General features: G+C 35.8%; 1 protein-coding gene across 1 annotated transcript; it reads right to left on the bottom strand.

Moving 5' to 3' along the window:
- Positions 1-12,882: 12,882 nt before the first annotated feature.
- ZC3H12C (zinc finger CCCH-type containing 12C) lies at positions 12,883-71,709 on the bottom strand. The gene is made up of 6 exons (XM_027849478.1): positions 71,647-71,709; positions 35,924-36,687; positions 20,036-20,175; positions 17,895-18,129; positions 16,566-16,672; positions 12,883-15,883 (listed from the first exon to the last, which is right to left on the bottom strand). The coding sequence occupies exons 2-6, from the start codon at positions 36,613-36,615 to the stop codon at positions 14,487-14,489; spliced, it is 2,571 nt and encodes an 856-aa protein (XP_027705279.1). The 5' UTR covers positions 36,616-36,687; positions 71,647-71,709; the 3' UTR covers positions 12,883-14,486.
- Between the last annotated feature and the right edge of the window lie 380 nt (positions 71,710-72,089).

Genomic DNA, 72,089 nt, shown 5'->3' with positions numbered 1-72,089 from the left:
GGAATTTAAAGAGTGTGATAACAGTTGAACTACTAAATTTTGTTTCTTCCGATCTCTCTTGTCTTTCAGCTCAAGGCATTTTGTAGCATACTGGAGAGAATGTTGGGCTTGGAGTCAGGAAGATCTGGCATGAGACTTGTTAGATGGGTGAACCTGGGCAAGTCACTTTACTATTGTCTGCCTCAGTTTCCTCAACTGTAAAATGGGGATAATAATAGGACCTCCCTCCCAGAGTTTTTGTGAGGCTCTGATGAGATAATGGTTCTTAAAAAAAAAAAAGCACTTAACAGTGCCTGTCACATAATGGGTCCTAGGGAATAAATGTTTATTCCCTTCCCTCTTTTTTTCTCTGCCCCAAAACTTTTCAAATACATATTTGAAACTATATACAAATGAGTCAGTTACTTCATTGAAAGAGGGGAGAGTTAGGAAAGTCTCAGATTTTGAGGCCAAATGAAATCCCCATCTGCACACATTTTCTTTATCCCACAGAACTGACCCCCAAGGCAATAGCTATGGTGCTATAATGGTGGTGGGAGAAAACTGGTGACCTTGTACATATTCCACTTACTACTCAATTTAGGGAAGGCAGAGAGCTGATGAGCAATCAGTGGGTAGGAACCTTTGAATACTTCCTATTCTTTTATATTTGTGGTGACACTAGCTTATTTTCTTGAAGTTTAATTGCCCCGGGTGACTGAGCTGGGCAAATATTTGGTGATCTAATTAAACTTTTCCATTTTTAATCTCAGGTTGAATTTGTGCAAATAAGGAAGCACTGTGAATATAACTAATAGCTGATTTCAACACAGTGGGGTTGTTACACCAGGAGGGTGGTGTTAGAAGAGCTAGAAAGTTCTTCAAAATATTTAGAAAAAAAAAAAGTCCCAGAGGAAGACACTGGCAATGACTGTAGATGGCTGAAAATTGTCCTGTTGCCTTTCATTGCTCAACGCCACATAGAATGGTCCCAAAATATTTCTTTCTGGCATAGGGTTGTCCCAAGTACAATATGAACAGAGCCTGGTAGAAGTAGGCAGTACTCTGCAACATGTCCAAATCAGGACTCATTTTGTCCCCAAAATCCCCTCTCAACTTTCCTCTCCAGGGCACTCTTATCCTCCAAGTCACCCAAGCTCTTAAGCTCTCTCTCCTCTTCCACTCATTTTCACATATTCAATCTCTTGTCAAGTCTTGTTTTTCCCTTCACAAAATCTCTCATATAGATCCTCTTCTTTCCATTCGACTGTAGTGGAAGCCCTCATCACTTCATGCCTACACTATTTTAATAGCTTTCTGATTGGGATCCTTGTTTTGTCTCCCTCATTTCCAATCCATCTTCTATACAGCTGCCTAAGTGATTTTCCTAAAGTTCCCAGTATGGCCATGTCACACTCTCCTCCCCCCATACTATTGTTGTTCAGTCATGCCCAACTCTTCATGATTCTATTTGGAATTTTCTTGGAAAAGATACAGGAGTGGTTTGCCATTTCCTTTTCCAGCTGATTTACAGATGAAGAAACAGAGATAAACAAGGTTAAGTGGCTTGCCCAGGGTCACACAGCTAGTTCCTGAGGCTGGATTTGAACACAGAAAGAGAGGTCTTCCCGACTCCAGGCCCAGAAAACTAGAATGGATTGTTCTTACCCCTAGGTCCAGATATAAAATCCTCTGGTATTTAAATCTCTTCATAACTTGGGCCCTTCCTACTTTTCCAGTATTCTTGCACCTTCCTACCCCTACACACTCTTTGATCCAGCTACGTTGGCCTACATATTGAACCTCCTACCTACCATCCCATATTTTATCTCTGTACATTTTCTACTGGCTGCCCCTCAGCTCCTGGTGTCTTCCCTCTGAAGCTATCTTCTGGTTATACTGTGTTGATATTTTATAGACATAGTTGTTGGAATGTTGTTTCCCCATTAAAATGTGAACTAGCTGAGGGCAAGGACCCAGTTTTTGCCTTTATTTCTGTCCCCAACTAGTGCTTGACACTTTGCATAGTGAGTCTTAAATCTTTGTTGACTAACTTGATTGTATTACCGTGGAAGCTTAGAGACTAATCAATAACTTCACACCCTGAAGTAAGAGATAAACCACAAAGGTCAATACTTCTATTAATGCAGTAGGACCCTTAGATCTTCAGGGTTCCTTCATGTTGTTGTCTCCATCAAGCATTAAGGATTTCCCTTTCAACACCTCCCAAATTCCTTAGTAGAGGGTGTGAGGTCGATTTCCAGGGACTGAAGAATCATCACCTCCTTGACCAACCTTCTGGTTGAGTCAGCTTCTCATCTTTTATTAGTTAGTGCTGGGATAATGGATGCCACTGGATCTATACTCAAATCCTTTACAACTTGGTAAGACTTTGCTAGTGCTTGCAATCTGTTGGCATGGCCTTTTGGAAATGCATGTTATCTCCTACACATCTAAATGGATCTTTAAGAAAGAAGCTTTAACATAATTAAGAATGTGTGCTAAGTCAATGTTAGTCAATCTATCCACAAGTATATATTAAGTACCCACTAATTGCCAAGCACTGGGGATACAAGAAAAAAGTAAAAATAATCCCCTTGTGATACATTCTATCGGGTGAAACGACATGTACATACGACCCAAAGTAGATCCAAATTAATTTCCGGGGCAGGTAAAAGGGAAATTACCAAAGACCTTATATAGAAGGGCATTGTCAATTCAACATTGGAGAAAATATTTAAGAGCAAATGGATCAAGCAAGGTACTTCTGATAAAAGATCTGTGCTCATACCAGTGATACTGCTCTGCTTTCAAGTGATCAAACATTACTTGTGGAAAAGATACTGTTCACTCTAGATTATCTATTACTCTGGCCTATTTTTTCCCCTTAATTGAATTTGTCAGTTTTTGTTGATCTTAACTTTGCAATAGGTATTGAATCATAGAAATCTCAAAGCTGGAAGGAATCTTAAAGACCCTCTTAACATTCAGTACAAGATTTCACCTTTATAATTTATACATCAATGGGATCCATGAACTCCTGTATTTCTTCCATTGGTGACTTTATGCTACCCATGCCTTCTCATCTTGTGTGTCAGCAGTTTCCCAAATATTCCCCATAGAAGATCTACCCAAGGAGCTGGAAGCCCTCTTTTATGTCTTGCTAGTTTACACATAGCAGTATAGTACTAGGTCTGTCCACCTATTTCCCCTTCTTCTTAAATGATAGCACCATCTCCTCTGACCAGAATTTCCGTGTTATCTTTTAATGCCACTTCTTGCACAGTTTATTAATGAAGATTATGTATCCATCTCCTTAACGTATCATAATTCTCTCCATTGCCTTTTTGGTCATCCACAACTTCAGAGATTATGCAATGTCTCAAATTGCAAACTCATGGCATCCCACAACACTGGTACTAAAGCTAAGTTTTTGTGATGGGGAGCAGCATGGGATCTAGTAAGAACAATGCCTCATTTCCCAAATGAAATCTAATACACTCTGTTCTCCTTGTCAATTCTGGGTGCAGCTCACTGCCCACATGCAGTACTTGTTTATGCAACTAAATAGCCTGGTTTGGACAGAAAATATGTTTCATCCTATAACATCCTTATCTTGTTCCTAGGGTTCCTAGATTCTGAAGCTGGAAAGGAATTCAGATCACCTAGTCCAATGTGCACCAGACCCACCACCCCTATTTTCCCTTGAGTAATTTCAGTTAACCACTTCTTTATGAAATGGCAGTCCATTTTTACACAGAAGCCCTGCAAATCAGTACCAAGTATGCTCACTTTACAGATGAGAAAATGTAGTCCCAGAGAAATGTAAATGGATGGCCTAAACTAAAACTAGCTAAAAACAAACAAAACAAAAAACAGAAACAAAAACAACCCAACACTATGACCTAATTGGCCTGGGTCCTTCTATTCTGCTACTTATTTCCGTATTGTATAGGCTATGCTAAGTCTATTATGCCTCTCTAGGACTCATGTTTCCACATTCATCTTTTAAAAAAAGGGGGCTGAATGAGATGATTTCTATAGTCTTTTGTTTTAAATCCTAGGATCTGAAGTGGCCAAGGCAGGTCTTCTGCTTCCAAAGTTTAATGCACTTTCTATTGCTGTAATTAATATTATGTTCATTATAACAAATCCAAACCTGCTACCTGTAACTCCCCAAAATTGCACTTGGATGAGCACTCAAATGATTTAAGCTGTCTGTCCTTTTCCACATGCTTGCCCTCTATGCTATCACTTCCCTCCCCCACCTTCCCATGTCTTCTATCCAAGTTAAATATCTCACTGCCTTCAACTATTTCTCATTGACCAAGGTTTCTAGAACCCCTCCCCATCCCAATTACTCTTGTCTGGACAGCTCCAATTTGTCTGTAGTGCCTCAAAGTATAATGCCAAGAGAAGGACACAATGCTGTAGGGGTCCAACCCTTTGTGCAATGCAAAAAAGGACACTATATTTCTATGAGCTCTACTACAGATTAGAACTTCTAAAAAAAACCCTCTAAAATATTGGAAAAAGAAACATATTTCTACCAATTATTTTTAAAGGATAGGTGGGAAAATGGGCATATAAAGTGGAAAAGGAAAGAAACAAGAAGGAAAGAGGAAAAAAAAAACAGGTGATGAGAAATGATGAACACAAATCCATGGAGGTATGGGAAGGCCTAAACAAACTGACACAAAGGTAAATAAGCTGAAATAGGAAAATAATATATACAATGATTACAACAATGTAAATTGAAAAAACAACAAAACATTTGAAATGGAATGTTGTACAATTATAATGCCAAGACTTGACTCTAAAGAAAGGATATGAGAATGTAACACCTTGTTTCTTTAAAGGGCAAGAGATGGAACACTGCACGTAATGTCAGATTATTTCAATAGGTTGGTAAGTTTTGTCCAACTTTTTTTTTTCTTTTTTTCTTTTTTATTGGAGATGTTCTGGTAGGAAGAGTTAGGCTGAGATGTACAATGGGAAATTTGGTTGATATAATAACAAAAGATAACAATAATTTTTTTTTAAATTGGTACTACCTCCCAAACAAAACCCAGTGTGTAACAAACCGATAACCAAGGAAAAGGAAAAGTATATTTAAGAAGAGACCAGAGATGGTAGAGGGTTGAGTTTGCAGGTTAGGATAAGCAGCATTTCTAAAAAAAAAAAATCTTACTTTTCATCAGAGTGGAGCTACATCACCTAGTTTTTTTTTTTTAAATTTAAATAGGGTCAATATTAATTTATTGCATTCTTACTACTTCTAGGCACTGAGCCAAGCAATGAGTATACAAAGGATAAAGGGTAACATTCCCTTCTCTTAAGAACCTTACATTCTAATGGGGACCAATAGAATTGTGAGTTACACACACATATATGTAAGTCATACGAATATATGAGATACTCACAAAGTAGATAGAAGGTAATCTTAGAGAGGAATGCACTAACAACTGGAGTGGAAGTGGGGTAAGAACAGGCTAGGAAAGGCCTCATTTGAAAGGCAGAACTTTCACTGATTCTTGAAGAAAGCCAGGGATTCTAAAAAGCAGAACTGAGGAGGGAAAAACATCCCAGACAAAGACAGAAAGTCTAGAGGGATGTATTAGGGTGGGGAGGGAGGGAAGATGAGTTCCCCTTTGGACATGCTGAATTTGAAATGCCTACATTCAGTTCGCAGTCTAATTGGTACTTTGTAAAATGGGACTGCAGCTCATGAGATACACCCAGGGCTGGCGGTTGTGTGTGTGTAAGGGAGAGAACACCATAATTCAGTATCTATTATTATCACCTGTGGAGGTTCTGCCAAGGAAAACTTACCTACTGATTTTTTTCTTTAAACTTGAATCTTTAAGATCTAGTTAAATACTTAAAAATCAGTTTTCTTTTCTTTTTTTTTAAATCACCTATATGTTTAGTTAAAAGAGCAATAAAATGTCAGGACTCATGGTAACTTCTATCATATAGTCTCCTTTCAACAATTCTTACCCAATATATAAATTTATATAGTTACATAAGTCCTTCCTCAAAACAGTATTTTTAAAAAGACAAAAAAATGACAAAGAATGGTAGTTATGTTTCCACTTGGTGACTGATCACAATTTGTGTTTCCTATCTATGCTGTAAGCACATTGTAAGCGAGGGTCCATATCCAATCTACACTTTATATCATTAACAATATATAGCGTCAACAAAGTTACCCCTCAAATTGCTGAAATAATACTTAAAAGAAAACATTTAAGTAACAAACTGCCTGGATCAGAAACAGTTGAAAATATGTTAAGGTAGACCTAGAAGAATCAGTAATTTCAAAATTTCACTAAGACAACATGAAAACTTGAAAACTCCATCTAGAAATGATTGTGTATTCGTTCTAGTGACCTAAAAAAAGTGTTTTGTTCTACTGGAGATAGAAAGGGGACTTAGAGAGTAGCTTTGGGGCTACATGAAACCTGGTATCTGTACCTCCTCCAACCACTTCATGTTCTGTGCTGTGCATTTATAAGGTCACTAAGCAGGAATATAAGAAAATCCATTGCTTGAATGACACCCTTCCAAACACCCTCAAAAAATACATGGAAATGTTGCATTGCAAACTGTGACTGGAACAAGGGGAAAAAAAGTGAACTAGGGATCTGTCTTTGATTGAGTCGCCAGGAATTTAGTTAATTTGTATTATAATCATAATAATAAACTATAAATAATAAACTCTTCCTTTTTTGGAAGGAGTTTTAAGTTAAATGTATGGGAGGTAAAGTTATCATATACAATTGGAGATTTGTTTGTTAAAAATAAATTGAAAATGAATCTGTTTTCTAGGGTTGTTTTTGTTTTGTTTTTCTCCTCCTGCATCTGGGAACTGAAGTACCAGTCAGGAGACAGCTATGTAGGATACACATAATTGTTACTGCTACTAGATTATCAGTCTAAACCACAATCTGTAAATCATTTTTGTGAATGGGCTTAAGCCTAAACTACTTTTATATTTTACTGGGAGTGCAAAAGCATACTACTTCATATTTATATAGCATTTTAAGATTTATAAAAACATGGGATTAACCCTACATTCTAATCTGATGAATTAATAAGAGACAAAAGGAAGTTATATGACAGATTTTCAGTCAACTATGGTCAGGGTTTGCTAGCTGGATTTAATGCTGGAGGAACTAGAAATAATCATTTCCCTCATTTTTTCATGGATGAGGAAATTGAGTTCCAGGGGGATACAGTGATTTGCTCAGTGACATATAGTAAGCCCAGAACAAGATTCTGAACTCAGGCTATGAGGTTCCAAATCCTGTGCTGTTATTACTGTTAATATTATTATCATCTCTGTCAATCACAGACATAGAGGTCATCATATTTGCTGACAACACTTCTAAATCTAAATTGACATGGCACATCAAAATATAATTATATTAAGGACAAGTAAGCTTACAACCATATCTGGAATATGGTGAATCTCATAACACTAAAAATTTTTAATTCCCTAATCAGAAAAAGGAAATGGGAGAATGTGGTACAATGTTTGATAGCTCCAAGAAGCTTAGAAAACTTTTGTTTAAAGGATGACTCTAGGAAAACTGAACCATAGTTTTCAGGTTTCAATATAAAGCAAAGAATTAGGCCATGCAGAAGTGGTAGATAAGGAAGGACCTGATGGTATCAGTCTAAAGACAGGGTAAAGTGTTTAGGTCAAACATTAGGAAAGAATTCTTAGTGTAAATGGGTAGAAGGGAAGGGAGGTATCCCCAGGAAAAGCAGCTAGAAAGACAAGTTTCCTGCTTTACTTGAGAATGAATGGCAGCAGCTCTGGCAGCTGACATCCCATAATACCAACTTACTTATGGCTCTTCTTTTATCTACCTCACATCTACCCCCATTGCTACAACACATGGGAAAAGTGTTTCTACCTTAATAAAATCAAGTTGGTGACTTTCTCCACTACAGATATGGATAAAGGCAAACACTTAAACACAGTTATGGCCTTCTATTTCAGAATCCTACTGGAAGATATTCACAATCTAAGGACATGTCCAGGTCTCAACAGATCAAAAGGTGTTTAGTAGAGGGACATGCTAACAGGTAGGATGATGGCCCAAATGAGTAGAAGGGGGTAGAAGACATACAGAGACTAGATGACCAGCCTTGGAGTAACTGAGAGTTGCCTTCAGATTGGCTCTAGCATGATGCTTGGGCACCTTCAGAAGCTGTGAATTCTAACTTAAACCAGTCCCAAATATCAAAGGGTTAAATGTTGCTTTCTATTTCTGTTATTGAACGTCTGGTTCAGATACTCTTCAAATATCATTTATTCCATGTTTAACTTGAGCAGGGTACTTCTTTCAAATAATGACATTTACTGCTACTACAACTAGACAAATCTTAGTATGGACTATAATCTGGCTCAACATCTCTTACACGTAGATGAAAGAATAATGTCAGTGTCATCGGGCCTCAAGTCAAAGTTCATCAAATTTGATGAGACTCAAAACACATTGGACAAAACTTGCAAAAGGTTAGAAAGGAAACAATTCTGTCTTATCTTCTGACACCACTGGTTCTTCTCAGCATGTTTCACTTGCAGTAATGACCTTAAGAAACAGTCCATTAAGTGAATAGGATCCTCTAAAAATGAACTTTTTAACATCATAAATTACGCTTAGATCAGGCACACAATGCTGATTTTATAATAGCTTCGTTAAGTATTTATTATTTTTATGGACAAGGCCAACTTTTTTGAAGAAACAAAAACAAATCAACCATAGGGAAAATGTAGGTGGGTTTTTTTTTTTAATTTTTTTTTGTCAATGCCAGAATCACATACATGTTTGGTAACGAGTTTCATTAAATCTAAATACTGCTTTTTGGAGATATCCCATCACAGAACAAGTACAGAACATCTTAAATAAAACAATATAATTAATAACACCAGTTTATCAGGCAGTTCATCTCAATACTTTCAACTCACTTTTCCATTTAGAGAAAACTGAATGAGAAAAACTTAAATTCTACCTGTAAGTACACAAAGAAAGAATAAAATGAAATTAACAACCTGAAATAGGTTCCATTTTATACCTTCAGCAGGGGTTTGTTAAAGGTGCTTTGCATTTGGTGGTTGACATATATTTGCACATTTAAAAGAGTTGGGTTAAATTCAACATAGACACTGTGAAACAAACAAAAACCACTCTCTCCCAAGAGACACAACCTGCTTTGTGAATGGTGGCACAGGTTTTACTGAACAACATTTTGTTATTCATTTGAAATACCTGGACAGGGTATGGGAAAATTTGGTACATTGTCTGAAGAAGTAAAAACTTTAAAAACTATGTTTACCTAAACTAAAATATATAGATTGTTTTGATCCCAAACAATGAGGAGCTTAGGGAGAAAAAAGATTTTTTACACTTTAAACAAACAAGAACATTGGTTTTTTAACAAGTAGCAAACATTGAGGGTAACAGACAATATTAGAGGAAAAATAATTAAGTGATCATTCTACAAATAATCAATAGCACTGTTTAAAAGCTAAAGTTCTGTACCAGTACACACTTGTAACTATTAACTTAAACAGGTAGGCAATTTTAATATCTGTATGAAAATAATGTCATACAATATGGTACAATTTATAAAGCACTGTGAATGAAAACATTTTCTAATGTGTCTAGTGCCAATGCACTCAAAATTACTTATGACCATACTGGAGCACCACTCACCAAGGACCACAAGCATAGTCTATCTATATTAAAGACCTAGACAGGGATAAGTCTAGGTATACTTTGTTTTCTAGAAAAAAATACACATGTAACCAATACACTCACATTATAGCTACAGTTATACTAGTCACAGTTTTCACATCTTAACAATCTATAGTTATGTGCAATTTCAACAATGGATTTGTTTTCCTCAAAAATGATTTTTTTTTTTAAAGATCTACTGTTTATGCAAAGCACAAAACAGGACATGAGTGTGGCTTATCAACATAGTTCCTATAACAATAAAACAGACTGAATAGTTTTTTTTTTTTAAAAGCTGGATTTTGGGTCCATATGGCCTATTAAAAATTAAGGAGAAAAAAGATACTCCCACCCATCATTATTAAAGCTAGCATGGTTATCAAGATGTCTTAAAACATCCAAAATATTTTTAGTATTTTTAGGAAATCTCTATAATAGAGCACTTATAGTGGTGAAACTTCTGCTAGTTAAAAACACATACACTAAAACAAGCTTGAAATATATCTGATAATCACTCAGTATGACCAGCTGAAGAAAGGTGATTTAAACTACATTAAAACCTTCTTGTCGAAATTAAAGTCAGCAACTATAACAGGTTTGGGTACTTTTTAGTGGCAATAGAATTCTTTTTCTTATTAACAACACATCAAGAGTCCTATGCCCAATTTGCTAATATTTCTTATTCCCTATTAGAGACAGATGCCAATCTAAAAGCCTTGGTGTAGAGTTCTCTGTTTTCACCAACACCTTCCTTTTATGTATTGTTCCTTCCAATTTATTTATTGGCACTTACCTTGAAGGATTAATTAAAAATGAAATTCTGTTGGCTTTGACTGGAATATAAATACTCTATTGTGGCTCATTTCATTCAGAAATTCTCATAGAATCAGATCTCAAGGCAACAGAATGAAATGACTAGAAAAATACACATTTATTTATCTTGGACAGGGAAACTGACCAGAAGTTATGAAATTAAGATTAAGCATATAAAATGATGAAAGTCAAATGCATGTTAGAAAAAACGTCATAAAATAGCCTTGTATGTTTTCCTCCATTCAGGAAAACTATCAGAGGTCTTAAAAAAAAAAGCAATAACTATCACAAAATTCTGAGGTGTGTTTGTTAGTTTGGATATATATATATGTGTATATATATATATATATTACTGTATATGTACATATAGATACACACTCACAAGCCAAGTTAAATAATTATTTTTATAATTGATAAAATTTTAAGCATTCTTTGTTTTAAAATTACAGTTTCTGCTAAAATTATCAAAATAATTCTCTATAAATACTGGGAACAAAGTCAGAAGTGTTGTTGTCCTTTCAACTGTGGCCATAAATCTCATCATCAAGCTTGGTCACCTAAAGCCATGTAGCTCAATCAGAGCAAATTTTGGCAATCAATAGTAAATTTTCCCTCCTGTAATTTTAGAATATATATGTGTATATATATATATCTTATATATATTATCTGTACTCACACTTCTTTTAGTTATATTATAATTTTTCATTAATGAATTTACATAAAAACACACAGCTCGAGATTCTACAAGTACTGAACATTTTGTACAGGTGCGTCTCTTCTTCAAATGTTTGAGATCTACAATGAACTCCATCAGGATTCCAAGATCGTTAAAATGATACTGCACACTGCACACACTAAGAATGAGGAAATACTCGGGCCAATCAACATGGTCTGGGCACCTCCTCCACACTAAAAAAAAGACTATGAACTAGCACATCATTGCACGACACAGTCAATTCTCAATTATTCAGGGCATGACTGACCAGTGTAACTTCTCCTTTCCCCTCATGGTGAACCTTTGGGTCACTTCACTACTCATGTTAGCATCTCACTACAGGGTGTTCCAGAAATCCTAGCATGAAAGGTTATTACAGCTTGAAAACGTACAAGGACTTCTGGGATACTCCATTGAGGGTTATGACGGGGAAAGTGAGAGAATGTGAAATATCTTACTTCAGTTTGCTTCTAATTAATTAAGTCACTTGAAAATCTGGTGGGGAGAATCTTTGAGTTAGGTGCAAATCTTATTTATTCATGAACTACCTCCCCCCCCCCATTTTAGATAATTAAGAACTGACAATAACTAAATATTGCCAAATAACCCTTATTCACAATTAGTTGTTATTGAAGAATTCAGCACGGGAAGTCCAGATTTGTCCATTTCAGGACATTGTTGTAGGCTATCCTACTGTTTTCTTATAGTTTCAACCATGCGGTCAAACTAAAGTAGCCTTTAATATGCAATTTGTTAAAACATCAGAAAACCACAATGAAAATGTGATTGATATATGTCTATATATCTTTCACTTTAGACAATATTCAAAGCAATCTGGGATAGTTTGGCAGACAGACATATAAATAAAATGAAGAATGATGGAAACAGAAAATACAAATAAAATCACTGCTACACTAAGCTAGCCATACCTACACTATGGTGTAGTATTTAAAAAGTGTGGTGTCATTAAAAAAAAACCATACAACTAAGATAAAAGCCATCTACATACATAACCCTGTTATTGGCACTGAATTAGCCTCTACATTAAAACATGTTCTACAGATAGTGACTGACAAATTCAAGGATAAATATTTCCACAAGTGCAGAAGGTGTCTCTCAGACACCACTCAGGAGAGTTCATGTAGCATCACCTATGTTATTACTGAGTACAGATGAACGCAGATCCCACCCTCAAAAACAACAGTAAAAGCTGTATAGAAGAACACGTTCCTGAATTAGGTTTGCTGAACACGGTTCAGATTATTGGCTATGTCAATAAGCACAATGCCTTGGAGAAGCATTTACAGTATACCCAAATCCTACTTCATGCAACACACAGTGTCACACAAGTAGGGAAAATGTCATCCTAGTCAAAGGTGCTTGGGCGTTATTTTCAGGCAGCATTTTACCTTTATTTTTCATTACGTTCACACTAGGTAAGTTTTAGGAGAAAGAAAAATGCCAATAGAGTGATTTTAATAGATACTTATATATCATATAAAATTGAGACAGACATTTTAAATTACCTAAACAAATTGTTACTTTTATTTATCTATCCTATTCTAGATCTCAATTCTACTTTTCTTTAAAAAAAAATTAAATAAGGGATAAAATGTTGCCCAAAAGTCTAATCATAGTTACGCATTTGTGTTTTAACTACATCTACAAATAAAAATGGTTCTTATAGTTAAAAAGATACAATTTGTATCAACAGTAAAAGGTACTTTCTGGTTTTTCAGGGTTTCACTCCATACTGCAGCAAGTAGAATAATCAACAGTAAATCACAAACTATGGCACTGTCTCAAAGCCGACTGACCTGAATAATCCCATTACACTATGCAGAATTCTACAACTCTAGGCAATAGCCCAAGCTATGTCAATCAATTGTCTACTGCCAAATGCAAAATCTATTTTCTAACCCATGAAAATGGAGCTAGCAAAACCCATGACTTTGAAACCAGAAATATCCCTTACTAATACTAGAACAGACTTTAGTCTGTTTCTAAAACTACTCTATTGTGGCAAGAATCAGGCCCTAATAACATAACAGGCCAAAAAACTACCTTCAAGAAAATATACAGTATCTTACAAAAAAACTTAAGTTACCATTTACATTTCCTCCACCACCATCCCTATAGTGCAGTATCAATAAATGTTGCATATCCTCAACGCATAAAACCATCTCAGGCCAGCCTTGATAAATAGCAAGAAAACTGAACAGTATATTAAATATAAAAGTTGCATTGAGAATAACTAGATTCATTTAAAAATAGGTAAATATTGTGAAAGGGTGTTTTATCCAGTATTCCTGTGCGCCAATACAAAGAGGCAGACACACATAAAACAAGAGCTTAATGGAAATCTAGGATTTCAATTCCATTTCTATTGTTTAGAAGCACAAAAGAGCTGGATAATGACACAGATCTAAATCGAGACTTTTTTAGGCTTTTGCCTTATCCATAAGGAATGGAAACGAATTTGTTTTCCATTGATTGCATCTGCCGTCCTTTAAGTCAATCACATTAAATCAACTATTTAACTAACAGAAAACAAAATAAAAACAAAACCAAAATAATAAAAAGTGCCATATATTGTAAATCACTCTAATATACCGTTACCCATTTCAATAAAAACTGGTAACTTACATTTCGTTTAAAAAGATAAAGTCAGTGCTGTATTATATCTTTGTTTTCTATAAATAATGATTCTAGCACAAAAAAGCCCACTTCCCCCAAATAAAAATAATTTTAAAAAGCTGTAAAAGACTCAAATTAAGCTTGGCTTGACAAAAGTATGCTAATCTAGTCAAATGCGCTCACCTTTCTGAAAGTATTGTAATTTCTTGCAAATGATAGGCAAAGACCCAGTTAATAAAACACAAAACAAAGATTAAAAAGTGCTGCATATAAACCCCTGATGCACCAAAAATTATTATCAAAGATCACAGATACATCTATCAAACCAACCTGGAAAAATTTCCAGTTGTGAATATAGTTTTAAAAAAAGGAAACATTAAAAAAAAGTCAAGTTTGAAGGTAAAAGAATCCCGTGATACTTCCAATGCATGGGGCTATACATACAGATACCATGATACAGGATTTCACATAAAGGGATTACTAGAGAACCTCCTTGCTGAGAAGGAGATCACAAATGCTACTGTAGCAAACCTCCCTCAGCATCTGAGCTGAACAAACAACGACTAAACACCACGAAGATGCGTCATTGCTCAATAACCCAGCTGGGATTTCTCCACTAAAATAGCTGCAGCAAGTTGCTGAGCATCGGTCATGTGTGGGTTTCTTTTCATGACAACTCTCACAAGGTCGGATGGGAAAATGTTGCACAGGTTGATGTACACCTTTTCTCGGTTGTCCTGGTATCTGGGAGCATCTTGCGGCAGGCCACAGAAAGGTACCCGCCATGTCTGGTCCTGCTGCTCAGGTAAGCTTTGGAAAGTAAATGGCTCATAGCATGGCTGGGTGGTGTTATCAGGCAACGAGTACGTCTGACGGTAGCCATATGCATCAATGCCATAATTCTGCCTCTCCCAGGCCCCCAGCCCTTCTTGGCGGGAATAAGGCTTTCTTTGTCTAGAAGGAGAACTGTCATAGAGCCGAGAATCTGAAATGCTGTCTATCCTCGTGGACACTAAAGATCTCCCGAGGTGTAGTGTCTTAGAGTGTGCTGAATTCTGAGGAGAGGGATAATCGCCAGGGCAACTGGATCGAGCCCCCACAGCTGGATGCTGCAAATGCACAGCCATGTATGGAACTGGAGGCTTATGATGATGCTTTGGTTCTTCATGACTGTAACTTTGCACTCTAGTTAAGGGATCATGGAAACTTTGTAGAAAGGGCTGGGAATTAAGGCGGCTGTGTGGGTGCATGTGTTGACACTTTAAGCTCTCCTCCAGTTGTGGGTCAGGAGAACTAACATATGACCTGTCATTGTACCCCACATAGGAATCACTGCTCCCACAACTCATGCTCCCTTCACTACTGCAGTCAGAGGCTACAGAACTGATTCTGTAATCCGTGTCTAAGGAGAACCGCCTTTCAGGACTCCTGGGGCCAGAGACACTAAGATTTGAGTATGCATTCAACATGGAATAATATCCAATGTCAACAGGTGAATCACATTTTGGATACTGTTCATAAGGCATTGGCGTTCCATGATTTTTGGTTGCCATCATCATCGGAGGATACTGACCCTGGGGTCTTTGATCCTGAGGTGAGAAATGAACTCCAGATGGAAGGCCATTGCTTAAAGGTGTAGTACTTTGGGGTTTTGCAGCAGAGGAAGATGGTATACTAACTAAAGAAGGAACAGACCTGGTTTCCAATTTGTTTTTGGTGGGAAGCTTTTCCTCTAAGTCTTGATAGACTTGAGTTCTTATGCTTGGATCTGATTGCCTCTTTGGAGCAGCACGTTTGACATCAGAAGTGCTATCAGTTTTAGTGCTACAAGGAACACTATTGCTTTTCACTAATCCTCCTTCATTTGCAGTTTTGGCTGCTGTATTTCTAGACATGGCACGAAGTTCATCAGCTACTGATCTCTGTGGCTGACTTCCCCTCTCAGGATGGTAGTATTTGCACTTGTGTCCATAGGTACATTTCTTTCCTAGGAAAAGCAAAACAAAGTGAACTAGGAAGCATAAAATGGGCTTTAAAATCCAAATGAACATTTAATTTTAATATGAGAAAAATAAAGGAAATTTGACACATATTAGGAAGCATCCTCTTTCCTCTGGAGAGAAATCACCTTTGAATTCACACATTATTCTTGTCTGTCATGAAGCCTGCAAAGTTGAGTAGAAGATTTAAACACTTCTACAATGCTTTGGCTATGATACTACAATCCTAACTCACAACACATTGTTTCTCTTCCAGTAAAGTTTTACATCAGGCAGAAACTACCACTTTGTAATTTGATAATCATGTTTACTTGAGTTGTACTTTGGAATAAGACATAAATGCAAGTTTTTAAGAGGGGACAAAGAAAGCTACTGAGTGAAAACTAATCTCATGTGGAACACATCTTTGACTTTTGGAACCACATTTTAATTCTGGCAAATTTCTTCATAACTGACTCTAACCATGTTAATAAATAGGTAGTTGGCAAGTATAAGCCTTTTTCTTTGCCAGAGATCAACTCAATGAGAAACTGAACCAAGATACCAAAATATTTTAAAATCTCATCACAACTAAGAAGACTATGTACCATTCTAAGTTATATTTAATAAAAAAATAATGATTAACAGTTACATAGTCAACTAAATGCAAGTCAACATAATGCAAGTTACCATAGGGACATGGCTGCTTCTTATGTTCTGGAACAATAGGCTTTTTCCTTAGAAAGTTGTCCAAGCTAGGGCCATGTCGGCCAAGAGGATCATCAGGAGGCATGAACCTAAAATATATAGGATGAAGAATTTCAAATTAACAAAGAAGTGGATATACTAATTCCAATGCAGCTATTTTGTATAATGACTCAGTTATTCTATGGTATTTAATTAAAGATTTAATCTAAGGGATTTTGCTTAAAATTTTGCAAAGCAAATATTTAGCAATTGAAGCCCAGTTTTCATTTGCAAAACAAACTTAAGTCATCAAGATGTACATAAGTTTGTTTTGCTCCAAATATTATTTGAGATATAAGATCTTCCAATTACTGATTGCCTCCTTCCTCTTAGTTCTCCTGATGTTTTGTAAACACACAACTGAAGAATATCTTGGCTCAGAATAATGTGTTTTGGCACAATGCTTAATTTCATAAAAATGTTCCTATGAGTGAACTTATACTCCCATCTGGCTTCAGAAGACTATTACATGTGCATATTTTTTAAAAGATCTTTATAAACATTAACATTGCAAAATACATAACTGGCAAGTATAAACTCCCTTGTCCAGACAAAGAAACTCAATGACTTGCTGACCCCACAAGAAGACCTTAGAATTACTAGATCACAGTTAAGGTACTAGCATTAGAGAGTGGAAGGAAATTTGTCTGAGTAAATTGCTGGAAATATTGGGAGGACTGAGGATAAAATCAAAAAAGTCTGGATATACTAAAATATTTTCTCTAAATTGATCAAGAAACAGTTAAAAATTGGGCCCAAAATTAGATTGCTTCTTGTACCCCCTTCTCTTGCTCTTGTACCCCCTGCCATCCCAATTCAAGGACAAGATAAGATAGGGAAAAATGTTTTAATGTCTCCCTTGGGCAAACCCTCAAAAAAGGGGGGCAGAAAGGAAATAGTGTGAATCTTTAACCTGCATAATCGAATTAAAATTAGGACTCAGTTCTAATTCTAGCTTTGTCACTGTTTGACCTAAGAAAAAGGTAAATCATTTAACAATATCTCAATTTCTTCAACTCTAAAATGGGAAAATCTGTTAAGAACATCTCACAGGAGTGTTTATCTAATTTAATGAGTATAAAACTTAGGAAGTACAATGTTAACTGAAATGTTTCTAAGGAGGGACAAATTAGCCTCTGAACTTAACTGTGTTTTTTGTTTTCATTAGCTTAATTTTAAAACTTCAAAAACAATTCAGATCTCTAACAAGTTAGCAATGTTCCAGTGCGGCTTTTTGTTTTTGCTCATAAAGTTCAAAATCCAATTACTTACTTGTCATTAACAAAGGAATACATCAGCAATCGCTCATCTATAAACTTCTTCCATTCTGGCTTTTCATTAGCCAGATCCCTGTAGTTGTCATTGGACACAATGATACCATCAGACTCAAAAGCCAATTTTACAATGAATCTGTCATCATAACATACTACTCTTCTTCCCTGAACACGTCGGGATGGAGTAAACACCAAAATTTTCTCCTTCTCCAACTTACGCAAAATTTCTTGATCTGGAAGCAAAAGGCAAACAAAATTTCAATAACAAGGGGGGCATACACACATACACACACACACAAACACACAATATATTACATATATGTACACATATATGTATCTGTGTATAAACACACGTATATGTATGTAAATGGTATTTGCCAGCGTACACATCAGCAGTAGGATCTTTTTAAATAGTCCTTTCTGATTAACAAAGATTTATTCAAGCTTACTTTAAAAAAACATTCTTTTCTGCAGTTATATAATTTAAACTATATGTAAAATGAAATAAATAAAAACATAACTTTGCATTTTTATTACTACTTTCCTAGGAACAAATAGGTGACAATTTTTGAAAGGGTGATCTGACAAAACTATAAGATGAGAGAGAAAAACACTACCACTGTTTTGGATGTACCACTGCTGTCTTCTTCTTCTATGAGAATATGGAGGCGGGATTATTTTTCTTGCATGAATCTGCCCATTTTCAAACTAATGAGGAATCAATGAAGGAAGAGAAGTGACAGGAAAGAAACATCTCAAAAGGCAATGGAAGATGGGCTTCCTCATATCTATCTTAGCAGTGTGGTAATCAAACTCAAGGACAGAGGCAGAAGTAGAGTTGCAGGTACACATGTAGATAGGTCTGTTTATCCTTAAAGAGTGTACCTGGCAACACAATTTTACATCATAATCTTCATCCTTGTTTGTGACTGAGTGAATGTAGGACAAGAGCCAACTATAATAAGTGAAACTGAGTGGGTAGGGGAGAAAAAAGGAAAAGACCAGACCAAGAAGTGCTTATAATAATGACACTTCAGGGATTTTCTTTTTCTTCATCGTTACTTCTGTGCTACCTATAGCCAATTGTTCTGAGATTATTAAACTCTGGACTGCCCCAGATCAAATAGAAGAATCTTCTTTTTGGTATTTAAGAGCCCTTCACAAGGTGGTCCCTTCCTACCTTTGCAGTATTACATTTTATTCCCTCCACTCACTCTATGATCACACTATACTGGCTGACCCCATGCCTGGAATATTCTCTCTCTTCTTTTCTACCTCCTAGCCTCCCAGGTCAATCCCTCTTTCTGCAGAAGGCCTTTCTTGCTCTACATTGCTACTAGTGCCTTCCTTCTGAGATCACCTTCTTTTTACATGATCTAAATCTTATTATTTATATTACTGTTTCATAGTAATTTGTGTCCTGTCTCCCCCATTGGAATGTGAGCTACTTGAGGGCAGGAACTGTATTTTTCCTTTTTTTGTATCTCAGCACTTATCATAGTGCTTGATACTTAATAAATTCATTTACTGAACTGACTGTGATCCATAGTGGTGCATGGGGTGTTATCCGTGCATGTTCAGCTTATACAAGGTAAAGCCGTGGCTCTGGGATGGACCCAACAAGCCAGTCAGTCGCAAGAAAACCAGGTTTCTTAACTCTCAGGCAAGTTCTCAGGTGCTGTTACCTACCTCCCATGTGTTAAAAGTTGAAGGAGAATCTTATAGAATTAGTCAAAGGTTCTACAATGAAGTAATATTTACTTCTCTAATTAACAGAGGAAAGAGGTTGTGAATCAAGGTCTTCCTGATTCCAAGACTGATCTTTCACACATTACGCCATGTTGCCTGTAGAGCTGTTACTTTCACTTAAATTCTGGTAAGGTAGATGTACTTTTCCTTGTCATGTACTGAGTAAGTTACTGATCTGAGTGCTAAGTTTTAGTTGATGAAAAAAATCAGTCTGCACTTGGCAGGTATGTGATTGTGTTTGCCTGACCAATGGCAAGTTACCTCAGTGGCCCAAGCAATGCTAAGATGATCACAGTGAATCTGCAGCAGTGGAGGGAGTTTCCAAACCATGAGTTCACTACTCAGAAGAAATCACAGGGTCAGACCAATCCATCTTACCCCAAAGCTTACCTGTGATGAGAGCATCAGGTCTTGACTGCTCTTTTCTCCAGGCAGGAACAAACACTGTAATATCTTTGTGGCCTCTTTCCAAAAACCAATCAACAGCCAATTTTATTCCACGGCAGGAAAATACTTCTTTGTTCCCATGGCTGAAAGATATTATTTTGGAACACTTGAAACATAAAATTCAACAAAATTTAAAGTTCCTACTAAATTTAAGTCACTTTGCTAGGCTATGAACAGGCTATACAGAGATAACTAGCCTCTGCCTTCAAGGATCACACAATCTAACAGCAGAGAATAATAAATGCACAAATATGAAGTACCTTAAAGGTACAAGTAAACTACAACACGAATCCACCATAGGGATGGAATATTTCTAGATGAAAGAAACAGGAAAGTCTACTTGGAAGGGTAACGTTTGACTGGTCTTCAAGGAAGAACAAGATTTTCAGTAGAATGTCAGCTCTTCGAGGATAGGGAACTGTTTTTCTTTTTCTTTTTTCCCTTTGTAACTCTAGCACCTAACACAGTACATGGCACACAACAGTGCTTAATTAATGCTTGCTGAACTGAATTTCAGTTGGTGGCAACGGGGGTGGGAATTGGCATTAAAGTACACGAAGGAGTGTAAATGCACAGAGGGAAGAAAGTATATCAGAATGGCAAATAACCAGACTTAGCTGGAATGTAGGGCTCTGGAAGAAAAGGAACTTCTTGCCTGGCTCCACCCCGACTCTCTCTACTCTTCTGTCCAACTCCTTGTTTAACTCTGCCCCAGCAGCCTCCTCACTCTGGAGATGTCTCTGCCCCTCTGTCTCCCTCTTTAGATTGCTGAGTTTTTGCCCGAACTGTCATTTAAAGAAGTGCCTTGGCCAGTCATGTTCACTTCTCTCCCAGCTCTGCTCCAGAACCTCCAAACTCTGCCCCTGTGAGGGTATATCCCACCCCTCAACCTCCTCCACAGCCCTGCTCCCTTTTCCATATTATCCTCCTCCGTTAGAAGGTTAGCTCCTTGAGGACAGGAACTGGTTTTCTTTTAGTTTGTATTGTATTCCCAATGCTTAGCACACAGTTCTTGAAGTGCATAATAAATGCTGTGTCCAGCTAAAACAAGGCTGGAAACATAATAAACTATCTCTACCTATTGAAATCCTTTCCTTATTTGAAGGCTCTATTCTGGTGCCATATTCGCCATGTCCTCCATTCCCCACCTCCCCTCCCCTGCTAAAGCAAAATCCTTCCTTCTTCATGCTTCTTTGTTTGACACTCATATGTACTTAAAAGTTAGCAAACAGGAGAAGGTGGGAAAGGTCAAAAAAGGGGGGACTTTTTACAAGAAGGGAAAGTGATAATTTAATTATAGTTTTCAACGTCAGGAAGGGTATTCTCTAGAGAGAGAAGACAAGCTTTTCTCCATCATCATTTAAGACACAACCATAGAAAATGGGGTTAAATTACAATATAAAGAATTTAGATTTACTTTAAGTCAGATATTCCCTTTGGTAAATATGCAAAATAATGGAATGGAATACCAAGAAAAGCTGTGGAATCTTTCATTTTCAGGAATTTTCATCTTAAGGTACCCTGGAGTCATCCTATGAGTCTATGATTAATGTTAACAAGCTTGAAAATGCACCTCACAGAATCACTACAAGACAGCTTCCTTCCCTTGTGGAGTTAAATTACTTAAGAAAAACACACTTTCAGCTGTCCCTTAATGAACACACTTGGTTTCTGTTCAGTAATGTAATTTTAGATGATCACCAACAACAAAAGAATATCCTGAATTGTACTGACACTCCAGGTAGCGAAAAAGAAAATGCTTTGATCAAAGAATGATCAGCACAAATTACAATTTCAGAGCTGGAAGGGCCCTCAAAATAGTCCGACCTATACTTGAACAAGAATCCCCTCTATACCATACCCAATTAATCGTTAGTCATAGAAAACCACTGCTCAAAGCTGCCCATATTCCTTTTGGAAATAGTACTAATTACTAGGAAGTTTCTCTTTGCATCAAGTCTAAATTGCTTCTTTGCAACTTCTAATCATTGTTCTTAGTCCTTACAGTCTAGATACAACTAGCAGATGTGATATACATATTCATTAATAAGCATTTCTTTAACCCTATAAGCTATGTTCATGAATGACCACAGCCCAGAGAGTAAGGAAAACCTTTTCCTTTGATCAAAAGTTTGAAAGATAAAAGGACGTAATGCTTTTCAAATCAAAGACACTTGATTGGTGTGTAATGATTCAGTCACTATCTTAAGAGTTTAAAGTACCATTATGGAGATCTTTTCAGGAATGTTCTAACTGCAATGTACTTTACAGGGGAACACCAGAACTTTCTAGTGAAAAGCCAACTAAATCTATAAAAGGTTAGCTAACAAGCTAAACTGGGTCACTGAGTATTTAGTGACTACAGGTATAAACCCAGAGTTGAAAGGTCTCCAGAACCATTTTAAAGATCCAGGGCAAGATTAGTCGTTATTCCTAAAGTTTTACAGTCATTCTAGGATACAGGAGCATGAGCTGAGGGCAGTGAATGAACTGTTCATGGTGCCTTCCAGAAGTAGATAACAACTATCCATCCAATGTCCAAGGGTAGAAGTTAGCATTTACAGAATCCTCCGGAAAACGAAGTAGAACCAGGCTGGAAAGGCTGTAGCTGGAAAGGAGCTGGGAGATACTGACATAGAAGGGGATCTATCTAGAAGGAGGACCTGGGGCAGAATCCTGGCTTTGTCACTGACTGCTTGTGGCCTTGGATAAATTGCTTTATATTCCTGCACCTCAGTTCTTTTATAAAATGGGGAGGCATTTAGATCAAATGACTTCTAAGGTCCATTACAATTCCACAATATATGTCCATTTTACAGAGAAGAACACTAAAGAACAGAGGTGAAATAATCTGTCTGAGGTCACAAGGCCATTTAGTGGCAAAATGGAGCTTAATCAAAGGCCTATTAACTCCTTGGAGTTTAGGGCTCTTTATACTACATCTGCTAATTTGTTACTGCTCTTTTGCCAAAATGTCGAAGTAAGAATGTTCAAGCATTTAACTAGAAGAGACCACTTATGGGTGAGCCAGGTATCTTCCTACTGAACACACTGACTGACTCTCTGAATATTGTTAAGGAAGAACACCTACTGCCTAGTACCTGTACTGATACTCAGTAGCTGTGTGCCACTAAGCAGTAATACCTTCTGGGAGTCTGTTTCCTCATTTGCAAAATGGGTGCAACAAAATCTGCAGTACTCTTTCATAGGCTGTTGTAAAGAAAGCACTTTATAAACATTAAAGCCTAAACTTTTAAAGTACTATGTAAAAATAAAGCTGTACTTGGCAGAAAAGAAGCAATTCAATGCCTTTCTATCCATTCCATAAAAAGGAGGGAGTCAAGTAGACACTAACTTAATACTCATCATTTGTATTCATATACAGAAACTCCTTGAATAATAATGTAGATTTATTTACTTTAATTTCCAGAGATTTTAATAGGGTCTGATGCATATACTTGAACATGAGTATATATTTACAAGTGGAGGCACTTTTTCCTTGCCGTTAGTAGTATGCCTCTCATTCCAAGACTACTAATATATAATATGATCTTCTGGAGATAAAAATTAACTTGCTCCAAAATCCTAACATCCAGATCATGAGTACAGCATTGAGACTTAGTTTGTTGTATGGGGGTTTGGGAAGGGGATAGTTAATTATTTAAATGGAATTTTTGTTGGGGAGAGGGGAAGAAGGGAAGAGTCTGGTTATGTGGTTTCATTCCTGTGGGGAATACAGACAGGAGGCACAGTAGATAGAGCACTGGGGCCAGAGTCAAGAAGATCTGAGTTCAAATCCAGCCTCAGATGCTTAACTAACTGTGTGACCTGGGCCAGTCACTTAACCTCTGTGGCCTCAGTTTCCTCAACTGTAAAATGGTGAGTGATAAATGAGATATCTGTGAAAAAAAAAAGGGCTTAGCATAGTGCCTGGCACATAGTAGGTGCTATATAAATGCTTGTTCCCTACCCTCTACCAATCTTTAGCAATTTAGTAATGTGAATGCTGTAACTTATAGACAGAGTTGCCTGGGGCATTAGGTGACTTGCCATAGTCACAAAGCTAGAATGTCAGAGGAAGCCCTGAATGTAGGTTTTTCTGATTCATGACACAGAAGGGATCTAAAATAATTTATGTAAGCAATGACTTGTCTGGAGCCCCCACTCTCCATGTTTATTGACCAGGGAGTAAACTAATGAATGGGTTTTGTTGCTGTATACATCACCATTACCCTCTTCCTCTTTGTGGTCTTTCCTACAAATTAACTGTCACTAGTATTTTCTTCCTGCAAATATTATTAAGCAAGAAAGTTTTCATGTTTTATTACATTTAGAAAATATAAAACTGCATAGTAAGTAGCTTCCATTCAATGTTTCATCCCTTAAAGAGCCTCCAGAACGGTAAAAATTTTCAAATACTAGGAATTTGTGAACAAAAAGTAAAGTGGATCAGTTAGGTAGTGAGTGTGAGAGAAACTAATAGACACTACCTGAGTTCTCCACTGGTAATTCACACAATGTCAAGAGATCCAAAAGGTCCTCAGATCTCAAGGTAGACTAATGGGGAAAATGGACAGGAAGACATGGACAAGAATTGCACATGATGAGAAGGTAAAGACACGTTTCAAACTATACCACTGGAGTCATCAGATTGATGAAATTATACATCTATAGAAGTTCAATACAAAACAAAGTAAGAAGGAAAGTAGGAGTTTGGGAAGGAACATTGATCTCTTCACCCCTACATGAATTGGTATGTCACAAAATGTTTGTTGGATTGGAAGGTGTGGATTATATGGGTAGATAACAAGATGAACTAAAATGGGCAATTTCGGGCTGAGGAGACTAGGATGAACCCAGGATTTGCAATCCTACTAACTAATCCTGATAGTTTTAGGCATGAAGAAGCTCTGTAAAATACTACTACTACTAATAATAATGCTACTAACATATTTGTACAATGGCTTTACAATTCGCAATGCACTTTCACATACATTGTAACAAGAACATTCTGGAAGAAAACGTTTTATAATTTTCCTTTTAAAAATGAATAAATGGCTTCAGAATGGTGAAGGTCACATGGTTAGTCAGCTGCAGTCCGAACTCTCCTGATGACTGTTAGTCTACAGCACCACAAGCCTTTTTGCAAAGCAGACAAAAACTGTTTGTCATAGGTTCCCCTGTCTTCGTGAGGCACCTTTGCTGGTCTTTTAAGATACCCAGATCTTTGACGCTGCCCTCTCCCTATCAAAGTGTCCATTCCACAAAGGCTTTCAAAATACCCAGGGTTGAGCATGTTGAGGAATTAAAAATGAGGTTTTCCTGGATACTATGCCTGCTTCAAACCTTGTCTGGAACCCCCACTCTCCATGTTTGTGGTCCTGGGAGTAAACGAATGAATAAATTTTGCTGCTGTATACAAGACTATTACTCTCTCCCTCTCCTCTGCTTTGTCAACAGAGCACAGTAACAAAAGTCATGATTTGGTGAGCATGCAGTTATTTGGCATTGTAAACCGCAAATAACTGAAATGAAGTGTCAAGGTCCTCCTTTACATGGACTGAAATGGGAGGGGACAGGTGGTAGTTATTGTCAGGACTAGCTTAAGTCAGAAGGGATCTGAAATAACATATGTAAACAGTGACTAATGACCGATAGGTCTTGACCAAAATCTAGGCTAACTGGTACCACAAATGATATGTAAAGATTGAACCCTAGATCAAATTCTATTTGGAGATAGGGGAACTGTGGTTTGAATCTTAGCCCTGCTACTTACTACCTATGACCAGGGTCACTATCATACAGATGGTTAACCTATCTTTCTGGGTCACATTTTCATCATCTTTAAGATGAAGGGCTGATGATTATGAATATTATTTTTTCCTTACCTGACTCACTGGTGGGGAGGCGGGGGAAGAGAATGGGAGATAGAAGAAGAGAAAGAAAGAAGAGAGACTGACCTAGCATAAAGAAAAAGGTATTATACTTCAAGTCAGCAAACATATGAATTCAAATCCCACCTCTGATCCTCTTTAGGTATTTTATCATGAAGAAGTTACTAAATCACCCTGAGATTTGGTCTTTTCATCTGTGAAATAGGGATAATAAAACCTGTAGTATTTACCTTTAAGTATTAATGTCAAAGGAGACAATGAACTTTACAAAGCAAACACTTAAGAATAATAATAGCTTATATTCACATAGCTCTTTAAGGTTTATAATAAGTTATTATTGCTATGGACAGTTTTGATCTATGTATGATTATGAATTTGGGGATAGCTTAGCTTTGGCCTCAAAATGACAGTGTCAGGAAACGTAAACATATTCCTATCAAGCCTAGTGAATATATAGTTCTACTGTCTTTTAACAACCTCAAATCATACTAAAAATTCACTCTGACTCAAGTGAAGTAGACAAAATTATCTTAACTCAAACCACTAGAGCTGCAGTTACCATCCTATCTTATTCTGTAGTTAAAAATGTTAGATGTACATGAAATCTAGATTTCTGTTTTATTAGTAACTTCTGAGAGCCAATTTTGAAAACAGCTCTGATAATTATATGAGTAATAATGCTATATACTAAGATGCTGTCTATATGTCCTAAAATGCATCAGGACATGGAGAATAAAGGTAATTTTATAATAAAAACTGTTTAGTTTATTAATTTACTATTAGACTGAGGGTCTTATAAAGAGTACAAGATAGGACTTATATTTTGGTACCATTTTCAAAAAAGAATAATAGGACCATTTATATCTCATGGTGAAATGGCCATATTTTCATTATGACTACTTCCAAGAAAAAAACGCCATGCAATATTACAGGTGAGCCTTCCTTTCAGTTATACATTGTCATTGTCCTATAATGGGTAGTACTATTTCAAAACTATCACCTATTTGCTTCCCCGTGGCAGTTAAGGATTACTGATTGAAAAGCAATTTGAGAAACTCAGGCAAAAAATTCAATAAGGGCATACTTATTCAGACTATTACAGAAAATGAAGGAATATGTTAATGAGAATGGTATCAAGGTTTCTATTATTCCTCTCTTTGATTTTTTTTTTTTAACAATTTGATTGTGCCACAGGTACTGGAATACCTCCTACAAATTAGTATACTGCTTATGGTATTCTAAGAGAGTTCAGCTGAAATCCAACTACAAATATCATAAAGAATGATTTTCGAAACCAACACAATCCAGTAAGCATTTACTGACTGCTTACTACATGCCTAAAGGAGCTGTGCTAGGAATTTTGGAGCAAAGGAAAAATGAAAAATAAATAATTCCTGACCTCAAAGAGTTTACATTCTATTATAGGAATACAACATGTAAAGAGAGAAGTCTACACATGATAATTTGAGACAGAAAACAGCATTGAGGGATAAAGAAGAGGCTTCCACAAAAAAAGCAGAGATTAGTGAGTGCATTTCAGGCACTGCCAACAGCCTATGTAAAAAACACAGTGGTGGAGATGGAACTGTAATAAAGCCAGTTTGGCTGAAATGGAGATGATGTAAAGGGAATGGATATGAAATAAATCTGGAAATGTAAGACAAAGAGATCACTTAGGGCTTTAAATGCTAAGCTGAGGAGTTACTATTTTATCTTAGAGGGAATAGGGAATTACCGACCATTCTTGAGCAAGTAAGTATGATTCTGGGGGTTGCTGCAATTGTCCAAGGGAATGGAAATGAGCGTCTGAACTAAAGAAGTAGATACATAAGTTTAGAGAAGAGACAGACACAAGATACCTCATGCAAATACAATGGAAAAGTTTAGACAACTTGAATAGCTATGGGAGGTGATGGAGTTAGAAAGAGTCCAGAATGACTCTTTGTTTCAACATGGGTAACTAGAAGAATGGTAGTCCCCAAGAGAAAGGGGAAGTTTGGAGGAGAACTTGGCATTGAGTTTGAAGGAGGAAAGGTAATGAATTGTAGATACTTATGGAACATCTGACTGTAAATGTCCAATAATCAATAACATAGGAATAATGTTCCACAGAGATGATAATTTAACCCACAGAAGTAAATGAGCTTGACAACACTTGGTGGTCTTTTGAATTATTAAAATGAGGAATTTAAAATCGACAAAATCTCTTCAGGTCTATGTCCACATAACATTCTAAAAAGTTCAGATTTAGGAATGACAATTATTTTCTAAAAATACAAAGAAAGATAAATAAAACTTAATTTAAATCCAATACTTTACATTTCACCCTTAAAAGTGAATTTTTAAAAGAAATGTATAATAATAACTAAAAGGTCACTCACTAGCACTAATATAATTTCAGTACAAAAATGAAAGTAAGCTTAAGAAAAGTGGGAGATTCTAAATAGCGAGAAAATTATTTCTCCATAGGATCTTTTAGGACAGGAGGACCACAGTGAGAAATAAGGAAAACTTAACTGTCTAGTAAGACTTGGAAGAAAAGATTTTAAAATGGTTTTAAGCAATAAAAAAATTATAGACCATCATTAGGAACCCCTAGGAATATAGCCAACTATTCACTCTGCAACTAGGAAAACTGACTTAAAAAAAAAAAGGCAATCATTACTCTCTCAAGGCATTGTTTCAAGTCTTGTATTTTTTTCCTTAATTGTGTTATGAAGGAAAAAAAACCCAAACTCATTCTGCCATCCAGATCTAGAACTGAGAATTGTGAAAATAGGAACAACAGTAACTGCTGAATTTACTTTGTAGTGCTCCTGTGCACTTCTCCTATATTCAAGTTTTCATCAGTTCAAGGTTGATATATAAGCATTTTATTTTCCTGCCAATTGTGAAAAAATGAGATAATTGTAAAGCACCTTAAAGCACTATATAAACGTTAGCTATTATTACTATTATTATTGTCAGGTAGTTCATTTCTATTACATTCCTCTTGCTTATGAAGCTCGTGACATTTTAATTTTATTTCTTTTTTAGACTGTCATTTATATTAACAGAAGACTATAAATTTATATTGAGGGATGGTACAATGATACTTTCTGAAGGTGAAGATTGGTACTAATGCCCATACCATTAGTTATACTGATGGACAATTCTTCGAGTCAAAAAATGGGCTCTTTAATAAAGTTACTGAATAAAGGAAATTTAAGGCTTTAAAAATGTTGAAGCCTATTTTGTTGCATTTCAAAGATGCATCTACTTTATCTTTGAACTTTTAACTTACATAATCAAAGACCTGTTTAGACCAAGAAAACATCAAGCTTTTGGATATATAAGGAAACTTTTTATATACACATATATCTGCATATGTATGTACATGCATGTATATATTTATGTGTATAGATATTTATAGATTTATATATGCACATATATACACATATGTATAGGTTTATTTTAAAAAGACATAGAGACTTTTTTTCAAAATCAAAATAAGTGTTATAATTTAGCTTTATAAAGTGATTGACTTTAAAATGGGGCATGCATACAACCTTATTCACTTTTTAGTCATATTAATTTAAAACTAAGATTTTTGAACCTTCAAAAAACCGATGTGTTACAAGCATTAAAGTGAATATGCCATTTTATGCAGGTCTCATAGGTGGCAGGATGAAAATTTTTGCTATGAATCCCTAATGGTTATAGCTCTTTTTTAGGTTAGGAATATGAACCTAAATTTTTCAAATATGATTGAAGGAAATATTGATGAATAAAATGGAATAGAAAATTTCTGTCAAACTTATAATCATACTACTAGAAGAACTGCATCACATCAATACTGATATTTTTAATATATACAAAAGGTAGAAGAAAATTATAGTTACATGGAAAACAGTGCACATGTTATCCTTGGAGTAGAAAAAAAGGGGGAGTTGGAAGGTGGTTTTATCAAATATCCCAAAGTATTAGGAAACGTCATTTATGAAATATCTGACCAACTCATCTAATTGTGCACAACGTATACAAGCAAAAAGAACACTACTCAAGACAACTGCAACTAAAAGCATCAAGGTTTACTACAGAGAATGAAGAGGTAGAGGAAACTATGATATGTGATAACATCTTTCCAAATATAGTCAATGAGTACTTTGATATACTGGGATGTCACTGAGGGGACATGGGAAAGGATAACAAAAAATAAAAAATAACATATATTCCGAGGTAATTGAGAATGGAAAGACTTATAGGAATTGATACAAAATTAAGTAAGCAGAATCAGGAAAACAATACACGACAAGTCACTTAACCCCAATTGCCTAACCAAAACAAAATAAAACAAAAGCATCAATAAAACTTTTAAAAAAAAAGTATTGGCTCTCACAGGAAAATGCTATTCTTCTCTAGTTATTGAAGGTAAATGATGATCAAAAAAGAACCTAGACATCATATTTCAAGAAATTATCAAGGGAAACCGTCCTGATATCCTAGAACCAGAGGGCAAAATAGAAATCGAAAGAATCCACCAGCCTCCTCCTGAAAGATATCCCAAAACGAAAACTCCCAGGAATATTACAGCTGAATTTCAGAGCCCCTAGGTCAAGGAGAAATATTTCAAGCAGCCAGAAAGAAAAAATTCAAATATTGTGGAGCCACAGTCAAGATAACACAAGATTTAGCAGCTTCTACATTAAAAGCTTGGAGGACTTGGAATATGATATTCTAGACAGTAAAGGAGTTAGGATTACAAACAAGAATCACCTACCCAGCAAAAGTGATTCTAATCCTTCATGGAAAAAAATGGATATTTAATGAAATAGAAGACTTTTAAGAATTGCTGATGAAAAAATCAGAGATGAATAGAAAATCTGACTTTTGACAATAAGACTTAAGAGAAACATAAAAAGGTAAACATGAAAGAGATATCATAAAGGATTCAATAAGAATTCCTACATGGGAAGACAATACTTGTAACTCTGATCTTTATCATTATTAGGGGCAATTAGAAGGTATGCATAGACGGGGGTGTGGGTGTGACTAAGATGGGATGATATCCACACAAATAAAATTAAGGGATGAGAAACAGGGATGTACTGGGAGAAAGGAGAAGGGAATAGAAAGTTTGACTTTCGACTATAAGACTCAAGAGAAGCATAAAAAGGTAAACAGGAAAGAAAACCTATTTTCACATTAGTCATGTTGTAAAGAAGAATTAGAACCAGTGGGAGGAACCACAAGAAAGAAAAAAACAAAGAAAAAAAAAGAGAGCAAATAATATGCTTCAATCTGCATTCAGACTCCATAGTTCTTTTTCTGGATGTTGACACATTTTCCATCATGAGTCCTTTGAAGTTCTCTTAGATCCTACTATTGCTGAAAAGAGCTAAGTCTATCAAAGTCAGCATCAGTCCATACAAGTCTTCCCAGGTTTTTCTGAAGTCTGCTTGCTCATCATTTCTTATAGCACAATAGTATTCCATTATATCTCTGATAAAGGCCTCATTTTTCAAATATATAGAGAACTTATTCAAATGTGTAAGAATACAAGCCATTCTCCAATTGATAAATAATCAAAGGCTATAAACAGGTAGTTTTCAGATGAAGAAATCAAAGCTATCTATACTCATATGAAAAAATGCTCTAAATTACTATTAATGAGAAAAATGCAAATTAAGATAACTCAGAGTACTACCTCATACCTATCGGATTTGACCGAAAAGGAAAATGTCAAATGTTGGAGGGGATGTGAAAATTGGGACACTAATGCACTTTTGGTGGAGTTATGAACTAATCCAACCATTCTGGAGAACAATTTGGAACTATGTCCAAAGAATTATAAAATAGTGCATACCCTTTGACCCAGCAATACCACTACTAGGTCTATATCCCAAAGAGATAAAAAATAAAAAAGGAAAAGGACATATATACATATATATATACATACATACATATATTATAGCAGCTCTTTCTGTGGTGGCAAAGGATTGGAGATTGAGGGGATGCCCATCAATTGTGGAATAGCTTAACAAGTTCTGATACATGATTTTGACAGAATACTAATGTGCTATAAGAAATGACAAGCAGGATGCTTTCAGAAAAACCTGGAAAGACTTACATGAGCTGATGCAAAGTGAAGTGGGAGAACACTGTAGAGAGTAACAGCAATAGTGTACAATGATCAACTATGAATGACTTTAGCTATTCTCAGAAATGCCATGATCTAAGATACTTTCAAAGGATTTATGATGAAAAATGATATTTACCTCCATAGAAAGAACTGAATGAGTCTGAATGCAGATTGATGCCCTTTTTCCCTTATTTCTTCTTATTTGGGAAGGTTTGGAGGGGTCCGTGTTTTCTTTCACAAATGACTAATACGGAATTATGTTTTTCATGACTGCCCATATACAAACTATATTAAATTGCCTGCTTTCTCAATGAGGGGGAAAGGAAGAGAGCAAGAGAATTTGGGAATCAAAATTTTAAAAAACTGAACATAAAAAATAGCTTTTACATGTAATTGGAAAAAAACACAAAAAAAACCTCCAAGAGGTCATAAAACTTTTAGACTACTCAGATGCCATATGCCTACATACCATGAGTATTTTCTTCAAAGAAGAGAACTTGAGGGTGGTGGGCATGGCAAACACCATAAAGCATCACAAGACATAAATGGACTATCCCAAAAGAAAAGAAATGACTAATTATTGATGTGTGAGATTTACTAAAATCAGACCATCAATTAACTAAAGGCCAAAATCAACATTAAATAAAAAATTATGAGAATACTAGGCAAATATTTGCAACATTTTAACATGACTTACTTAAATAAGCTGCTAACCCTATAATGGGAAAAGGGAAAAGAAAAAGATATGACTTCAATTATCATCATTTTCTAAAGGAACTTAACCCATGAAAAGCAGTCACCATAATAAGAGACAACTACAAATATTCCAACTTTCTGCCAAGCAGAGATACGTGAAAGTCAAGGGCAACAATATTGGTTCAAAATACAAACTCATTTGCAAAACTCCACGTAGAAAGTTGGTGAAAGATTATAAGCAGTTCTGCCACATAAAACAACAACAATCAGTGGTAACGGAAACAAATCTACAGAAATCTTGGTGTAAGACCCAATTGAGCTACGTCATCATGAGAACATTTACAAAAGATTTGGAAATAGGACAACAAATTTATCCATGTTTCCATAATGGTATCTTTTTTTATCAAAAGGGACAAGTGAACTACCATATTTAGACTATAACACCTTAGCCCCAGTGCAAAGATGAAGTAAAGAAAGAGTGCTGGTACCAAATCAAACACATCCCAAGGAAACCTGCTAAAGGTAACAGAATCACTTGGGAATAGTTTTACAAAATATCTCAGGGAGAAGTAAAATACCAAAAGAATTGGGAAGACCTCAGATAATTTTCTGCACAAAAAGACAATGGAAAGAAATTCAGTAAGTACAGATACATATATCTACTTCCTCAGCTTTTCTGAGCATTATCTACACATGTATGAGTATACCCTTAATGAATATATAGGAAGAGAACAGGCAGACTCACCTATGATTCTTTAGAGCTAAGTGCACAATTGACTGAAAGGTGCAGGGGACTGCTATTGTTTTTACTGCTATCAGAACAAAGATGGATTCTGTAGAATAGTCTTTTTTTTTATTTTAGGCAATTGGCGTTAAGTGACTTTCCCAGGGTCACACAGCTAGTAAGTACCAAGTGTTTGGTCTGAGGCCAGATTTGAACTCAGGTCCTCCTGACTTCAGGGACGGTGCTCTATCCACTGCACCACCTAGCGGCCCCATGTAGAATACAGTCTTAAAGGAATCTCTCATGAATTTGAAGCATCTATGATCCCTTGAGAGAGATATTTTTTGCTAAAGGTATTTTCATCAGTGATATCAACTACCAGATAAAAATGGAAGACAATTTCTTATGTAAGGTGAGGTCCTCCACATGTTAGTGGGTGTTAGTGGATTATATTGTGTTGATTACATCAAGACTTGGCCCATAAGTGGGCTTTATAAGATATATGATTAGTAAAAAAAAAAAATAAATCAGAAGAATCCACAGAAGGAAAAGTAAATGGATGAAAAATGACAATTGTTCAGACGTGCATGTTCAACAAGCAGTTTCATGACCAGTCAACTGAGTTAATACATATGGGACAAGAATTACAGATGAACAAATAAGCTGGAGCCAGAACTGAATGGGAAGAAGAGAGGGATTAGATTGCATTAGGTAAACTGTGCAGTGTTTTTAATAATCTCAAGCTGCTCCCCAGCATAAAAAAACTGTTTTTTTAATGCAAATATTCTCCTAGCAATGATGCGTGATTATGAATACTGGAATACTATTTTCCCGACGAATCAAAGGCTAGCGACCCAAAAGGCAATGCAGTGATTGACATATAGTGAGTGAAAGTAAGCTTCAGCATGTTTGCAACGAGGAATACAGGAAAGAGGTAGTATAAAGGACATCTTTGAAAAAAATGCATGAGTGGATATAGAGGCGTGCCCAGTCATGTGGCAAGAACATGTGAAAACAGATGGACTTTTCTGTTAAAAAAAATGTAAAGTAAGCAACATGCTGATTAATTAAGGCCTCAGTGGATGAGAGAAGATCCTAGACAGAACTTCACAGAATGAGAATATATTGATGGATTATAATCTATACCAGTGAAAGGAATAACCACATTCCCATAATACCCAGAGTTATGTTGAGGTATTGAAGCTCTGACAAAATATATTTTCTGGTGGTAGAAGGGAACAATAAATCCATATTTTCTATCTTTTTTGGACGTTAAAAATTAGGCTAGCTTCCTCTATTAGTTGGTGGAGGAGAGAGCTTTTTCTCTTCCATAATTAATGGAGAAAATGCTATTGGATGCAATGCCTATTACTGTGCATCTATTTTTTTTAAACCAAAACTGTCCAAATCCATTGTTACATCAAAAGATTGCCATGGATAGTATATAAAATGGTTTCGCATCACAAGGTATGGGCAAAGCCTATGGTTTTATGTGAATTTCCAATAATCTAAGTAACTGCTATGTGAATGTAGAATTGGGGCGGCCACTGGCATCTCAAGGATAGCTAACCTTGAAAATGCATTTACATGGACTAATTTAGGGTTCCTCAAATTGCTACTTGGTAGCTCACTGGCCACTAAACTCTTGTCCTTCAGTAATCTTAGGCCAAGAAATTTCTTAACTTTTCATGACCATCTAAATGAAAAAAAAAATAAATTTACACCAGATGACAAAATATTCTCACATCTGCATGACACTTCTCAATTAACTAGGAACATTTGGATAACTTCACCGGGCAAAGCAAACTCATCTAAAATGAACAATTCAAAGAATAATTCACAAAAATTAAGCCATCAAAATATTAATGCCTTTTCACTGGTGACTTACCCAGTTAATTTTCCTAGCATTTATTCAGTTTTTCCAGTTCTCAAAGATGCTATTCCTTGACTATAGTTCTTAAGATGGATTAGGAAACAAAAAAAATAGTTACAACTTCTTCTCACATAAGGAAAAATATCTAATTTATTTTCCAAGAATCAGGGTTTCCCCAATGATTATTAGTTCTCATAATGAAATAGGTAATTGACTCTACTATACTGTTGCATAGTCTCACAAAATCTTCATTTCTAGAGTATCAGTGATTAAAACTGATATCCTTAAAGTATGTGTACCAGTCTAGGAAAGTAAGTAAAAATAAGTGACAAATTTGAGAATGTATTTGATGTTGGGAGCAAGGTAAGGAAAAAGAGTTCAATTAAGTAATAAATGAGTTCATTCCGTATCACGAGGAATGGAGAGAGAACTTAAATCATTTTTCAACAATTACGATTACATAAGGACCACAAAACAAGAAATCACTTCAGCAACAGTTAGTGAAGAAAGATTTCCTACATACCTCATTGCCACATTGCTGCCATCAATAACTACTGGTCTCAGATTCTCACCATCATCTGTCATGATCTCCTGAAGTGGGGAGTCAGATCTCTGAGATTCTAGGGAAGATGGTTCTCTAATTATGCTACTGTTAATTGTACTAACAGTTGGATCAGTTTCACTTTTATTTCCAAGTTTGACCAGTTCTCCTAAGATATCATTGATTAAAGCATCAGTACCAAGTTTATTTAGCACAAGCTGAACCTGTTCTTCAGAATAACCCAACTTAAGTGCAAACTCCAGTTTGGCTTGGTATTCTTTCACCACATCAGGGGGCTTCTTCACTTCCTTAGGCGTTGTCTGTGTCTCCTCTGTTTTTAAGTCTTGCAAGATTTCGTTGCATTTGAATATGTGAGGCTCTAAACAGGGAGACCTACGTAGCTGTCTATGAGTCTTGGTTAACAAACATGGTTCTACTGCAATGCTACCCAGTTGTTCTGAATCATTATCAGAATTTGTGTTTTCTTCTGAATCACAACTGGAGCTTTCAATATCTTTGGATACCACCTTTTCTGCATCTTCCTTCCTAGAGTTAACTTTATCCATTGTTGGTTTCTCCACCATTGACCAAGGTACAACAGCACTTATGTGTGTGTCAGTGCTCTCCACATAAAGGTGGCCTAGGTCATGCCCCAAGTGATCCTTCAAGCCCATGAAGCTGCTGCATGTACTTGACTCCACTTTGCTGTTTTTCCTGTGTTCCTGGAGATAACCTGCCCTGTATTCCTAGGGGAAAAAAAAACAAATTGAGATATTAGGCAACTACCTTCACATATTTGAAATTTCACAGAAAAATCAGTTTAATGTCAATCCACATAACTCAAAAGTAGCTGGTCATTCACATACATGAAAATTTTGTCTAGGAGTGACATTCAGAATATTCAAAACAAAAAAAATCTTAGGCACCATATTAACTGTGCTTTGGGATTAAGTTAGTGAAAACTACCTCCCATTTTCTCTAATATAGCTCATAAAAACTTCAACTACTAGATACCCAACACAGAAAGACTAACTATTTTTATTCCTTAATCAACTGAAGAAGCATTTCTTAAGAGCTTACTACATACCAGATGCTGGGAAGCCGAAGACAAAAATGAAGCAGTCCCTGCTCTCAAGGAGATTACATTCTATCAGATGAGACAACAACATACAAATAAAGCCAAAGTAAAGTCTTTAGTTGAGGAAGAAGTGGCACTGGCAGTTGGGTGGACTAGGAAAGGTCTAATGAAGGAAGTAGAATTTCAGCTAAGCCTTCAAGGAATCTTTAGGTTCTGAGGAGCAGAGGCAAAGGAGTTTACTCCAGGTAGGTAACACAATTTACACAAAGCCACTAAGGTGGGAATGCTATCAGTCAGGAATAGAAAGAAGGCCCATTTAGCTGAACCGTACAGTGAATGAAGGAGTAACATACAGTAAGGTTGATAATATACAGTAAGCTGTAGCAAGTCTGTGAAGGGTTTTATTTTTCTTTAATTTATTTTTTTGTTTTCAACATTCACTTCCATAAGCTTTTGAGTTTTAAATTTTCTCCCCCTCCCTTTCTTCCCCCCTCCCCAAGACAGCGTGCAATCTGATATAGGCTCTACATATACATTCCTATTAAACATATTTTCACATTAGTCATGTTGTAAAGAAGAATTAAAACCAATAGGAGGAACCACAAGAAAGAAGAAACAAACAAAACAGGAGGGAAAAAAAGAGCAAATAGTGTGCTTCAATCTGCATTCAAATTCCATAGTTGTTTCTCTGGATGTGGACAGCATTTTCTATCCTGAGACTTTTGGAGATGTCTTAGATCCTTGCATTGCTGAGAAGAGCTAAATCTATCACAGTCAGTCATCACACAATGTGGCTGTCACTGTATACAATGTTCTCCTGGTTCTGCTCACTTCACTCAGCATCAGTCCATGTAAGTCTTTCCAGGTTTTTCTGAAGTCTGACTGCTCATTATTTCTTATAGCACAAAAGTATAGCACAATAGCACATTCATATATCACAACTGGTTTAGCCTTTCCCCATTGATGGGCATCCCCTCGAAGTCCAATTCTTTGCAACCACAAAAAGAGCTGCTATAAATATTTTTGTACGTGGGTTCTCTTCCCATTTGTGTGATCTCATTGGGATACACACCTAGAAGTGGTATTGTTGGGTCAAAGGGTATGCACATTTTTATAGCCCTTTGGGCATAGTTCCAAATTGCTCTCCAGAATGGCTGGATCAGTTTACAACTCCACTAACAATATACTAGTATTCCAATTTTCCCATGTCTTCTCCAACATTTATCATTTTCCTGTTTTGTCATGTTAGCCAATCCCATAGGTGTGACGTGGTACCTCAGAGTTGTTTTGATTTGCATTTGTCTAATCAATAGTGATTTAGAGCATTTTTTCATGTAATATAGATAGCTTTAATTTCTTCCACTGAAAACTGCCTGTTCATATCCTTTGACCATTTCTCAATTGGGGAATGACTTGTATTCTTATAAATTTGACTTAGTTCTCTATATATTTTAGAAATGAGGCCCTTAGCAGAGACACTGGTTGTAAAAATTCTTTCCCAGTTTTCTGCTTCCCTCCTAATCTTGGTTGCATTGGCTTTGTTTGTGCAAAAACTTTTCAATTTAATGTAATCAAAATTATCAATTTTTGCATTTCATAATGTTCTCTATCTCTTGTTTGGTCATAAATTCTTCTGTTCTCCATAAATCTTACAGGCTTTCCCAATTTGCTTATAGTATCAGCCATTATATCTAAATCATGTATCCCTTTTGACTTTATTTTGGTATATGGTGTAAGATGTTGGTCTATGCTTAGTTTCTGCCATACTATTTTCCAGTTTTCTCAGCAGTTTTTGTCCAATAGTGAGTTCTTATCCCAGAAGCTGGGGTCTTTGGGTTTATCAAACAAACTTATAAACCCAGAAGCCCATGCACACCAAGATGAGTTGACAGAATAGGGCTTAATGAAGAGGCTATGACTACCTTTGGTAGAGGGAGTACACACATGACCAGATTCTTAAATGAATAAAATGTAAGGAATAATAACTCACTTTAAGATTTACAAAACAGATTTTGCACAGTAATCCAAAACCTTGTTTAAAAAGGAAAGGTAAACATCTAAAAATGAAAGGTAAACATCAATCAACAAAGACAAAATGAGCAATGGTCCACACTATTTGGATTGTTTTTAAGTGCATAAGTATTCCTGATCATTAGCTGACATGAAACTTTAAAGTTTACACTTTACAGATGAGGAAACTAAGGCTCATGGAGGTTAAATAATTTGTCCACGTTCCAACAAATACTAAGTATCAGAGGCAGGGTAGAAAGTCACATCTTTCCCAATGCTAAATACAGCATTTTCCCAATATATGCCAGTGTTCACTATACTACAGAAAGAACTTAGGTATTCCTGTGAAAAACCACAGGTTCAAAATAAATGACCAGAAATTAATTTCAAGATAAATTATATTATACTTGAAGAGCACCACCCCCCAAATGAGTATTTCATAAACACCACAACACAGAAACAAGAGAGGATTTAAAAAGCTTCACAACACCAAACTATAAAAACTTTTCACCTATGACATATGAATAAAACAATATGTATAATTAGCATTAATTAGTCAGTTCAGGGGGTGTTGAGGGCATGGACAGGAAGATGTGGAAAGGCTCTATGGATAAAGAGAGAGTTCATGACCAACCAAGTGACAGAAGGGATCCCACAAAATAAAAGGGACAATCTGATTACACAAAATTCACAAGTTTCTGCATAAACAAACCAATATTGCTAAGATTAGAAAGTAAACAGTTAAATGAGAAAAATTTTACCCAGCAAATTTACATGATAAAAGTCTTATATCCGAGATACAGAAGAACAAATTAATAAAAGAGCCATTCCCTAATTGATAAATGGTTTAAAGTTATGAATAGGTAGTCTCAAGGGAAGAAATTCAAGCTATCTACAGTTATATGAAAAAATGCTCCAAATCACAGATAACTGAAGAAATGCTAATTAAAGCAATTCTGAGACTCCACCTCATGCTCATTAGATTGGCAAAGTTGACGCAAAAAAGAGAAAATAATAAATCTTGGAGGGGCTGTGGGAAAACAGGCATATCTCTGTGCTCCTAGTGGAGCCGTGAATTGGCCCAAGCATTCTGAAAATAATTTGGAATTATGCACAAAAAGTTACGAAACTGTGCATGCCTGCTGTCAGGCCAACACCCCAAAGATAGGAAAGGAAAAGGACTGGTCTTATGTATACAAAAATACTCATAGTAGCTGTTTTCATAGTGGTAAAAAAACCCAGAAACTAAAGGAGTACCCATCAATTGGGGAATGGCTGAACAAATTGTGGCATATAAAGGAACACTACTGTGCCATAAGACACGAGGGAAAAGATGGTTTTATAGAGTCATAGAAAAGCTTGTATTAATTAATGTAGAGTGAAGTGAACTGAACCAGGAGAAGAATTTATATAACATCAATATTATAAAAAGAAAAATTTCAGAAATACTTAAAAACTCTTCAATTAAATGATGAACTGCAATTCCAGAGGGCTGAGAATACTGCCTATGTCATAAAAGAAAAATGCAGGAAAAATGCATTTTTGGACTTGACTAATATTGGAATTTGTTTTACTTGACTGTGCTTATGTGATACAGGGGTTATGGGTCTTTCAGCGAACAGAGGGAGAAAGATGAACGCTTGATAAGTAAAATTCTTTTTAAAGAAAGAAGAGTCTTCAAGCATGGGATTGAGGGTTGGAAGGCAGGGGAAGAGGTCAGTGCATAGACATTTTAGTTTCATGTGTGAGAATGAGTAAGAAGGCCTGTGCATCTGGATTGTAGACCATGCGAAAAGAACTCTAAAAGACTGGAAAGGTAGAAAGGGGCCAGGTTGTGAAGAGCTTTAAATGTTAAACAGAGGATTTTATATTTGATCCTGGAGGTAACAAGAAGTCACTGACGCTTACTGAGTAGGGAGATGACATAGCCAGAGATGCACTTTAGGAAAATCACTGGTATACCTAAAACAGTGGTAGATTTGGAGTTCAAGGGCCTGGGTTCAAACCCAGCTCAATACCTGTGAAACCTTGGGCAAATCTCTTACCTCTTCCGGGCTTCATTTTCTCAACTATGGAACAAGAGTGCTAAGACTAGTTGTTCTTTGAGGTCCCTTCTCGTTCTGAACTTATGATTCTATGATTGAGCCTATGAGCAAGATAAATACCATGTATTCTAAACTTAATTGAATTTTGAAGCAGAAAGATATTGCTCCTATATTGCATTGGAGGAAATTAACCCCTGCAATATTCACAAGGGTTCATCATTTATCTTGTTCTTCCCCTAAAGGAATATATTTTTTGCTTTAAAACATTTAAAGGTTATGTTTTTTTCCATCTTTTTACTTCTAGCCTCTTAGAAATTTTATTTCTTCCAATAATCTGTTTTTGAAATGAAATTACTTTCTCATGCATCTCATTGTAACAAGGTGTTCTAGTTCTGCTATTAAGGTAATTACTGTGTTGTGCATCAGAATGAAATGAGTGAGGCAGTGGGTTTAGGTGAAAAATGTCAGCCAAGTGTGTGTAGGATTTTAGAAGACTGCTGCTTCATTTGAGACAGTCACAGGACAGTGACTCAAATATTCTCTTAAAGAAAAGCACAGTGTTAAAAATTTTAACATCTCTTATTTAAATAAGTTATGTGTCATCTTTGTAACTGGTTAAAATAAATTGATACCTTATTTTTTTGAAAAATCAGTCATCTATATCTCTGTGAACCTGTTTACCAAATATGGGTAAGAGTTTCTTTATAAATGTAATGCAGATAAAAAAAATACAGATGCAGATAAAAAATGCAATTGTTAGTTTAATTTGACTAACACTTAAATTCTTTAAGCACAAAGTTTTTTCTATGTTTTTATACAGTTTTGGATTAGAATCTTGTTTTACTTGGTAACTTGCCATTCTTTAGTTCAAAGGGAATAGCAAACTCTTCCTCACACTTGTTCTGGGTCTAAAATAAATTATAAGGTGTTGTGTGTGTAGTCATACATACACATATATACATATACATATATACCTGACCATGGATTTAATTTTTATTAATTTAATCCATTTAATTTTCTTAATTTAATATGGGAACATAGGTGAAATAATTTAGATTCAATGCAAAGAAATTTAAGAAGCAAATCTTTATACTCAGTGATTTATTAACTACTGTAATATACTGACAGCATAGTGCCAGTAACAATTCACAACAGCATCCTAATAAAGGGTTACAGTTAAAAAGGAAAACCTGCCCTGTGGCCTTCACAGAGCTCCCACCAAAAGTATCTTAAACAAGAAAAACCTATTGGAAGCTAGGCTGCCTAGCAACCAGTCTCTTGTTGCTAGGATGCACTCCTTCAACATGCCATCATGAATGCTAGCACAGTGAAAGTATAATTTGGTACGAACAAAAGCCTATGAAAGAGACTGGGACTTAAGTGCGTCTGGTTTACCCTCTGAGAACAATGCAGCTGCCAAACCAATCTGGAAGCTCCGACATCATTGTTCTGTAAACCCCACAATCTGCTCTGACTGGAGGAAGTATATTTAATAGGCAACATTTTTGATCTCCCCAGAAAAGTTTGGGTTAATGCAAGCACTACTATAGCAGGATACTTCAAGATAAAGAATCACTGACCCAATCCATGTGTTATACTGTGAAATGCCATTCTTATATTAAATTGGAGTATTCTGCTTTGAAGTTATATCAGAGTATGAAAAATGCACTAAGAAGGCTGCTGCAGAAAATACATTGTTAGCAAGATAACTGACATATTAAATTTGTGCATTTAATCAAAATGTCCCTAAAATTGCTAAAATATAGAAAATATCATATTTACTAGTAACCTTCAAAACAATATTCATGAGGAAAATATATCAATAGTGAAATTAACAAAATCTGATACTATGATGAATTAATTTCTCCATCTTAAAAATAAAATATGAAGAAATTTGGAAGTATCTTTTTTTCTTAAACTAGGTGAAACATATTCCTATTACAGAATTTATAATACAATTAAAACTACAGTATTGTATCATTTTAATAATGTGTAATACTGCATGTGACTTGGAATTTTTAATATTAACAATATTGTTTATTTGCCAAAGTCTGTTAATAAATTACATTTTTATAGGAACATCTCCTTTCTAATATATAATTCCTGGCTTTTCATAGCTTATTTTATTATATGTACAGGACTTTGCAATCAATAAAATTAAATTTTCTAAAAATAATCTATAATTTGGATTATTCACTAATTCTATAGTCTTCTCTTCCTTCAGTATTCTAAATTATTTAAGCTTCACGGTGTAACTCTCAGAAATCTGTTCAAAGAACAGCATCATAAATTTATTAAACCTGACCTTGTAATTCTTATGAGTTTTAGAGCTAGGAAAAGGATGAGCCATTACAACGAATAGGCCATGCATGGGAAACTAGGTCAGATTATCAGGAAAATGCATTACATATATGTTTTACTTCAACTTAAAGAAATTTTAATTTAGTTTTTCAGGAGACAGTAGTTAAGATAAATGGCAAGGGACTTTCGTTTTTGGTATCTTAAAACTTTAGTTTCTAGCATGCCATACAGCTTACTGATATAACAGATGTAAATGTAACGTATGTGAAACCATGACAGCCTCTTCCAAAAAACACATGCTTTTGAGAATACTTTTCTTGAAAACATTCAGTAAAAAAGGAAATTGTCAGTTACTTAAAGTGTACCACTAAAGAATATTTTTACAATCATGAAGAACCTGTTGCTAATAAAGACTTGTTAGCAACATAGTTCTAAAAATAACTAATCATTAGAGATTCTAAGAAGTCTGAATGACAATTCACACTTAAACAATTGAAAATGAGGAATCAATTTAGAAGGGTAAAAGCTAACTAGAAAAAAGCTGATTAGAAAATAACTAGATTCTCGGTTCTTACAGTGGGGAGGAGATAAACTTTTTAAAATTCTGAAGCTGAATACATTTCTATGAATATTATACTTTCAGAGAAACAAAATCATTTTATACAATACTAGTTACCTTTAAAATAAGGGCTAAACAATCACTCCTATTTGTTTGGTAATATAGAAATATTACCTCCACCACCATTTCTTTAAGAAATATTCATTTTTCAGTTCTCAAATATAAAACAGGTCTGTGCTTAAACACTCTAATGTGTGTGGAACATACAACACGTATACATATGTACACATACTCTCATCTCAAAAGATGTAAAGATTTTTAACCTTAATTTCTACAGTTCATTTTGGCTTTGATAAACTATTCTCTAAGGAACAAACTCCTTAGCATCAGATTTAGAGATATAAGGGACCTTAGACTAAAAATAAGTACCAGTATATACATTGCTTCTCTATTACATCACATTTCCTCAGATACAGTACCATAAGTTAAAAAATTTTAATGAGCTTTTCAAAGTAGTTTTATAAGTGTTAGAAATCACCCTTTGTGGAGCTCCAATCCTGCCTCTGACATTTACTAGCTGTGTAATTCTAGGTAAGTCATTTAACTGCTGTTTGCCTCAGTTTCCTCATTTGCTAAATGGGGTTAATAATGGTACCTATCTCCCAGGATTATTGTGAGGATCAAATAAGTAACACATGTAAAGTAATTTACAAACTTTAAAGTGATACATAAATGCTAGCTATTATTACTGCTGTTATTAATAGCTAAATGGGTTAAAGGAGAAAATCTATCCTTATAAACTGACCTTTATTTAGAAACTTGAAATATTAACTGAGTGATTTTGACATATTCAATAGATGGAGGAAAATTTCTTATCAATGAATAAATCACATTGTCAAAAAAGTATTTATTAAAATATAACCTGTACAATGTCAAATTAAACTATAGTCAAATGTTTTTTACATACTTTTCACATTCTAAATAAAATATGAATCAGTGGTATATAGACTTGTTACAACGATACATTTATATTAACATAAAGCTACGCCATGAAAGTAGGTACTGGTTAGTGACCCAAATGGTAATGGTAAGGGGACAATACAAAAAAATAATGAATATGTAATAAATACCTACGGCTGTAGTTTCTATGTATTTAATTACCATTGTGTTTCAGTGAGTGCTGTTGTCTGCATCCCTCTAGCTAACAAAGGGAGGATGTCCCATTGAACAGATTGGTTAATGCTCTGGGGCAACAGATGTCTACTGGAACTGCAGGAGACCAGCAACTGGTGGCCTGCCCATCTTCCAAAAACTTTCAATAGACTTATGCATATGTTCACACAATAGGGCATGTGGTAGAAATGAAAACCCCCTTTTAACCCTTTATATCCTCTCCCTCCCAAATGATATATGAAAGTCTTTTGAGTTTTTCCCCACACCCTTGAGAAGGTTCTTGAAGACAGTGGTTCATGGAGAATTACTTTGGAAATTCTTCAATCTAGTAGTTGAACTAATGAAGGGGAAAAAACAAAACCTCTACATATGAATACACAGTAGAATGACTATTACAAAGTAGTTTTTGACGTCACCAGGAAGTGCTAGAAGACAGTTTCTTACCACCTGACACTATTTAAAGTCCACTAATTGAGCCTACAACAACAACAAATCGCCAGTCTTGCCTAAATCAATCCAGGTCCTAGCCTGGACACTTCTAAACGATGAGGGGGAAAAATAATCTGAGAAATCTTATCAGAATTTGTATGGCACCTAGAGATGATATGGACACTTAAAAAAGTTATCAAAGACTGTGCAGGAAGGTCATATTTAAAAATTCATAGCTTGTCATCAAAATATCAAAAGATCTTTTAAAAAGTTTTCTAATTTGGATCATTCCTACGGATCACCTGTCACTTCTAAAGCACTATAGAATATTACATTATAAAGTGTAATATCACTCTAGAAAACATAATCGAAAAGATAGATACTTGATATTTTAAAGGCATGCAATTTGGGGAATTTTGGAGATTATGTGTGCATATTTGTGTATATTATGTGTATATATATATATTTATGTATATTATACATACATAACATACAGTCTAAGAATGTAAACACTAGTATGAAAAATCTTTAGACTTTTCATTAATAGTGTTTACCATTCTATCCAGACTTCAAAATGATATTCTGAAGAGTTAGTAAAGTTTAATTTAAAAGACAGTCGGTAATCCAAATACTCACGTTGGTAGGAAAACACAAAGACATTGGTTTCTGTATCAGCTTCAACAGTAACTCCTTAACCCAATTTTAGCTGCAGACTTCCAGGCAGGCAAGAAGAACAATGAATGGTTCAGCAGATGGAATGGCAATGTCTTTGCTTAACCTATTACTGAGCGGAAGGGCAGCCAATCGTAGGGCAGAAAACCCACAATCAGTTGGCTAGGCAGATGCAAGGCAACCTCAGCACCCGGCGTCAGGTTCGTAGGTTTCTAAGATAAGCAAGTTGATGTCATTCTCAGGGTCTGCCCCGGGCAGCATGTGTATTAAGGAGGGGTGTGTAGCAACAATAGGCCATACAAAGAGGACTAGCAGGCAGCTGCTGTATGAGAGCCAGAGTCATTAGGGAGCAGCCTGCCAACAAGGAACACCTGGCTTGGGCAGACTTCAGCTTTCTCTCATTGTTTCTAATTCATGAGACAAAGAAAAGGAATTATTTTTTATAATAGTAAAAGTTGCTTGTTTCAAAAAAAAAAGTTTAGGCTATACTGTTATTAACACATCTATTGCAAGAAATAAGGGAAAATGTGTATCACAAAAGCAATTAGCTTCACTTGCTCTGCTTTAAAGATAAATAAATAAATAAATCACTGATACAATAAGACAGGTTGCTATCAAAAAAAGGTGCATATCACAATAAAAATGTTTGTTAGAAAAATACTAAGAAATTTAAAATGTCTTTTCTTGTCTCATATCTAACATCACATTAAATCTGATGTGGAAAATATCTGATTCAATAAAATTAAGAAAGAGTAAAAGAAGTATCACATAGAAAAAAAAAATAAGCCCACTAGAAACCCAACTAAAGTGTAGCCCTTAATATACAAAAACTATTTAAATTTAGCATTAAAATTTGGGATATATCCTTTCAGAAATGAAAAAACTATTTAAAAGTTTAATTAAAATCAGCATTACCCAACTTTCCTAATTTACATGGGAATGTAAAATTATGTTATTAAGATTTATGAACTTTTAAAAGGAGGGTTAAAAGCATATCTTTAACGCATGTTATGGTACAATTTTATATGAGTGTTAAGTCTACAAAAGCTTTCACATTTCCTTAATCATATGCCAGATTAAATAGAATTTCACACAGGAAATACAAGTTGTCTTTATTAAAGGTAAAACCCCCCATAATAATAATGATTATTCTTTAAATGCTAGAAGGTACAAAAATAAGAAGCCTCTTGAGTGCAGAGATTATTGTTCATTAAAAAAGTTTTAAAGTTCCCAAATGAATAACATTTTTAATCTCTACTAATTCTGATAAGAATCAGTTCCTTTGGGAATTTTTTTTTTAATTATCAGCAATAGTACTGGAAAAAATGCAGTAAGAATTCAAACATTAAAACAAAATTCTCCAAAAAGGTTTTCTCCTGCTTCTGTTCCAGTAAAATGAACGTTCCTTGAAGGCAGGTGCTATTTTTTGTTTTTGTCTTTGCATCCCCAGTGTACAGCTCACCACCATGCACATGGCACGTGCTTAATAAATGCTCCTTAGAAGGAGGTGAACCAACACCAAAATAAAAAAAAGAATGAAAATTAGAGAAATCAAACAATCAATCCCTATTCATTCTAATATGAATTCAAGAGGGGAAGGCTAAGAAGTCCTAAAACACAATTTCCTTACAAGGGCTGGTTTATGGTCCAGAACTTTATACATTTTGATTATAAAAATTTTATGTTTTATGCACTACAAATTGAAGAAACAATTAAAAAAAAAGACTGATCCTTCTGAAAAAGGAAAATCAGTTCACTCTTAAGTTAATTTGTACTAGTACAAAAAAAATGCAGGCTAGTTTGGGACCCATCACCGTATTTTTGTTGTAACAGGGAAATAAATGAAATGAATTTTTTTTTAATAAAAGGAATTTCTGTACTGTTTCACAGTTTTCCATTACTTGATCCTTTAAATAAACCATTCATGATTTATCATTTCCTAAACAATTCTTGACACCAATCACTATTTCCAAAGAGAAAAGCAAATTAGAATTTTGAGTTAGATTTAAATATTATAATAGCCCAATTATTTATGGAGCTAAGCCCCCCTACCCCAAGAGTATGTTTTAATACATTGTTCTAAAATCGCTTAAATAGCTAAAAATCAGTCAAAAAAGTCTTCTAAAATGCTTTATTGCTCTAAGTAGTTGTAAAGATCTCCTCAAAATAAATCCAACTAATTTATACAAACAATAAAACTTTCAATGAATTAAAAAGTGTTAACTGCAAAGCACTGGGCTAAGGGGCAACTAGGTGGCAAAGTGGATAGAGTGCCAGACTTCCTGTAGTCAAGAAGTCTCATTGTCTCGAATTCAAATATGACCTCAGACACGTACTAGTTTATGTGATCCTGGGTGAGTCACTTAACCCCGTTTGCCTCAGTTCCTCATCTGTAAAATGAGCTAGAGAAGGAAATGGCAAAACTCTCCAGCATCTTTGCCAAGAAAACCCCAAATGGGGTCACGAAGAGTTGGACACAACTAAACACTGTGCTAAGATCTATGTATACAAATAGAAAAGTCAGACAATCCCTGTTCTCAAGGAATTCACATTCTCATGAGGGAGACAACATAGATGATGTTTCAGTTGCAGATCACATGGAGAATTCTCCTAGTCCTTGGGGATATGCAGCAGCAAAGCTGATGAGAACAAGTGGAAATAAGTGAAACAGCCATAGAACTATCAAATTAACGCCAAATCTACTTTCATAGAAATTTAAGATTCATAAAGTTTACATGAGATAAAACTTCTTAAATTTTATTTAATTTTCAAGTTAGCTAATATAGTTTTTCAATTTCATGTCTTGCACAGGCCTACGAAGAAAAGAGGAGTTATGGAAGAAGTATTTTTTTGAAGGTCAAGAAAATATGGTTAGCATTTCCAACTTAAAGATCAGGAACAATGAAGGGACCATTTTTAGAGCTGGTAAATTTAATTACACTAAAAGGTAAGCTCCAAGAGGAGACAGACTATGTCTGACTGAAACCTCTTATTTCAGAAACTTGGTACAGGAGCACACTATGCATTCAGTAGATGTCCAATCAAAGTTTGCTGAATTAATCAACCTTACATATAAATTAGAATTTAAAGAATTAAAAATGAAGAACACACTATAAATCTATTTATGGTAGCTGGGTTTAATGGCATCTATTGTTAACACAAAACATAAATTATAAGTGAGGTTAATATTTTGAATTGATTACATATGTACATTTTTGATGACAAACATTTTGTGGCGTGTATGTGTGTCATTTAAAACACACAAAAAGGAAATTTCTGAGAAGGAGCTGTCTCTCTCATTCAGCTTTCTTTTCACTTTTATGTGCAGCTACTATAGTTACTACTTTAAAACTTTTAATTCAGAAGGAGGAGGAATCTTCTCACTAATTCCTGCTACTGTGAATACAAAGAATGAGAGAAAGCTACCCAAGAGCCCAGCAGGAAGCCTGATCTTCAGCAGTGGATTAAGCTTCTTTGCAAAGAGCAAATAAAGGCAGTGATCTGAAAAAGCTAATCAGATCCTGCTGTGGTATTTAGACTACCTCAGTTGCTAGTATTGGATAACGTTAAGCATATTAAAGCATCTGGAGGAGAAACAGGGCAGTAGTCTGGTATACTGAGTCACACAGTCCTTGACCTTTTCTCATTGCAACATGAATGACAACTGCCAGCAGCATCACCTTGTTACTATTATTGCAATAAAAGTCTTAACGGATCCAATATCTTTTAATGTAATAATAAAGATGTTTATTGTAGAACATCATGATAATATGCAATCATAATGAGATCCAATTTTAGCAGTATTCCAAGGAACTGCAGATATAATATATATTTATCTTATTTTTTAAAAAATTTAATTAAAACATTAAAATTTTCATTATTTTTACAAGCAGAAAATTTCCCAAAGTTTATACATTTGGACTGTGTGTATTTGGTGAGAAGGAGGGAGAAAAGTAGAGAAAAATCAATGGAATTCTTAATAATAATTTTTAGTGTGCATACACATTATACAATACGCAAAAGGTGATATCCCTATCCACTAAGTCTGTATATTAATAAGAAGGCAAGATGGGTATCAAAATAACTATTATTAGTGGCTTGCTGCTCCTTGATACAAATTACTTGAAAAACTTATCAGACTAACTTTTAAACAACCTTCAATTGATGCTAAGGATACAAGGTTCAACGGAGTCCACTTAAAGTGAAAAGATCACATAAACTGTGTAGGATCTAAGAAAAATAAGTGTGTCCTGATCCTTCCCCCAATTAAGCAGAACCTGACAAACACCACAGAGAAGGTTCTGGCCCCTTCAGTTCACAGAAGGCTTATTTTGCTCCTTTTCCTCCATTCAAAGCACTTCCATTTTCCAGTTGTGGCAGACGTACGAGGGCCTGAGAGCATACTAAAAATTCAACAGCATAGTGGCCTACATGTAGACTCCATCCTACAGAGATACCATTTTCAGAAAATGCACACTAGAGAAAACAACCTATTAAAAATGAAACTTGTGTCATCTTCATTGTAATTATGTATAACCATTATGTTAATAACTTTGCTTATATCTTCCTTAAGAATTTGAGTTATTTTTTTTAAATAAGTCATCAACATTTTATTAAATCATGTTCATATGGAGAGAAAAGTGTTCACATTAACGTTTTAACAAGTACTCTAAATTTCCTACCGGGAACAAGAAAGGCAACAAAAACCTTAGTCAGAGACAATGTGGATCCCTTGTCACATTTGTGAAAGGCTTTAGTAGCATGAACAGACTATGCAGCACACAGGAACAAAGCTCTAGACACTTTTGCTACTAAAACTTCAACAAGATGGCTAGCACAGCTATCTCTATCAGGATTAATACTGAAATACAAATAGGGAAAAGCCAACACAATAGCTATAATATAAGGAAATGGCTTCTAAATGATATAGAAGAGAAATAAAGTTATTTCTTGCTCTCCCTGAGATTTTGAAATTTTGTCCTGGATTATATCACTGAATATTAAATTTCCTGTATCACATTGGCTTTCAAATGAATGAGCATAGAGCCAAGACATTACCAGACTAAGTCAAGATAAAAAGAGGATTTTTAACAGAACACAATGGTGGGAACTAAAGTACACTACAATGAGTGTAGAATTAGTATAAAGAAATCAGAATATCTTAGAAAGCAAAAAAATCCTAAATAGTCAAGCAAAGTATAAATAAAAAGGCTGGGCAAATGTAAAGGAAGTCAAGGACAATGATCACTACAATATGAAAATATTTATTAATCTTCCATATTTATGAAAAAGGCCTCAATGTTATCTATTTTCCTCCTAAACAAAGGTAAGATCAACTCCTATATTAGCATCTCAAATAATTGCCCTTTCTATTTTTATAAAAATTATCATCTTTCTTCCTAACAGGCATTAGTTTGGGAAAGGACTTCACTTTTCTATTTCACAGCCATCACAAATAATTATCAGACAGGTCCTTATCCTCCAAATATTTTCTTAGCTTTCTGTAAGATTGACTATTTCAGGTCCGTAGATCCTATGCATGTGCTAAATAGATATGTACATAGATAGCTATGTGGAATGTTTAGGGTTTCTTGGTCAAACAAGCACTTTAACATACTATATGTGAAATTATTAAAATAGGAAATAAAGAGAAAATTCATTTTTGAACAAAAGATATGGAATTTCCCACAGTCAATGTCCCAAGACTCTAAGAGAATCTGATTTTGGCAGTTGTTTGTGGTATGAAGCCATTATAGAACTGGCAGTTACCCACTTTTAGGGTCCCAAGGCAAATAAAAAGTGGCTGTAAAAACTGGAAAGCTAAATTCTATTCTATTGGTCAAAATGCCTTACTACCATAGGGTACAACTATTGATCAATATAAATCATATTCAAAGAAGTGGAGAAGACAGAAAACTACCAGAGAGAAACTTTTTTTCGTCTGTTTAGTTACACATTTTTAAAAAAATGTATTAAATGAAAATCTAAGACAGATGATGGCCTTATATTTTTATAAAAAATGTTCATTCATTTGAGAATAATATTAGATAAGGTAAAAGAACACCCCAAATCCAAATATAATAGTTTACTTTAGAAGAGTAATACTATTAACATTTCACATTTCTTAAAAAATGAGACTACTTCTGGGAAAATAGATGATTTTTAAATATATATGTATATATAATATATATATATATATATGTACATGTGTGTATGTGCATAGGCACTTAGGAGCTCTAATGTTCAAACAGTAAAATCATAGCATGTCAGAACTGAGTGGGATTTTGGAAATTATCTGATTCCACTCCTATTTTTTATAGATGGGGTAACTGAGTCCAAAGCGACTTGCCTAAAACCATTCAGCTGACAGAATTAGGGCTAGAACACTGTGATCCTGGGCTATTTCCAAGTTAGCAACTACTCTAAGTATAACTTAAATGATAAAACTTGTATAAAAATTTCACAATTATACAAAACAAACCTATCTGAATTTTTCCCCTGAATTATAAAACAAATTTACAATAAATTATGATAACACGCAAGTATTACCACTCCTAGTAACGCTACCCATTACTACATCTGTTATTCAAATATCTTTATCAGTGATCTAGAAGAGAGTGAAAATAGATTATTAAAGACATATAGAGAATATATATTCTAATATATGTAATATGTACACATCTATGCACACAAATATAATTAGTATGGCTGCAATACTGGCATGGTAACACAAAGATCCTCACAAAGTTTTTACCTGAAAAGAGACGTAATAATAAAAGATTCCCTGTAGAAAAGCCAATGTACATAATACATATATACATGGCATGTATTTGCGTGCATGCATCCTATTTGACAAGAAGAAATATAAAATAAAATCAAGAAAAGAACCCTGAAAAAACAGAAAGAAATCCTTTAAGTTTCTTCACCCTTCCCCTCAAATCTGACAGTTGCTGAATGGAAAGAAATTAAGTAGAGCAAATATAATTACGTTAAATTCTTATGAGAGAGAATAATAAAATATTTGGGTTACCAACCTCACTATCACTCATTTTAGATACCTTAAGCAAGTGTTGTTATGTTATGAGGTCAGGAAATAGAAGATAATAATTAAGAAGATAAACATTTACATAAATTTATTTCAAAACCTTAGCTGTAATTTCATCATTCCAAATTCAACTCAACAAACATATTATGTATAATACACTACATACATAAGAAATAACTTAGTCCCAAGAAGTTTACAATGTAATATTGAGGACATGATATACATAAATAGTATGATTTAAAGTACAATGCGATAGAGGCAAAGAAAAGATTATGACAAACTACTCTTAAGAAAATTGAAAAGAGTTGAATTGAAAAGGGGAATCTGGAAACACTTCATGGAGATGCTGCCTGGGCTGGGCCAGGATTTAACAGGCGAGATAGAGAGAATGCTTTCTTGATAATAGTAGATAAAAACAAGACTGAGACACAGCTGGAATGTGGGCAGATTTGGAGAAGAGTATGAAATACGGCTAGGACAGAAGGAGTCAGATTATGAAAGGCCTTAAATACCAGGCTAAAGAGTTTGTAATTTTCCTTTGGACAATGGTGAACCATTTGGTGGTTGTGAAGGGAGTGGCTTGGCCAGCTAAAGTTCACCACAATATTTTTCATAAAATCATAGCTGTCATAGCTGAAAGGAAACTCAGATAACATCATTTCAGAGCTTTCCAAAGGGCCTTAAGAAGCCATCTAGTACATCCCAATCTGAACATTAATCCTCTCTACCATACAAGTGGTTATCCAGCTTTTGCTTGAAGATTTTCACTGAAGAGGAACCCATTATCTCCCAAGGTTGCACATTGCACCTTTAGCTAACTCTAATTGTTAAGGTTTTTATTTAAATCCGGCCTAAATTTTCCCCTTTTTACAACTCCCATACATTGCTCTAGGTCTGCCCACTAAAGCCAAGTAGAACAAGTCTATTTTTCCCTCCATGTTATAGCTCTTCAAGTATCTAAATGCAACTATGTTATAATATTCCCCTCCTTCCAATATCTACACCCCTCAAAAAAAAGTTCTGTCCTCCAGACTCTCTCCTTCTTGCTATGGATATTTTAATTTTATGAATGCAACTTAAATTAGAACTAGCTATCCTCGCATATCATATCACACTTATATTAACCCCTAGGGCAGAGGCAGAGAACCTGCAGCTTCGAGGCCACATGTGGCTCTCTAGGTCCTCAAGTGCAGCCCTTTGAATCCAAACCTCACAGAACAAATTCTTTTATTAAGGGGTCCTTTCCACATCAACTGCTTCTAGTTGTGCCTCTTCTATCCTACACTTCTAAAGCTGATCTTTTAAACACAAGTGTGAGATTTAAGCCTATTCAAGCCCATTAAATTTCATACTTTTAGCAGGTTCACTCCTTTGGTGTCCTTGTTTCCAATCCTCAAACAAATCCACTTGGCACATCACTATTAGTACATGTGGGTCCCCACAACATACAGGACAAAATCCAAACTCAGCATTTCTTCCACAGTCTGGTCCTTAACATTTTGACTTGATATCACCATTTGGCTTTGGAGCCAGAAGACCTAGGTTCAAATTTTGTGTCTATTTCCTGCCTATGTGACATTGGGTAAATTCTTGGTCTTTAGTTTCCTCAAATGCAAAATAAGAGTGTGGCCTAAAAAGTCAATGAGGTCCCTTTCAGATCCAAAACTACAAATTTTTTACTCCAGCCAAACTGGTTTATTTCTCAACTCCATGACTTTGGTTCATGATGTTCAAAGCCTTCCTGGATAACCCCAACATGAAATGATCCTCCTCTGAAGTCTTATGAGAGCATCTGTACCATTCACTGGGCAATGTAGTACGCATTCCCTTTTGACATCATTTTAATTATCATTCTAGACTGTCATTTAAATATCTTTTGGAGGAACCAAACCATATTATATTGCTATTCCTATTGTAAACAAAACCAGAAGCTATAAAGAAGTGCACCTAAATGGAAGGATGGCTTATAGGTTCTACTTGAAAAGGAAAATAAAATGGGCTTAGCAAATTGAGCTATTCACAATATAACCAAAGGCACTAAGAAATATCATTTCATAGGACACCTGATTATCTTGCTTTGAAGTCCCCAAAATTAAAAGAGGAATAATAAGAGCTCAGTATGTTCTTCTACTTAATATTTGGTGATTTAAGTGCAAAAGTAGGTTTAGGGAAGAAAAGTGAAAAATATGTTGGAAAATATGGTTCAGGTATAAGAAATTAAAGAAGTCAAAGGCATGGAGAAGATTATACTGTTTTTTTTTTGTTTTTTGTTTTTAGGCAAGTGGGGTTAAGTGACTTGCCCGGGGTCACACAGCTAGTTAGTGTCAAGTGTTTGCCCTCTGAGGCCTTATTTGAACTCAGGTCCTCCTGACTTCAGGGCCAGTGCTCTATCCACTGCATCACCTACCTTCATGGAGAAGATTATACTGAAGCCTCATGCTCGAATGTCATAAATACTTTTTTCAAAGAAGAAAAGTACCAGATGCAAGATATAATGACTGCTGAACAAGTCACAAAAATGAAACTGACTATATCTTAACAGAAAGGAAAAGGAAGTGACTACTAATGCAGGAATCGTTGCACAACATTTTGGGTACAGTTAGAACATTAATTTGTTAGTACAAAGATCAAAATCAACATTAAATTAGAAGGATAAAGATGAAAAATATGGTGTGCAATTATAACAGTTCCAATAGTCTCATTCAAATAAGCAACTGACGCTGAAAATGAGAGACAGAAAAAGGAAAAGACATCAAACATCAACATTTCCTGTAGAAATTTAACCTAAGTAAAGCAATTGCCACAATGAGGATATCAAGACAGTCTAGAAACGGAACAAGAAAATAGAAGATCCATCCCACTGTGCTTATTTTTTGTGCCTTAATCAGCAAATACTTGATCTTGCTAAACATACAGGTAGACATGGCAGCCAAGGACAATATAGATTTAGATATAGATATATCTACATACATACTATATATATTTATATTTTATGTATATATACATACATATATATATATTTTATACACAAATTATTTCCCTAAACCCTATATACCTCATTGATGATAAAGGTCTCCAGAGATTTTCAGATGACTCTATTGACTGCATTAAGCCAGAGAATATTATATTCAAATATTCAAATGAATCATAAGGTACCATTTCACCATCATCAGAAAATTTACAGTGCATGTCTTTGGGTAATTAGTATCATTCTCACACAAATTATCACATAATAACTTTAAATAATAGATTAATCTTTAATGTTAACATAAACAGTACTTCAAAGAAATGAATTCTAGACATTAAAATGAACTGTGTATACATCTTTTCTTTTAATTTAATATATTTTCCCCAATTAAATGTAAAAACAATTTAAACATGTTTTTAAAATTTTAAGTTCCAAGTTCTCTCCCTCTCTCTCCTACCCCCTCCTTGAGAAGGCAAGCAATTTGATATAGGTTATTATGTGTGTTTTTTTAATTAAGTTGTTGATACTTTTTCTACCTATTCCTTCTTTTTTTATCCATTATCTTAATGATGCTACTTTATCTGTCTTATTTTGTTCTTATTGGAAGAAATAACAAACCTATATCAATTCCTAACCAAATAGAATAATAACACTTTTTACTGGGTACCTACTACATGTAAAGTAGGCACTATCTAAGCTTTTTTAACTAACAGCAATATGGATGTAATAGTGACTTTAAGGTATAACCAGTCAAATGTCAGCTTTCTAGTCTAGTAATCTTTTCATGACTACCAGCAAGTCATATCACAACTCTCCTCATTTCTCCACATTCCTAATGCAGGGGGATATAGCAGTAAGGCCAAACACTTCATCATAACCTGAAATGCATACTCCCCAAATGTAAGAGATAGAGTCAGTGGTGGGGGAACAAAAAGGAACAAAAATATCGTTAAAATAGTTCCTCAAAGACAAATGGTAAACCATTGATGTCATCAATGATTCTGAGTAGTTAATGAAAATGGTCGAAAAATCATGAGAATAGTCTTCAAATAATTTTTCATTTAAAATTAATCAAAAGGAAGAAATAAGGACTTTCCCCCCATAAGTAGCATATATTCCAATTCCCCACAATTATCTTTTAACCACAATCTTTAAAAAAAAAACACCCAACTTGCATTTAAAAAACACATATCTAATTTATTCAAAAAAAACAAAAACAAAAACAAAATTTGTCACAAGACTGAGAGGGACAGCTGATATGCTGGAAGACAAAATGAGGATCTTAAAGATCATAGGAACAGAGACTAAAGCTGAGAATTCATAGATAAAAGGAATTCTCCGATGAGGAAACTAACTCCCTCTAGCAATGCAGGATAGTATCTTTTAAACAACTTAGTCTTAGAAAGTTACCTAGAGCACATAGAGGTTAAAAAGACTTCCCCCCTAGATCTTTCTTGCCTCTATCATGCTGCCTTAAGATAAGATGATTAATAGGCTAGAAAAGAGCTAAATTTATTTTATAGGGGAAAATGTAAAGTCCCATAGTTAGGTTAAAAAAATAAACTCAATGAGTATAGGATAGAAGAGACAGAGCTGGATGAAAACCCATGTGTAACGGCCTTCAAGTTTCAGGAGATTGTCAACACAGCCAATTAGCCAAAAAACTTAACGCGGTAATAAATGCATAGTGTCCAGAATAAGGAAAACAATCGTCTCATTGTAATCCTCTCTGGTCACAAAACATTTGTGTACTGTTTAACTCTAGTAACACTTAGGGCCACACACTGTTGAACTGCAGAGGAAGACAACCAAGATGTAAGAGGACTTGAAATAATACCACATGAAGAACCAGCTTAATGAACTAAGGCTGCATAGCCCGAAGAGAAGACTTGGGGGAGATATGAACACCCTCTTAAAATTTATGGAAAGTCTTCATATGGATAAGAGATTTGACTTGACAGAAGACTCAGACCCCAAGTGCTAAAACTAGAGGCCTTACCTAGCAGTCTCTATTATTTTTTTAATTGTGGTGTTAAATCTCTGTAACAACTTCAATACTTCTTTTAAAAATGAAAAACATTTATTTTCCCATTATTTAATATACAAAAATCTAACATTTGATTGTTGAAGGGTTTAAAGTTACCAAAAATATCCCATAAGGAGCAAGAAAAGGGAATATTCCCTTCTGCAATCCTTGCAATTTTTCTCCTATTCTTGGCATTTGGTATTTTAAAGGGTCTATGTTCCATTCTCTTCTAAACCACATTTGAGAGGACCTTAGTGGTATGTCATTCCAGTGCTTCTGCTAAGTCTGGATTGTGGAGTACAGTGGGGCTGAGGAAGGAATTACTCTTTTCCTCATGTTTTTTGCCCAAGGATTTCAGATACAAAGCTCCATTTGACAAGAGACTCAAGTGAATTGCTTTGCTTTCCAACAACTTGGCAGCCCTTATTTTGACATCTGGTTACTTCAGAAATACACTGTGTATGTAGCAGGAGAAAGGGCTATAGAAGCAGGAAAATATGGGTTTGAATCCTACCGTTTGATGCTTATTAGTTATGTGACAATGGACAAGCAATTTGTTTTCCCTGGGTCTCAGTTTTTTCATCTATAAAATAAACATAACACCTACCTTACTAAGATGAGTTTAAAGTGCGTTGCAAACTTAAAGAGTTTTTATGAATGTCAGCTATTATTATCTGTAACAGATTAGACTTCTTATCAGGCAACAGTGGATAGAACTAGAATAGATCAAGGGAAGCAGATTTCAGCTAAACATAAAGGAAGAACTTTATAATAATTTTAACTATCCAACTATGGAATGTGGTATTTCTTCGGATTCCACAAAAATAATAATATTCGTTAAGCCTCTATTATATACAAAAGCAGTGCGTAAGAGTCTGAGCATACTTTGATATTTCCATGGAACTATAAATGAATAAATGAAAAAGCATTAATAAGCACTATGTGCAAAGCACTATGCCAAGTGCTGGGGACACAAAAAAGCAAGATAGTCCTTTCTCTCAAGAAGCACACATTCTGCATTTGAAGAATCTTCAAAGGAACTGCTTTCCTGGATTGGGAGCAGGTAACAGGGGGTTGAGGGAGTCGTGGTATTTCATGGCTCTTAGATGAAGGGTCCTAGGGTGCTTCTACCTGGGTCTGAGAAGTGGTGGCTATCATTTGGTCTGTCTGGCAAATGCTGCCTGGCCTTGGCAACCTTGCCTGAATTTGGGTATTACAGGGTCAGTGGCTATTATTGGTAGTCCTAGGGATGGCAGGTCTGTCTCCAGTAAGGTTGCTCCCAGGAATGATGGCTGCAGGGCCTGGGCTAGAAGCAGGGACCAGTGACCTGGAAATGGCAATGCTATTCCCAGGGCTCTTGGGCACGCAGTCATAAGCTGTATTTCCTGGATTTGAAGGGTCTGTGGTTTCAATATGAGTGTTCATTCCAATGATACAGATTGCAACCCATTGACACTTTCTCATCCTGGGTGACTCTTGCCTTAGCAGGGAATCCACTAAATGTGATGAGGGAGTTCCCTAAGGTATCTTGAAATCTCACGGATACTATGGAACATTGGTTATCTCTCACTCCAGCTTTACCCACCTCCTTCCTCCATTCCATCTCTGTGATTTTTTACATAATATGCTTGTTATAGGTTACAACCTGTTCATGCCTATTGTGCCTCTCACCACTGTCCTTTGTGTGGGCACAGCTTTAATTATAGACTGCTGTGTTACATCATGCAGTCACACAGCATCCATGGATAAATACTGATGTCAAAAAGAAAAGCTCTTGCTTTGGAGAGAAGCTTGGAGTCATTAAAAGCAATATACAATTCCCAAAGGCAAACGAACTTGTTCTGTTCCTCCTGTTCAATGTTGGATCCAGCTATAAAAGATATCTGTATTAATGGACCACTTCCATAACCTGTCCATGTAACTATATACATCACAGTCTGGAGAATAAGAATTCTTCATTCATTTGTTTTTTCCCCTTTGTAGATAGTTAAGCTAAACTCTAAGTGATTATGGAACTCATTTAGAAGCCTCAGTAATGTTCTAGGGCTTGATCCAATCTGAGCAATTCTTCAATTTTGTCACTCCTTACTGCACAGAAATATTCCATTTACATTCATACATCATAATTTGTTCAACCATTCCCCAATCATTGAGGACATTTTCCGTATATCTTCTTGTTATCATAAATAATGCTATGAATAACTTTATATGTATAGGTCTTTTCTTATTAACAATAACATCCTTGGGCTATAGTCACAGAAGTAGAAATTTCTAAGTCAAAAGATATGAAAAAGTTTAATAAGTTGTTTGCATAATTCCAAATTGTTTTCCAGAACAGTAAATTAAAACACTCATTACATGATTAACTTTCTCCTAGAAATGAATATATATGTATATAACATATATGCACAATACATATAAAATACATATACATATGACATGCACACAAAAGTATGTTTACTAAACAGTCAGAAAGCATAAATTAAGTAAATTCTTTCCCAAAATAACTGTTACAAGATGAAGAAAAGCTATTAAGATCATCTATTCTATACAGTGGCTTCTTTTAGTTCAGAGACTTTATGAGTTTCATTTTTTTCTTAGGATACTTTAAATCACCTCTCTATTAAGTTATCAGATTATCTAAATGATCAAACATTGTTTAAAAACTTGGAAGGACACTAGGGTAAAACCCTCTACTTGTTCAAGTGATCCCATTCCATCCAGTCTCCTCCAACAGACTACCCCCTCTTACATCCCCAATCTTTCACTTATTTTCAATTTCTCCCTCTCTACTGGCTCCTTTCCTACTGCCTACAAACATGTCTATGTCTTCCCTAGCTTGAAAAATCCTCACTTGATCCTTCCATTCACGCTACCTCTTCTGTCCTTTGTAGTTAAACTCCTCAAAAAGCCCATCTCTAATAGGTGCTTCCACTTTCTCTTCTCTCAGTACAAATCAGCTTCCTACCTTATTCTATATCTTTCTCCAAAATTATCATCTCTTAGTTGCCAAATCCAATGGCCCTTTCTCAATTTTCATTCTCCTTGACCTCTCTGTAGCCTTTGACACTGTTATTACTTTCTCCTCTTTGATGCTCTCTTTTCATTAGGTTTTCAGGACACCACTCTCTCCTGGTTCTCCTACCTATCTCACTGCTCCTTCTCTGTCTCCTTTGCTGGATCCTCCTCTAGATCATACCCTCTAAAACCATAGGTGTCCCTCAGGGTTCTGTCTTGGGTCTGCTTCTCTTTTCCCTCTATATTATTTCATTTGGTGATCTCATCAGCTCCCATGGATTTAATTACCATCTCTATGCTGATGATTTTTAAATTTACCTATCCTGCCTCAAACTCTCTGTTGACTTCTACTCCCGTATCTCCAACTACCTTTCAAATATATCAAACTGGAAGTCCAGCAGACATCTTAAATTCAATTTGTTCAACAAGGAACTCATCATTTTTCTCCCAAGCTCTTCCCTCCTACTACCTTCCCTATTACTGTAGGGGAAATACCATCCTCCCAGTCTCTCAGGCTCACAACCTAGGAGTCATCCTTGATTCCTCACTAGCTCTCAATCCGCCCCCCCCCCTGCAACATCCAATCTATTGTCAAAACCTGTCAATTTCACCTTTGTAATATTTCTCATATATATGCCCCCTTCTCTCCTCTGACACTGTCACCACTCTGGCACAGGCCCTCATCACTTCACACCTGGACTATTGCAACAGCTTGCTGGTGCATCTTGCCTATCTCAAGTCTTTCCCCACTCCGCTCCAATACATCTTCCATTCAGTCACTGAAGTGATTTTCCTAAAGCACAGGTCTGATCACATCTCCTGTTTACTCAATAAACTCCAGTGGCTTCCTACCAGGAGACTCCAGGATCAAATACAAAATTCTGTCTGGCATATTCAAAACCCTTCATAACCTAGCACCCTGCTACTTTTCCAGTATTCTCACATCTTACTCCCCCACACATATTCTTCCACACAATGACACTGGCCTCCTAGCTGTTTCACAAACAAGATATTCCATTTCTCAGCTCCAGGCATTTCCTCTGGCTGTCCTCCATGCTGGGAATGTTCTCCCTCCTCTGCTCCAACTACTGACCTCCCTAGCTTCTTTAAGTCCCCACTAAAAATCTTACCTTCTACAGGAAGCTTTCCCCAACCCTTCTTTATTGCAGTGCCTTCCATCTGTTAGTGATTTCCCACTTATCCTGTATATAGCTTGCTTTGTATGTATTTGTTTACATGTTGTTCTCTCCCTGTTAGCCTGTAAGAACCTTAGGGCAGGCACTGTCTTTTGCCTCATTTTATATGGGAAGCAAGCAGAGTGGGGCATAGAGTAGGTACTTAATAAATGTTTAGTGATTAACTGATTGAAATCTTCAAATCTGTGAAAAGGCATGGAGATTAGTTTTGTAAACTGTCATGGATAATAGGACTATATATTTAAAGCTGGAAGGAACCTTGGCTGCCATCTCACTTTATAGACGAGGAAACTGAGGACAAGAGAAGTTAAGTGACTTGCCCAAGGTCATATTAATTAAGTTCCAAAGCCAAAATTTGAACCCTGGTCCTCTAACTCCAAACCTGTGGTGAGAAAAAGGAAGAGTAGGATGATCCAAATATATAAAATCAAATCAACATCAGGCACTGCACTTAGTATATAATTAAATTACTTAAATATTATCTCTCCAAAGAAATGTTTTCTTTGACCTAATAAAATTAATTGCTTTTCTACACTGCATTGTTTTATAGGGTGACTACTTTTTGCTTCATTCTTTCCTACATAAACATTTGTTAAAGACCTAATATGTGAAACAAACTGCTATGTACTAAGAAAAATAAGTCAGAATCCATGTCATAAAACATTTTACAATTTAGTAAACATGGTCAAGGAGAGGTAGAATCAAGTGCTAGCAACAGAGGTGCACTTTCTACCTCAGGTGCCTCAGACCAATGATTTCCAATTTTATGTCTACTATAAAAGATTTAATTGGTATGTGATTCAGCTTTACATATATATATATATATATATATATATATATATTTATTTTTTTTTTTTTTTCCCATTCATAAATTTGACATTGGATTAGAGTCAGGCAGTCCCTAGCTCTGCCGATAACAAGCTCGGTGACCTTGGAAGTTACTTAAAAATCTATGGCTATGAGTTTCTTCATCTATTAAAAGAAGCAGATTAGCCTAGATGATTTCTAAGGTCTCTTCCAGCTCAAAATCAGATTATCACTTTTTATAAAAAGTAATTTTTTACTCATTATACATGCTCAATAAACCTATTATTCCTACTATGCAAATATGTCTGGGTCCAATTCCATCTGTCCAGTATAAATCTTACTAATGTGCTTTCTCTACCCTTCAAAAACAATGCAGATTTTCCTGCAATCTCCATAGTGCCATCTTTTGGCCATGAGAATCATCACACAACCAAGCCATATTTGGTATGTTACTCGTGTCCTTTGAAAAAGTGAAGTGTATGCAATCTACAGACTCAATTATTAAAAATAAGTTTAACATCAGTCAGCATTTTTGATATGCCCAGCATAGTATTATGTATTATAATAATGAAAAGAGGGGAGGCCCTAGGTCAATTTAGTTAAAAATTGGGCTATCACTCCCATTTTATTCTGATTAGCATCTTCAGTCCCCCACAATGCCCCATCTCTTTCAGTCTTCAATTGTCTGGCTCCACAGGACTTTAAGAGAAGCAAGAAGGGAAGAAAATTTTTTTCCAATGGCAGAGATTTTCAGTGGCTTTCTAGTTACCACCAGGAACATGAGCAAAACTGCTAAGCTGGAAGTCTTTGTTATGCATCTCCCTTTTGAAATTCCTCTTCCACCTCATACTAGGGTAGAACAACAACAGGCTCTAGAGTCGAATGACCTGTTTTCAAACCCACTCCCCCAGACATCTGCTACAGGTGCACACAAATGAGAGCAAAGTCACTCATTCTCCCCCGACCTCAGAAAATGGACAGAATGGACTGGCTAGCCTCGGAGGTCCCTTGCAGGTCTTGATCATGACCCTATGTGACTTTCTTATTCTCAAAACTCAGTGCTCGTCCACAGCCCTCCAGTTGTCTACTATCACACTCTGTACAACTCTGCCAATCTAAAACTTTTCCTCCATCACCTCAATCCCAATCAAAACACTTACTCTAGTCAATTAGGCAATGATTTGATTAGAGCAATTTACATTAAGATATATCATACATGGCACAGTGGATAGAGTGTGGTCTCTGGGGACAGGAAGACCCAAGTTCAAATCCAGCTTCAGACACTTACTAGCTGTGCGATCCTGGGCAAGTCACTTAACTCTGTCTCAGTTTCCTCATCTGTAAAATGAACTGGAGAAGGAAATGGCAAACCACTCCCGGATCTTTGCCAAGAAAACCCTAAATGGGGTCATAAAGAGTCAGACATGCCTGAAGCAACAACAAAATTTCAAAAGAATCTGTAAACCCAAATCAATGTCTTATTTTAAGAATTACAGACTTTAGAACTGAAAGGAATTTTAGAAATTATCTAGCCCAACTTCCTTACTTTACAGATGTAGAAACTGAAGCCTTGATTGGTGAAGTGGGATTTTTGGCCAGAGGGCTTTAAATGCTCTTCGCCATCTTTAACATGAGTCTGTTCGTGAAGACAGTCTGTGGAATCAACAACATAGATGTATGCCATCCACCTGATTCCATCATGCCAACCTCCTCATTTTTGACACCACTAAACTGTACAAAAATATTTATATAACAGCTTTCTTTGTTGTAGCAAAGAACGCAGGGAAAGGCTGAACAAATCACGGTACGTGAATTGAGCTGTCAAGAAATTATGAAAGTAGTGGTCTTAGAGAAACCTGGGAAGATTTGTTTGAACTGATGGAGTGAAGTGAATAGAACCAGGAGAACAATTAATCCACTAAAAACAACATTGTAAAGAAAAAAACCAGTAAAACTTAAAAATTATGATCAATGCAATAAACAACCATGATTATTGAGGATGATGAAGGATGTCACCCACATCCTGACTGAGGGCTGATGAACTCAAGATACAGAATGAAGCCTGCATTTTTTGTTGTGTCAACTATGTAGATATCTCTTGTTAGAATATGCTTATTTGTTATAAGCATTGTGATTTTCTTTTAGGGAGGGCTTAGAGCTAATGATAGGCTGCCAAAACAAAGAAGAAAAGAAAGAAGAGGAACATTTAAGCATTTTTTTAAAAAAGGACAGAAGAGGAAGGAGGTAGAGCCAAGATGGTGGAGTAAAGGCAGAGTTCTCCCCCAAACTTCTCCAAATACATTTAAAAATGACTCTAAACAAGTCTAGAGCGACAGAACCTACAAAAAGACAGAGTGAACCAAATTTCCAGTGCAAGACAACTTGGAAGCTCAACAGGAAAGGTCTGTTGTACCAGGGTGAGACAGGAGGGCAGTATAGCATAGGCTGGGCCCCAGCAAACCCAAAGCAGGCCTCAGGGCGACTGAATCGGTGGCAGCAGTGGCAATTTCTAGACCTCTCAGCTCACAGATATCAAAGACAACTTAGAAGACCAGTGGGAAAGGTCTGTCACACCTGGGTGAGAGTGGAGCATAGTCCAGTGCAGGCTGAGCCAACACAGCCTTGGCCACAGCAAACCAGGTGCAAGCCTTGGGAGTGACTGAATCAGCAGTGGCAGCAGCTGCTTCCAGAGCTCTCAGCCCACAGATGGTAAAGTGGTACAACAGTGGTCAGAAGGAGATTACAGGGTTTTTTTGCTAGCACTGAGGCAGGACCCTGTTGCTTGGCCCATACTTTGATCTGGGTGGCACTCCTGAGTGGCACTCCCAGGGCGAGGAGGAGCAATAGCATAGCAAAGCTTGTGGCACAGTGGAGGAGGGACCTTCCTCACAGTTCCAGGGCTGAAAAAATGTGCTTATGGTCACTCACAGACCACAGCACAGGCCAGGAGAGGAGTAAACACCTCTCCTTAGATGATACCCCTTGGAAGAACTGAAAACTTACAGGTCCCTAGAAGTATCTCTGAAAACAGCTGCACAAAAACCCTGAAGCTTAGGATAGTACACCCTCCACACTGGAAGCAGAGTCTTACCTTAACAAAGAGTTAAAAAGTCAAGTAATTGGCTGGGAGCATGAACAAACAGCAGAAAAAAAAAACTCAGACTACAGAATCTTACTTTGGTAACAAAGAAGATCAAAACATACAACCAGAAGAAGACAATTAAGTCAAAGCTCCTACATCCAAAGCCTCGAAGAAAAATATGAATTGGTCTCAGGCCATGGAAGAGCTCAAAAAGGATTTTGAAAAGCAAGTAAGAAAAGTAGAGGAAAAATTGGGAAAAGAAATAACAGTGATGCAAGAAAATCATCGAGTCAACAGCTTGCTAAAGGAGACCCAAAAAATACTGAAGAAAATAACACCTTAAAAAACAGACTAACCCAAATGGCAAAAGAGGTCCAAAAAGCCAACGAGGACAAGAATGCTTTAAAAAGCAGAATTGGGCAAATGGAAAAGGAGGTCCAAAAGCTCATTGAAGAAAATAATTCCTTAAAAATTAGAATGGAGCAAATGGAAGCTAACGACTCTATAAGAAATCAAGAAACTATAAAACAAAACCAAAAGAATAAAAAAATAGAAGACGATGTGAAATATCTCATTGGAAAAACAACTGACCTGGAAAACAGATCCAGGAGAGAGAATTTAAAAATCACTAAACTATCTGAAAGCCATGATCAAAAAAAGAGCCTAGACATCATCTTTCAAGAGATTATCAAGGAAAACTGCCCTGATATTTTAGAACCAGAGGGTAAAATAGAAATTGAAAGAATCCACCCATCACCTCCTAAAAGAGATCCCCAAAGGAAAACTCCTAGGAATATTATAGCCAAATTCCAGAATTCCCAGGTCAAGGAGAAAACACTGCAAGCAGCCAGAAAGAAACAATTCAAGTATCACGGAGCCACAATCAGGGTAACACAAGATTTAGCAGCTTCTACATTAAAGGATCAGAAGGCTTGGAATATGATATTCCAGAGGTCAGAGGAGCTAGAATTACAACCAAGAATCACCTACCCAGCAAAACTAAGTATAATCCTTCAGGGGAAAAATTGGACATTCAATGACATAGATGACTTTCAAGCATTGTTGATGAAAAGACCAGTGCTGAATAGAAAATTTGGCTTGCAATACAAGACTCAAGAGAAGCATGAAGAGGTAAACAGGAAAGAGAAATCATAAGGGACTTATTAAAGTTGAACAGTTTACATTCTCATATGGAAAGATTATATTTGTAACTCTTAAGACCTTTCTCCTTATTAGGGTAGTTAGAAGGAGTATCAATAGACAAAGGGCACAGGTGTGAGTTGAATATGAAGGGATGATATCTAAAAAATAAAATTAAGGGGTGAGAGAGGAATGTACTAGGAGAAAGAGAAAGGGAGAGGTAGAATGGGATAAATTATCTGACACAAAAGAGGCAAGAAAAAGCTTTCACAGTGGAGAAGTGGGGGAAGTGAGAGGGAGAGTGAACCTTACTCTCATCAGAAGGCTAACAGATGGTATAACATATACACTCAGTTGGGTACAGAAATTTATCTTACGCTATAGGAAAGTAGGAAAGGAAGGGGATAAGAGGAGAGGGGGTGATAGAAGGGAAGACCGACTGGAGGTGGGGTAGTCAGAAGCAAAATACTTTTTAGGAGGGAAAGGGTGAAAGAAGAGAGAGAACAGAATAAATGGGGCTGGGGGAGAAGGATAGAGGGAAACTGTTAGCAATAGTAACTGTGAAAAAATTTTTTGAAGCAAGTTTCTCTGATAAAGGCTTCATTTCTTAAACTGAGTCACATTTATAAAAATAAGCACAAAAGATATGATTAGTTTTCAGATGAAATAACCAAAGCTATATATAGCCATATGAGAAATACTTTAACTTACTATTGATTGGAAAAATGCATATTAAAACAATTCTGAGGTACTACCTCATACCTATTAGATTGGCTAATAGGATAGAAAAAGTAAATGACAAATGTTGGAGGGGATGTGGGAAAAAAGAGACTTTGATGCACTGTTGGTGGAGTTGTGAACTGATTCAATCATTCTGCAGAGCAATTTGGAACTATGCTCAAAGAGCTATAAAACCATCCATACCCTTTGACCCAGCAAAACCACTACTAGGTCTGTATCACAAAAGAGATAAAAAACAGAAAAGGAAAAGAATTAATATGTACAAAAATATTTATTGCAGCTCTTTTCTGGGGTAAAGAATTAGAAGTTGAGGGGATACCTACCAATTGGGGAACAGCTGAACAAATTGTGGTATGTGATTATGATAGAATACTATTGTACTATAAGAAATGATGAGCAGGATGTTCTCAGAAAAACCCATAAAGACTTGCATAAGAAAAACCCATAAAGGCTAATGCAAAGTGAAATGTACTATGGACAAAGTAATGGCAACATTTTAAAATGATCAGCTGTGAATGACTTAGCTATTCTCAGCAATACAATGACCCAAAACAACTTTGATCAACTTATGATGAAAAATGCTATCCATCCCCAGAGAAAGAACTGGTGGTGTCTGAATACAAATTTAAGCAGATTGAATACAGATTGAAGTTTTTTTTCCTTGTCTATGTTTTCTTTCACAACATGACTATTATGGATATGCTTTACATGACTACACAAGTATAACCTATATCTAATTGCTTGTCTTCTCAATGAGGGGGGTTGAGGCAGGGAGGAAAGGAGAGAATTTGAAACTCAAAGTTTTTAAAAACTAATGTTAAAAATTGTTTTTATGTGTAACTAGGGAAAAATAAAACACTAAATAATTTTTTAAAAAAGCATAGAAGAGGACAAATGGAAGTTCAGAAGGAAATAAACAAGGAAAGCTTTTAAAATAACATGTTAAATTTATTACATACTCAAAAAAGCAGGTTCTATATAACAGAAAATCAAGGTTTCAAATATAATATTTTTTCCAGTGTTACTTCTTGGTGTTTATTAAATTAAGAATAAAAAATATACTTTTTAAAAGTGAAGCTTTAATTCTCCACATACCCATCAATCCCCCTTTCTAGTGATATACTAACAAAAATAAAGAATCATTGCACTGGGAGGCAGCCTCGTTTGGCAAAATCAACCACTATAAATGATATGAAATGATACAATTACAAACTAAACTCATATATTAGTCATTCTTAAAAAACTAAAATGTTTCTTGGGAAAAAATGTAGGACCCTCCCATTTATGTTATTATATATCTTCTGAGAAAAGAGATCACAAAAACTAAGTTATAGAGTAATGATATATGTTACTATGCATTATGTGTGAAAACATTGTACATACTAGAATTATAAGCTAAAACTAGTTATAATTCCTTTTATGCAAATTCATTTAAATTTGCTTTTGCATATTTGTCCTATCAAGTTTAGAAGGCCCTTTCTATTTCTAATTAGTACAGTATATCAAATAGATAATTTACAAAAACATACTTAACAAAGATATTTAACACTTACGTTAACAAGGCAGCAGACATATAATTAAGGCTTCAGAATCATTATAATTATATAAATGTTTGCTGTGCTTGACATGAGGGACCACCTCCTCCTTTTTATTTATTTATTTTTACTAGAGCGGGTCTCCCTATCTTGGCCAGATTGGAAAATTGGGGGCCATTCACTGCCAATCCTGCTCTGATTAGCAAGAGAACTTTGACTTGCTCCATTTCCAACACAGGCCAGTTTACCTCTTCTTAGCCAAACTCATGCCCCCTGTCTCAGCTATCCCCTCCTTTTTGAGATACTCTTTCCTGTTTTATCTTCTTCTTTAGCTGCTACTTCCTCCTCCTACCCCTTTAATTTCTTCCCAGAGTTCTAACCTCAGTCTTGGTCTCTTTTTTCTACACTCTCTCCCTTAATAACATCAATCAACTCCTATGACTTCAAGTATAACTGCTATACACATGATTAACAAATTTTTATCTTCAGCCTCAAACTGAACTTCAGTCTCACATTTCCTACTGAATACTGGGCAAAAAGAACATTAGTCAATAAATAAGCATTCATTAAGGACCTACTATGGGCCAGGCACTATGCTAATGGCAATACAGATACAAAAACAAATCAGCTTCTGCACTTGAAGAGATTACATTCTATAGGGAGAGACAATATGGACACAAATAGGAATATATAAAATACATACAAAATAAATACATGGCAATGGGGAGGCATACGGCAGCTGGGGGATCAGGAAAGGCCTCATGTAGGAAGGGCTATGTGAGCTGAATTTTGAAGGCAATTAGGGATTCTAAGAGGTGGAGATGAGGAGAGAGGGCATTCTAGGTATGGGGGACAAAGGCATGGAGACAGGAAATGGAATGTACTATGTGAGGAACAAGAAGGCTGGCTTGGCAGGATTGAAGAGTCAAATAACTTATTTCCGGACGACCCTCAAAAATCAACACTTAAATTCATTAGCCTTCCCTCCGAACCTACTCTCTCCTGATTTTTTCTATTAATGCTACCAGCATATTCCCTATCACTGAGGTTCTAAACCTTGGCGTCCTCTTTGATTCATCCCTCTCACTAATCCGCCCTCCTCTATATCCAGTCTACCATTAAGAGCCATCTTTGTTTCTCTCATATCAATTCCTACCACCACTCTAGTTGCTATACCTGTCTCTAATCCTGCTCTGTTCCAAGCCATCTCTCAGTGTTGCAACCAGATTAATCTTGACAGTCATAGAATATTAGTATTTTAAGGGACCTCAGAAGTCATCTAGTCCATTCCATATCCCCCAAGTTTATCCCCCAAGGTCACAAACAAGTGTCTCCCCCATGAGATTTATCTCCACTTTACCCTATCTATATCTTGTTTGTACAGTTTGTTTGCAGGTGGTGTCCCCCATTAAACCATGAGCTTCTTAGGAGCAGGGACTGTTTTTTCATATCCTCAGTGCTTAGCAGAGTGCCTGGTACACAGCAGGTGCTTAATAAATGCATGTCAAATTGACTCAGTCATTTAGCATCCATTGAAGACCTCAAATGATGGGGTGCTCACTATCTTCACAACAGTCATTCTACTTTTGAACAGCAATTAGTGTTAGTTTTCCTTATATTGAACTCAAATCTACTTCTGCCACTTCTGTCTATCCTGCACAACTCCGATCACATAATCACTGCTGAAAAACTTCAAAGATCCCCTATTTCCTACCAAATAGTCTGAACTACTTCTCCTGGCATTTATTTAAGATCCTCTATGAAGTCGTCTCAGCTCATCTTTCCTTCTTTGTCTTTCAGGAGGCTGGACTATCTTTGTTTCCCTCTATTCCCTTTTATACACACTAGACACCAAAGCACCCTTTGTTCACCCAACGTACCTGAGATTTGATTGACCCTATTCCTCTTCTGTACAGAATTCACTTCCTTCCCACGCTTCAGTCCGGTTCCTTCTTCTCTCTAAGCCTAAGAACAAAGGCCACCTAATTAATGAAGCCCTTTCTTCATGGTCAGGCTTAGCAGGAAGCATTTCTTTTCTTCCTGGGAATTCTCAGGGCAATTTCTCTATTACTAGACTAGTTTATTGAACTAGTCTATTATTGCACTCTCATATCCTCCTGTCTCGTATTCATCTTTGTGATTCGTTAAACACAACGTTGGTACATAGTAGGTGCTCAGTAAATCTGAATGAAAACATGGAATTAAAATGAACATGCCCAGCCTAGGTTTGTTCTGACTTTTCATTTTTTCTTGTATAAACTGTACTTCTCTAACACAAGAAAAGGATGGTGGGGGAAAAGGGATGAAAAAAATATCAGAAAGC

This window comes from Vombatus ursinus, unplaced genomic scaffold (genome assembly GCF_900497805.2).
Source record: "Vombatus ursinus unplaced genomic scaffold, bare-nosed wombat genome assembly UNPS02007612.1, whole genome shotgun sequence".
In the NCBI taxonomy this organism is placed as follows: Eukaryota; Metazoa; Chordata; class Mammalia; order Diprotodontia; family Vombatidae; genus Vombatus; species Vombatus ursinus.
Note: the sequence above shows the minus strand (reverse complement) of the source record. Positions and strands in the feature narration are given on the sequence as shown.

Excerpts from the sequence above, each read along its gene's own strand:
- ZC3H12C (XM_027849478.1), bottom strand. The coding sequence starts at position 36,615 with ATGGGCTTGAAGGATCACTTGGGGCATGACCTAGGCCACCTTTATGTG. Across the intron at positions 20,176-35,923 it reads GGCAGCAATGTGGCAATGAG|CCATGGGAACAAAGAAGTAT; the intron begins GTATGTAGGAAA and ends AATATCTTTCAG. Across the intron at positions 16,673-17,894 it reads TATTCCTTTGTTAATGACAA|GTTCATGCCTCCTGATGATC; the intron begins GTAAGTAATTGG and ends TATATATTTTAG.